The sequence below is a fragment of the Notolabrus celidotus genome, chromosome 1, assembly GCF_009762535.1.
Source record: "Notolabrus celidotus isolate fNotCel1 chromosome 1, fNotCel1.pri, whole genome shotgun sequence".
In the NCBI taxonomy this organism is placed as follows: domain Eukaryota; kingdom Metazoa; phylum Chordata; class Actinopteri; order Labriformes; family Labridae; genus Notolabrus; species Notolabrus celidotus.
In genome coordinates, this window is record NC_048272.1 from 42088844 (window position 1) to 42160350 (window position 71507).

Sequence of the window (71507 nt, forward strand, 5' to 3'; positions counted from 1 at the left end):
TGCAAGCTTGTGGGGTTTGATGAAAAAATAAGAAGTAAATTAGTTTTAATTGAAATCTTGAGTTTGTTAAAACTAAAATGTGTCCTCTTTGAAATGGATGGCTGTTTCAATCTCTACAGTAAATAAAAAGCTCATTAGTTGGAATATTTTAAAGTTTTTCCCTAAAAAAAAAGTAGGGTCTAAGTTTGACATTTTTTTTCTCATTCAAATGTTATTTTTATGTTTAAAGTTTTGTTGAAGTCCCACAGGGATGTGAAAGTTTCTCATCAATTACATATCACATATTAACTGACCAAATTTAAGGCTGAAGCAGTCAAAGTTTGTAATGTACAGTTGGTTGTGGAAATGTCACCCTGAGGCTCTCTGAAATACTTGAACAAGCACTCTTAGAAAAACTTAAAAAGCTTGTTTAATTTCCATGCTTCACGGTACTTCACCAGTGACTTTCCATGTGCTGAATACTCATGTACTTAAATAGTCCTTTTATGTTTACAGGCAAATCCAGGGTGAGCAGGAAATCCTTTCAAGCTGGACCAAACTATCCACATCCAGCCAAAGGTCATTTAAGTTGAGGATTATGGAAATATCTTAAAGGTGATCTATGTAGTTTTAGTAGAGAAGTTTGACAACTAGAGAAGTGCACAGATTCTGTGGTATGTTTTCATAACTCCCTATACTGAAATGAAAAACTGGGTCCCTGGAACACTGAAGATAAAATGCTACGTGAGAACTTATGGTGGGGGGCCCAAGAGTCAAACTCTCCTAGTAGCTTTTTAGATCCAAAAAATGTTCAGGAACCCATTTTATGTTTGTGTATTCAGTTCAGAAAATCTAGTATAGGGTTTTTTAACTTGAACAACTTTCAAACTTCTCTGTTGAACTCCATAGGTCAGCTTTTATGTGTAAATTCAGAGGTGGAAAGAGCGCAAGAATATTGTTCTCACATAAAATAGAATTTACTTCAAGTTTTACTGGCGTAGATGTAAAATGACTTTTCCATAACTAAACTACTCTTTACTAAAAGCACTGAAAAGAAAACCTGATCTTCTGTCCCATGTCATGCAAAAACAAGAGAATATGAATCTCCAACCAAGTTGCTTTATTGAAGGACCAACTTTGCAGTGCAATGAAATGCAACAAAACAGCTACATGTTTTATTATGTAGAATCAATACTCATGATCAATCACTGATTTTAAAAACTCCTCAGAAATAGGACAGGGTCACAATAGTTATTCAATTATACACAAGTAATTAAATGTGTCACCTTATCCCTGCTTAAATAGAATGCATTCAACTATTCTTCTGTATTTTTCTCTCTAACCACTCTCCTTAATGCATCATCTTGCCCTTCTACCATTGAGTACCACGGCTCATCCATTTAGTCTTTTGCTTTGGTTTCAGATGATGAGATGCCATTGGCGGGCGAAGTGTCTGAAAAATGTCAAAGTAAAAAAGGTAAATTATTACATCTTATGGACACTGAGAATGTAAGCAATCCTTGCTCTATTAATAGCACCCCTAGGGCCTATACCATTAAAGCTTGGGTTATCTGTCTTCACTAAATTGGACAAAAGAGATCATGCTGAGTCACGTGAAGGTAATTATTAACCCGATAGATCAACCCTGAGTTTCTGTCATCATGTTCACTTAAAGGAGTTTATTGCTGATTATTTGAAAATAAAATGTTTAAATATTAGTTTTATTTTTCAAATTCACATCGCTGACATGTTTGAAGCCAAGATCTTACACCGCATGCAGACTTTCTTTTGTAAGTTATTTACTGTCTTGTTTTTTCAGGTTCATCACAAGCCAAGAGAAAAAAGTGGTCAGACGAGGAAATCCAGGCTGTTGAGGAGACGCTCATGGACTGCATCATGAGAAGAAAGGTTCCTGGTAAAGCCCAGTGTCTGCAGTGTATAAATACTTCACCCACAGCCCTTCAAGACAGGAGTTGGGAGGCAGTTAAGTTCTATGTGAAAAATCGCATTGATGCTGAAAAGCGGGAATCCCTGAAACAGAAGTAAACCTTGGACACAGACTATTCGCTGTCACCTGCAATCATGGCTTCACGTGAAAAAAAGGCTTGAGGGAGTTTTTGGTACAGAAGAGGATCAGGGCCACTGTAAAAAATTAAACCTTGATTGAGGTCCAATATATATTTAATTTACATTTATTCAGAGATAAGTCAGAATTCTGACTGTTTTTTTAAATCAGATTTCTGACATTAATCTTAGAATAATTGTATTATATATATATATATATATGTGTGTGGAAGTATTTCTAACACAGAATTTTTTTAGCATCAAAAATCATACTTTGAATTAAACACTGATCTTTTTTTCTGCCCTTGATTTTGTTTCAATGTTGAAATAATATCACTGTAAAAATAAAAAAAAATCCAACATCTCAAAAAAATGTTTAAAATAAAAAAATTCAATGTAAAAAAAAAATCAGTGTAAGAAAATTCATTGGAAAAAAGAACAAAAAAATCAGTGTCATCATCTGGGTAAACAAGGAGAAGCAATTGTTCTTTTCTCAATTCATCAAACGTCCAGTTTGAGACTGATGCATAGTCAGGCTGCATGTCAGAACAAAAGCATGGATCAATGCAACAATTATATGGAAGAGATAAATTTACGTCTGAAAAATTGAGTATGCTTTTGTTGTGATATGCAGCCTGCCTGACTACTTGTCAGCCTCTAGCTGGACGTTGGATGAATTGTGACAAAGATCGATTGCTTCTCCTTTTTTACCCAGATGATCACACTGAATTTTTTGACAATGTATTTTTTGAAACTGAATTTCTTGAGACATCTCATTTTTTAACACTTTTTTTTTTTACATTGAATTTTTTTTTTCATTCAATATTTTGAGATGTTGTTTTTTGTTACACTGAATTTATTTGAACATTGAAAAATAATCAAAGGCAGAAAAAAACTGCTTGAAATTCAGTGGTTTTTAGAATTCAAAGTCTGATTTTGAGTCTGAAAAAAATCAGTGTCAGAAATTCATATTCAAACTCTGACGGCACAGAAATACTTCCACATATAAACATATTTATATATATGTTAAAAAAAAAAAAGTATGGGAACTTATTCCCCAGAGCCCAAAGGGGTCTTTGCTTTTTTTTGTTTTATTTCCAGATTTTTGCAAAAAACATTCAAAACATTTGAATCCAAATACATTCATTACAATAGATACATACTCTAATCAAACTCATTCTTCATCTAATCAAAAGTGGTTTTCCTTTTTTGGTACTCACTCACTTCCCCTGTTTCTTCTCTTGATAATAAGCAAAGCAAAATTTACAAAGAAAGTGGACAATCATGAAGTAATCAAATAAGATTGAAAAAAACTGAAAGATCCATCCAAATGAGAACTAGTTATGTAAATAGTAGTAGTGGTTTGGTGTTGTATATTTCATGATATGTGACGTGTTGCATTTTATCTTGCTGGGGTTAATTCTTTTTTTTATATTGTGTCCAGCTTTATCTATTAAACCAGTTCTCTGGTTAATGTCTTTATGTTTTGCAAAGCAAAAAAAATGTTTAAAATTCTATATCTAGTTCACCTATGTTAAAAGTTTTGTATCATTGAAATAATGGTATGGAGATCTATAGAGTTTGTGAAGCGTTATACATTTTAAACATTTAAATACTGTTTCGATATACCTCCAAAAAAGTATTTTAAAACCTTATTAGCCATCTATGTGTTGCATGGCTGTTTTTTTGTGTGTTGATCTTCAGAACTAATGTTTTTGCATATAAGTAAATGTGCAATGAAGTTGTTGCAGTTTGCAGGTCTTTCAACTTACCACACTTAGTGTACAGTTTTTGTACATTTCTTTCATATGAAACCTTAACACTCAAGAGTGTGATGTACATGTATATTTGTTTCACAATACAATGCAGCTATGAAAAAGTTAAAGGCATTTACAATAGTTTAAGGGCTGCAAGGCAGCATTGTTATTCATGTTAAGAGCAACATACTGTCACTGATGATACTGTCATTTTTAAGTACAGTGACTTTGAAATAAAGCTCTTTTGTTTTGTATTTACAGTTTCCACCTGTTTCACAAGAAAGCAAACACAGACAGACATTTTTAAAAAGCTATTTATTGATTGTAAAACTTTCTTGTATTGCCTTGCTTAAAGAAGCCTGTAAATTCATTCAAATTTTTGTTCTTTTGACAAATCTAAAATGATGACCCCTGGTGGTGGTTCGTAGTAAGACACAATGGGTTTGTCCCCACCGGAATAGAAAAACAAGAAAAAAATTAAGATTTCTAAAGTTTAGAAATATTGATACTTGAATACATTTTTAGGATACTATAGCCCTTTTTGATTTTTTGGAGTTAAAAAAAAGCCTTTATAACATTTATAAAATTTTAACCCCACCATACACCGTGTAGCAGGAGTCCCCACGTGGCAGTAAAAACAAGTATGTGTGTGTGTGTGTGTGTGTGTGTGTGTGTGTGTGCGCTCGTGTTTCTCACTTGGTAGGGTCCGATCACCGGGTTTACACCAACAGTATGGGGCCATGAGACCTCGTGGGGCCAAAAATCATGGGCCCCACACCGTTTATGCATTTAATATAGCTTAGAAGCCTCCCCTGGTGCTCCCCTAGCTTTTTTTTCACTTGGCCCACAAGGTGACAAAATATGGAAATGTGTGTGAAAAGTGTGTGTGCTGGTTTACGCCCTAGTGGACATTGTTTGCAACTGCAGCCCCACAACGGCAGATACACACTTCCGGAAGTGTGTAACATCTCAGCCAATGAGAAGCCAGGGGCCCCACACGTCAGCACCGCGTGGGTCTTAAGGAATTTTATAAGACTTTGATATGTCATCATACCAGCACAGAGCCATGCAGAACTTATTTCTATAATTAACAGGAACGTTTATTTAATTTCAATTTGTCTCTGTTATTTAATATTGTTTCTTGCTCTGTACCCAGTTAGTTGCAATTACAAAGCAACAATTTCTCCTGAGAAATTAAAAAAAGTAACATTTTAAATCGATTGCTAACATTAGCTGCTAATGTTAGCTAGTTAGCTGCTAATGTAAGCTTTGATCACTGGCTCCAAGCTATAAGCACGACATTGTTACATTTTTTTTTCCAAATAACCTTTATAAAAATATTACAATTCATCACGTACAAGAACATGGAGCAAAGGGAGCATTGTAAACAAACACGTGTGGGGGCAGATTGCTAGTTGCTAATGATAGCTACAGATGGGTGCTAACTGTTAGCTTTAGTTAATGTGGCTGCTCTTCATTATAATATTTCAGTGCTTTTACCTGGATACAGAAGGCAGTCTGTGACTATGCAGTACACCTTACATGGAGATATTGGCATAGTTTATTCAACTTAGTGCTTTGGTGCATGTGTAAGAAGGATAGGTCCGTTTGACACACATTAATTAATAAACTATTGAGGCTCCTAACATGGCAAGACATTAGGTAGACATCATTTCACTTTAAACTACTTAATAATAGACTTTTATTTACTCTGAGTGACACTAAAGTGTGAACATGAATAGAAACGATGAATCTGCTTTATTTTTGCGGTCACCACTTCCTGTGTAGAGCCTGGTTTGTTCAGCACATGGCTAATTAATTATTCATGAGGTAACAGAGGAGGTAGCTGACATAAGACTCAACATGTATCTGAAATGTTGAGTTTTAACATGATGTCTTGCATTGACAGACCGCTGGTAGACTGTTTGGTCATGTTTTGTTGGTGTCCTCTGTGGGAGTGTTATTTAACTATCCTAAAGTGCTGAGCTAATGTGCTAACCGGGAGCTAACATAGAGCTAACAGAAAGCTAGTTTCTGTTAGTGTCAACACAAACGTGTATTCAGGGTTGCCATGTTTCACCCCGTGTGACAAACATGAGTCAGATCTGCCCCCCTCTGTCTCTGATCGGCTTCTGTCAGAAACTAAGAGCGAGAAACGATTAAAAATGAACGCGATGGTCAGTTATGGTTTGACGTTTAAGGTGGCTTGATTGATACATCACGTTAACTTGTGCAGACTAACTTGTAAAAATACTAACTACTGTAGACGTCCTCCTGCTGCAGACGTTCTGGACTACAGCTGATACGGACTATCTGGACTACAGCTGATACGGACGTGCTGGACTCCAGCTGCAACAGCTTCTACTACTCGTCTAACATGAGTCTGGTTCTGCCTGAGGTTTCTGCCTGTTAAAAGGAAGTTTTTCCTCACCACTGTAACTAGCTAAATACTGCGATGTGCAATGCTCATGATGGATTAAGGTGGGGTCAGACTGAGTCTTACCCTGTCTTGGTGTTGGGTCTCTGTTCATAATTTGACATAGAGTGGTCTAGACCTCCTATGTTTGTAAAAGCGTCCTGAGATAACGTTTGTTGTGATTTGGCGCTATACAAATAAAGATTGATTGATTGATTGATTGATTGATTGATTGATTGATTGATTGATTGATTGATTGATTGATTGATTGTAGTAAAAACGAAAAGGCTGCAAAGCCTCACTTATTCAGGCTAAGCTGTTATCTCTACCTGACTGATAGGGACCCCCGACTGCCACAGGTTTAGGAGTTTAGTTTAACACCCAAAAAAAGGATTTTTTAATTTAACTGTTAAATCAGTTCTTATTTTATATTTTTCACTCTGATTGATATCCAACTACTTAGCTTTAAAAAGACCTCATGAATAATAACAGACCCAAATTTGACTAGCATGTAAGCTTTATTCAGGGATTTTAATTGATCTGTTTGTTATTTATGTATCTATATTTTAATGTTTTCCTTTAACATAATTTAATTTCCAACAATATTCACATACATATTTGCCAGAATGCAGGGAATAAGTGTTAGATGCTCAACATGTCCTTGGGGAGAGACTCCCTCTTGTTACCTTTGCCTTGATGTGTTTTAATTAACCCCTGAATTTTGAGGATCGGGTTTGAAAGGCAGTAGTGCCTATTTTCTTTGCTCCTTCAACTCAAGCAGCCTGAGTACACCTATAAATATGTTCCAAATAAGTGCACGTGATTAAGTGTGAGAACATGTTATTAGGTCCAATAATACCGGAAAGTAGTATTCAATTTGAAAATAAGGTTTCAATGAGTCTTTTTCATATAAGGTTAGGGTTAGGGTATATCTATATATGTATTATCTATGTGGAGGAGTCACAACAGTTACAGCATGTGTTCAAGATAGCACAAGCAACACCACATGCAATGTGGTATCATAAAAATGATAATGGACGTGATGATGAGAGGTGATACGACCAAGTGGAAGTATGTACAGTGAGAATAAAAGAGGCCCAAGAACTCTTCTTGAGGAATGTTGTTGTTGTTAAAATCACGTGTCTCAGACTCACAAGCACTGAGGCTGATAAATAAAGATCTGTTCAGAAGAAAAGAAGTGAACCAGGCTAAAACACCATCAGAGAGACCGGCCCATTTCTCCAGAGTCTGCAGTCGTCCACATCTGTATGATGTGTCATTGCACAGCAACAAACATGCTGCTCAAAATAACTGAAGACAGATAAGTTACATTTTATTAGCTGATGTTGGAACCTACAGAACTCAATGGAATAATGTCTGGACTGTAACATCAGAGCATGGAGGAAGACATAGGAAAACCTGAGTGGGGTCGATGCCGACCGTGTTCTGTGGACCGGTCTTCAGTTGCCTGAGCTGGCTTCAGAACTTGTCACTGACCGGGCCACTGAGACCCTGAATTAAATATCAGTAACCTCTGTGACTTCTGCCATGTCTCTGGTTTTCATCAGTGGGAAAGTCATCTTCATTGAACTGATCTTTGGGGTGATATTACCTTTGATCACACAGCAGATGTGTTTTTGACTAAAAGTCTAAATACTCTTTTTAAACCAACATTTACTCATGGTGCTCTGTTTCATTGACCTAGTTAGCTCCATGTCTCTGTCACTACACAGCTGTTGATTCAGATCACTTCCTCTTTATCTGAGGGAGGTTTTTGTACAACGTTGTATGACTGTGTGAACCAATGCTGACTGTTGATGCTATGTCCACTCTGACAGTAGTAAACTGCAGCATCTTCAGTCTGGACTCCACTGATGGTCAGAGTGAAGTCAGATCCAGATCCACTGCCTGTAAAACGACCTGGAATCCCTGATGCTCGAGTGCTAGTCAAGTAAATGAGCAATTTAGGAGTTTCTCCATCTTTCTGTTGGTACCAGTGCATTTGGTTATTATTGTAAACATTCGGACTGGTCCTGCATGAGATGGTGACGGAGCCTCCCGGAGCAGATATCACTGCTGCAGGCTGAGTCACTGTGACCTGTCCTCTGGACTCTGAGGATACAGAGACAGAAACATAAAACAGCGTCAGGGTTTTGTGGGCTTTATTTCAGAGGGACGGATGTTCATAGAGGAGAGGAGTTTGATTCTCTGGACTTTACCTGTGAAGCAGCAGCAGAGGAGAGTCCAGATGAGGACGCAGATCAGAGTCATGTTTTTGATGATGAAGAGGAGGAGGAGGAGGATTTCTGTGGCTTCTGTTGTGATGAAGGACAGCTGTCAGTCATCCAGTGTTCAACTCTCAGGACTATAAAGTCTCCCAGAGCACTGGAGCATGGTGCTGCTGATGCAAAGTGGCTCTCTATGGAAATGCTCTGACTCACTCTAACAGGGTGTTTGGTTACACTGCTGATGATGTGTATCATTGGACCAATCCCTTCACATGATCATTTATTAAACACTAAACAACATCGATCACATCTGCAGAAATGTGTTGTGTTTAAAACATTTTCTAAACAAATAGTGAACCACAGCTGATTGTGAACATGGAGATGTTTCATTGAGTTGATCAGAGATGGTTGGGGTCCAGTAGCTCCTCAGGCTGCTCTCACATTTGTGCTCACTAACTGTCATTATTTCCTCTCTAGACCAGCCTGAGACCACACTAAGGTTTTTACCACAGTGTCAACAGGCAGAGGGGGAATGTGCTGGACTCCTCTCTGTGGATTGATTTGATATAATGTGTGTGATCAGTTTGTCTCTGGCGTTGCTTTGAAACAATCAGGATCAAGCTGAGCATTTATTCCATGTCCTCTATATCAAGCGCTCCGTTTCCTGCACTAGTTTGTTGTTTGACTAGTTAACTAGCTGATTGCTGAAACCCTTACTTGTTAACTAGTAGACACCAAAAGTCCTGACATGTTGATGAGAAATAGCCAAAATCTCTGCTACCATTACAAGTGAGAGGGATTTTGACAACGTTAGTTAACTAGTTAGATTAGACCTACCTGACCTGACCTACAAAGCTCTTAATGCTCAGACACCTTCACATCTTAAAGAGCTCATAGCGCCCTTTCACCCCTTCATATTTGACTTGAAATGGAAAGACATTTTAATATTGATACAGGTTTTGACGTATTTATGTGTTTGTGTGTTAAAATTCTGACCTAAAGATCAGTGGAGAGTCATAATGTGATGCAGAGGTCCATGATCTTATTTAACTCCCAGCATAAACTCAAACCAGAAGTCTGGAACATGTGGATGTAAAATTTGGAGAACAGGGAACATTTTATGAGAGGAAGAAAATAGTCATTTTTTGGCTGATATGAAATTCAAACTTTGACCCAAAGCTACAGCCACACCTTTTAATGTAGACTCAATCTTTTGATAACTTATATCTTTCAACTTGTGTTCAACACACTGAACAATTTTGGGGGAACAGATGACGCGCCTGGAAGTAGTTAATTCAAATATGGATGTTCTTCATCGCCAAAATAACACCTTAATATTAGATTAATATTAAATTATCTGACGTCTTCTTGTTGTTTTTTTAAGTATGGGTTCCACAGGCTGATTTTTTTTGTAGGTCTTAACATGTTAAATACGTAAACCACATTTCGTACATGGGAGGCGAAAGTAACCTCAGTAGGGACATTGATGTGTACATAACCAGTGGGACATGAGGGTTTGTAAAGTATAACTGTATATCATCAGCATACAAGATGACTTCATGTTGGTGTGTGTTTGATAACATGCTGTAAGTGTGTGTGTGTGTGTGTGTGTGTGTGTGTGTGTGTGTGTGTGTGTGTGTGTGTGTGTGTGTGTGTGTGTGTCTTCAGTGAAGTGTGTCAGTCTCTGCAGAAGCTTCCAGCTGCAGCTGTCAGTTCAGTTTCTGTTCAGTCTGACTGAGGGAGGTTTTTGTACAATGCTTTTTCACTGTGTGAACACAAGCTGATTGTTGATGTCATGACGACTCTTACAGTAGTAAACTGCAGCATCTTCAGTCTGGACTCCACTGATGGTCAGAGTGAAGTCAGATCCAGATCCACTGCCTGAAAACCGATCTGGAATACCTGATACTCGATTGCTAGCATAGTAAATGAGCAGTTTAGGAGTGTCTCCATCTTTCTGTTGGTACCAGTGCAGATAGATATTACTGTAAACATCCTGACTGGTCCTGCATGAGATGGTGACGGAGCCTCCCGGAGCAGAGCTCACTGCTGCAGGCTGAGTCACTGTGACCTGTCCTCTGGACTCTGAGGATACAGAGACAGAAACATAAAGCAGCGTCAGGGTTTTGTGGGCTTCATTTCAGAGGGACGGATGTTCATAGAGGAGAGGAGTTTGATTCTCTGGACTTTACCTGTGAAGCAGCAGCAGAGGAGAGTCCAGATGAGGACGCAGATCAGAGTCATGTTTTTGATGAGGAGGAGGAGGATTTCTGTGGCTTCTGTTGTGATGAAGGACAGCTGTCAGTCATCCAGTGTTCAACTCTCAGGACTATAAAGTCTCCCAGAGCACTGGAGCATGGTGCTGCTGATGCAAAGTGGCTCTCTATGGAAATGCTCTGAGTCACTCCATCAGGTTCTTAGATTCTACTTATAATAAAGTTTATCACTCGACCGATCTCTTCAAAGGATTATTTATGAAGCATGATTCAGTATCAGTTGCATAGATCCTGTGTTTAAGCTTCTGATTTAATTGTTCCTCCAATTATATAAAATCATGATTCCAGATATGATATTGAGCCAGAGAACTTTTGATTGAGTCATTGCATGCACATCAGCATGGAGACAGTCACCACTTTGGACGGACAGGACCACTTCACCAAAGCTGTCCCTGTGCTGACGGCTTCGGCAATGGTCTTCAGGACTTGACCGTGTCTCCACCGCCCTTCTCTAAGTGCCTTTGAGCAGCAGCTGAGGATGTGCTCATAATTGACAAAGAATGAAACATTAATAAAGCACACATGTGCTCTATCACACAGGGATTTACACACAGAGCAGCCTGAGACAGCCTTACACTGTTTGAATAAGGTGAACATAACGTTAAAGTTACTAAAGTGCTGACTACAGACAAACACAAACTTGGATTTTGGATCCTTCAGGTGACCAAGCTCGTCCTCCTGCAGGATACCTTGCAGCTACAGGTATCTTCCTGCTGGTCTCTGTGCTTCCGTTGGTTACATAAAACTTTAGTTTTGGCGTTTCAAGTTCATTTGTAGAGCAGAGGAGCTCTCAGCAGCTCTATGTGGTCAGTGCTTTGTTTTCCCTTCAGCATTAACTGGATGTGACATTTACTGGGAAATCAATCATAAACATCAGAAGCTGAACATTCTGTTTAATTAAACAAGACATTTGAGTTTGTGAAAAGTAAACACAAAGTTCTCTGATGCGTATTTTTGAAGCGGGAAGGAATTATGTATTTAAATAATGTTTGCTTTATGGACATCATCAGTGGGACATGAGGGTTTGTAAAGTGTAACTGGTTATCATCAGCATACAAGAGGATTTTATGGTGGTGTGTATTTGATAAGATACTGTAAGTATGTGTGTGTGCTTGTGTGTGTGTGTGTGTGTGTGTGTGTGTGTGTGTGTGTGTGTGTGTGTGTGTGTGTGTGTGTGTGTGTCTTCAGTGAAGTGTGTCAGTCTCTGCAGAAGCTTCCAGCTGCAGCTGTCAGTTCAGTTTCTGTTCAGTCTGACTGAGGGAGGTTTTTGTACGACGCTTTTTCACTGTGTGTACAGATACTGACTGTTGATGTAGTGCAAACTCTGACAGTAGTAAACTGCAGCATCTTCAGTCTGGACTCCACTGATGGTCAGAGTGAAGTTTGAGTATGATCCACTGCCTGTAAAACGATCTGGAATCCCTGATGCTAGAATGGTAGCACGATCAATGAGCGGTTTAGGAGTTTCTCCATCTTTGTGTTGGTACCAGGCTAAATAGTCAGAAACACCTCCAGTATGAACATCCTGACTGGTCCTGCATGAGATGGTGACGGAGCCTCCCGGAGCAGAGCTCACTGCTGCAGGCTGAGTCACTGTGAACTGTCCTCTGGACTCTGAGGATACAGAGACAGAAACATAAAGCAGCGTCAGGGTTTTGTGGGCTTCATTTCAGAGGGACGGATGTTCATAGAGGAGAGGAGTTTGATTCTCTGGACTTTACCTGTGAAGCAGCAGCAGAGGAGAGTCCAGATGAGGACGCAGATCAGAGTCATGTTTTTGATGAGGAGGAGGAGGAGGATTTCTGTGGCTTCTGTTGTGATGAAGGACAGCTGTCAGTCATCCAGTGTTCAACTCTCAGGACTATAAAGTCTCCCAGAGCACTGGAGCATGGTGCTGCTGATGCAAAGTGGCTCTCTATGGAAATGCTCTAACAGGGAAAAGGTTACTCTGATGAGGGTTTTTTGTTAGATGCATGCATTAATTAATCACAGAACTTATTCAATAATTTGTAACACTAATGAAATATTGATTTATGTTAGCTCTTCTCTATACATCTTTTTATAGCTTCCTCAGTCAAAACTGATCTCATGCTTGAGGAATGGATTAAACAATAATCCTAAAATGAATACATCTCTTTGCAGAACACACTTTCTCAAAATGTTGTCACAATGTCTTCACGCCTGTTTCCATTTTAGGTTGAAAAATTTGCAAGAGTGCGGCTATGTGTGTTTACTAGTTTCACTCCTGAAAGAGACAAAGTCACGAGTCCCACTCGTTGCACAAACTGGGGTGGGGAAAGCATTCATCAAGGCTTCCTATTGGCTCTCAACTACAAATTTAAAAGTGACGTGGAATCAGGACTGAGGATTTGGGTGTTATCAGCCCCACATTATTGACATGTTGCCTGCTGATAGACATGTTGGCCTTGAAATGTTGCAACTAGTTAACTACTTGGAGTCTACTTTGATCCTACAATTAACTTATGAGGAAAACATTCAACTGGTTAACGATGTTAACGCTGCAATTTCCCCTGGAAATATTTTGGACCTTACAAGATAACTATTAAAGGTCAAAGAGTCCACATGATCTGCTAATTGGGGTCTTTTTTTTACCCAAATAGTTAATTAGTGTGACTCAAAAGTGTTTAATAGTTCACGAGGATCATCCAAATAACTGCTAGTTGTACTAGTGAGGGCATGACCTCACTAGTACAACTAGTAACCCTGAAAATCCACAGGATCAGCGGCGCCGTATAGGAGGGACAAGTTAGGATGATTCTAAGGGCCCATGACTGACAGGGGCCCCGAAAATAATGATTAAAAAAAGATCAAATAAAATATAATCATAATTAATATTTTATTCAGAATAAGGTAATTTAAAAAAAACGGTCCTGTTGTCTTCATAAAATGTATATCAGAGATCAGAGAGCTGTGTCCTACATTTATGTTTCAGGCGTCTGGACACATTTTTGAGACATTTCTTCAGTTTTAATAATTAACTTTAAAATGTATCTCTAAGATATATATATATTATAAACACATGTTGCAGTTTTAAAGTAGTTGTTCGTGTTTTTATTATTTTAATGAATCTGAAAAACTTGCAGACAGAGATTCATTTCAGTGAGTGTGTTTGTGTCAGAGTCAGAGAGCCGTGTCTCTACAGTCAGAGGTTTTTGTACGGCGGCTCAATGACTTTGTATCACTGTGGTACACGTTCGGTGGAGGAACCAGACTGGATCTTGGATGTGAGTCAAATATGAACTCTTTATTGTTTCAGGAGCTTCTTTGTTTTTAATGTGAAATCTGTAGGAGATGAATCACTTAGCTTTTTGTTCAAAATGGGAATTCTTTAAGAAAACAGACAAACTTCACGTTGAAAGTTTAAAGTGTTGCAGAAACAAATGAGAGTTTAAATTGTATAACTTTAAAGGCTGAGCAGTTTTTAATGAATAACTGATTTATTGTCTTACTTTGATGAAGGAGTTCCATCTTGAGGGCTGGTAGGTTTAGTTCAGTCAGAGTCAGAGAGCCAGGTCTCTCTACAGTCACAGGTTTGTGGAACTAAACTCAGAGCAGCTTTACTGAACACATCTTGAAGCGTTCCTGTCAAACTGAAATTTAAAAAACTTAGAGGTTATAAAAAATCCACCATCTGTTTAACATTTTTATATATAATCTGTGATTTTAATTCAACAATCTGTCATAGTCACTGTGTTATCTGTGTTGGTAAGTAAAGCAGAGGAAGGTTTCTGATAGGTGTGATCAGAAGTTGTTACAATTTTGACAGTTTTTAAACATTTTTTACACTTTTTGATCCTTTTGGTTCTAATTTAGATTCTCATGAAGAGCCCTGAACTGCAGTCAGTAGTTTTTCTGGGATTGAATTTGTAGTTTGATGTGTTTGAGCTGGTTCTGTATGATGAGTGTCTCTGTGCTGATATGCATGAGAGGCTTCTTAAAGGGAAATGAAACAATGTGTGAGTGAGTGACTGGTGGAGCAGAAAAAACACCTGACACAAACTCCTTCAAGCAGAAGTTCAACTTTCAACATTAAAGCTGTCTCAGTGTCTGCTGTTTGATTGACAGCTGTGTGCTCCCTGTCCTCTAAGCTGATTGATGTCTCCTAGGTGATACGCGTCCCACCCTGACGGTGCTGCCCCCGTCCTTTGAAATGCTGCAAAATGGGACGGCCACGCTCATGTGCCTGGCCAACAAGGGCTTCCCCTCAGGCTGGAGTCTGGCCTGGAAGGTGGGCGACGGCAGCAACATCAGCAGCAGCTGGGAGGAGAGCAAGAGCCCTGCTGTGCTGGAGAAGGACGGCCACTACAGCTGGAGCAGCACCCTGAGCCTCCCTGCAGACCAGTGGAGGAAGCTGGGCTCTGTGACCTGTGAGGCCACCCAGGGCTCCCAGACTCTGGTCTCAGAGACACTGAGGAGAGACCAGTGTTCCCAGTCCTGACTCACTGGAACTCTGCTCCTGCTTTAACTCTGATCCTGGTCTCTCTCTGCTCTCTGCTGCTGTCTCTCTCTCTTTATTTCACAGCTTTCAGCACTAACATTTACCAGCTTGTTGTTTTCTTTGAGTTTCATTAACAGACAATAAAAATCTGTCAATCAAATTCATTGTTTGTGTTTGTGACTTTATTTGATCTTCATGAGTATTTTTCAAGAGGGAAAGAATGATGGATTTAAATAACGGTGGCTTTATGGACAGAATCATGAGGGTTTGTAAAGTGTAACTGTATATCATCAGCATACAAGATGACTTTATGGTGGCGTGTGTTTGAGAAGATACAGTGTGTGTATGTGTGTGTGTGTGTGTGTGTGTGTGTGTGTGTGTGTGTGTGTGTGTGTGTCTTCAGTGAAGTGTGTCAGTCTCTGCAGAAGCTTCCAGCTGCAGCTGTCAGTTCAGTTTCTGTTCAGTCTGACTGAGGGAGGTTTTTGTACGACACTTTTTCACTGTGTGAACTCATACAGACTGTTGATGACATGAACACTGTGACAGTAGTAAACTGCAGCATCTTCAGTCTGGACTCTACTGATGGTCAAAGCAAAGTTTGAGTATGATCCACTGCCTGTAAAACGATCTGAAAACCCTGATGCTCGAATGGTAGCCAAGTAAATGAGCAATTTAGGAGTTTCTCCATCTTTCTGTTGGAACCAGGCAACATGATTTGAGATATAGACATCCTGACTGATCCTGCATGAGATGGTGACGGAGCCTCCCGGAGCAGAGCTCACTGCTGCAGGCTGAGTCACTGTGACCTGTCCTCTGGACTCTGAGGAGACAGAGACAGAAACATAAAGCAGCGTCAGGGTTTTGTGGGCTTCATTTCAGAGGGACGGATGTTCATAGAGGAGAGGAGTTTGATTCTCTGGACTTTACCTGTGAAGCAGCAGCAGAGGAGAGTCCAGATGAGGACGCAGATCAGAGTCATGTTTTTGATGAGGAGGAGGAGGAGGAGGATTTCTGTGGCTTCTGTTGTGATGAAGGACAGCTGTCAGTCATCCAGTGTTCAACTCTCAGGACTATAAAGTCTCCCAGAGCACTGGAGCATGGTGCTGCTGATGCAAAGTGGCTCTCTATGGAAATGCTCTGACTGACTCCAGCAGGGTCTTAAATCATACTGATGATACATTTATCATTCAACCAATCCCTTCAAAGGACCATAAAGTAAACATGATTTCAGTTCATCTGTAGAACAGAAGAGCTCTCAGCAGCTCTTTGTGGTCAGTGCTTTGTTTTCCCTTCAGCATGAACTGGTTGTGTCGTTTTGTGGGACAGTGTCTGTTTCTATAACATCACTCTAAAACAACAGAAGCTGAACATTTCCTTCAATGAAAATTTGTTTTTCTTGTGTTTCATACATGTCAACAATAAGTCCTGTGAGCACACCAAGGTCAGCCATGGAGTTCCTCAAGGTTCAGTGCTTGGACCGATTCTCTTCACCTTATATTTGCTTCCTCTCAGTCATAACATGAGGAAACACTGCATAACTTTTCACTTGTATGCAGATGACACTCAGTTATACTTGTCAATGAAGCCAAAATAAACCAGCCTGGGAGTCAGTCATGGAGTTTCACAAGGTTCAGTGTTTAAAGCCATTCCCTTTCACCTTATATGATTGTAAAAAGTTTTCCTCAATTTAAAAAAACAAAGTTTATCATATTCGGCATTCGGCAAATAAAAAGTCAAGTTAAACTTAAGATCAGTGAAGTTGAAATAGAAAGGTTGTATGAAAATACATTTCAGGGTGTGATCAATGATCATGAACTTAGTTGGAAGCCACATATAAACAATGTCTAAAGTAAAATGTCAAAAACCAATGCCATACTTCATAAAACTAGAACTCTTGAATCAAAACTCAGTGTACACTATTGTTGTCTCCATATATGTCCCACTGTGTGAAGGTAAGGGGTAACACTTACAAAACAAACACTGATTCCAACCAACCAACACATTATTGATTATTTTAAAGGCCCTTAAATTTGACGACTTACTGGAATATGAAAGTACAAAGGTTTTGTACAAAGCACAAAATAATTGACTTCACAAATGTGTTCAGGGGTTGTTTGAAATCAGAGGAAGCAGGTATGAATCAAGAGGAACAGGTACTTTAAAAAACAAAGACAAGGACAAATATAAACAGAGGGGAACAGTTGTGATGAGGAATTAAAAATGTGTAATCCCTAAATGATTGTTTTGTTCTGTTTTTTTTCTTTCTGATTTGTAGAAGGCTTCTATGTTGTGGAGAGAATTGTTAATTGTTGATGCAGACCGAAATAAAAAATCAACTTAATTTTCTCATATTTCTTCTGGTGTTGGATTTCTGCTTTACTTGATCAGGCCAAGTGTCTTTGTTAAAACTGTAAACTCAAAGCTCTCTAACTGAGTGTTTTTTAAGAAGGAAGGAAGGAATTATCTATTTAAATGTTGTTTGCTTTATGGATATAATCAGTGAGACATGAGGGTTTGTAAAGTGTAACTGTATGTCAGCAGCATACAGGAGGATTTTATGGTGGCGAGTGTTTGATAAGATACTGAAAATATGTGTGTGTGTGTGTGTGTGTGTGTGTGTGTGTGTGTGTCTTCAGTGAAGTGTGTCAGTCTCTGCAGAAGCTTCCAGCTGCAGCTGTCAGTTCAGTTTCTGTTCAGTCTGACTGAAGGAGGTTTTTGTACGACGCTTTTTCACTGTGTGTACAGATACTGACTGTTGATGTACTGTCCACTCAGACAGTAGTAATCTGCAGCATCTTCAGTCTGGACTCCACTGATAGTCAGAGTGAAGTCAGATCCAGATCCACTGCCCGTAAAACGATCTGGAGTACTTGATTCTCGAGTGCTAGTATGCTTAATGAGCAGTATAGGAGTGTCTCCATCTTTCTGTTGGTACCAGTGCAGATAGTTAGTACTGTAAACATCCTGACTGGTCCTGCATGAGATGGTGATGGAGCCTCCCGGAGCAGATATCACTGCTGCAGGCTGAGTCACTGTGACCTGTCCTCTGGACTCTGAGGATACAGAGACAGAAACATAAAGCAGCGTCAGGGTTTTGTGGGCTTCATTTCAGAGGGACGGATGTTCATAGAGGAGAGGAGTTTGATTCTCTGGACTTTACCTGTGAAGCAGCAGCAGAGGAGAGTCCAGATGAGGACGCAGATCAGAGTCATGTTTTTGATGAGGAGGAGGAGGAGGAGGATTTCTGTGGCTTCTGTTGTGATGAAGGACAGCTGTCAGTCATCCAGTGTTCAACTCTCAGGACTATAAAGTCTCCCAGAGCACTGGAGCATGGTGCTGCTGATGCAAAGTGGCTCTCTATGGAAATGCTCTGTCCAAGCTCCTGGTGTTGGTATTCTCTCCACCAGGGGTCTCTTTTTAGTGCTCACTCTCCTTGTGAGGCCGGTTGGATGTTCTGCCAAATTCTCTGAAACACCTTTGCATATTTTGTGTAGAGAAATGAACATTCAATTCACAGTCAACAGCTCTGGTGGACATTCCTGCAGTCAGCATGCAGATTGCACGCTCCCTTTAAAACTTGCGACATCTGTGGCATCGTGCTGTGTGATAAAACTTCACATTTCAGACTGACCTTTTATTGAGGCCAGCCTAAGGCACACCTGTGCAACAATCATGCTGTCTGATCAGCATCTTGATATGCAACACCTGTGAGGTGGATGGATTATCTCAACAAAGGAGAAGTGCTCACTAACACAGATTTAGACACATTTGTGAACAATATTTGAGAGGAATAGTCCTTTAGTGTTCACAGACACAGTCTTAGATCTTTGAGTTCAGCTCATGAAGAATGGGAGCAACAAAAACAGTGTTGTGTCTATATTTTAGTTCAGTGTAGATGAGGACAGTCGACTGGGTTTCACTTGATTTACTCGTGTTTCTTCTAGTTTGGACTTTTTACTTTTCCTCCATTTAAAGACAAATATCATCCTTTTGACTCCTCTACATTTCTATCAGTGCTCTAGTTACTCACTACTCTTACTTTGAAGTCAGCTGATGAGTCTTCTTTTCTGACATCAGATCCCAAAGACCGTAAACTGTTGGTGTTCTTGTGTTTGGTTTGTCTCAGTGGTGTAGCCGTACCTCTGTTGAGCGTAGATCAAACGTTCTTCAGATCAGTGCGTTCATGTAGTCGTGGTGATGATGGCTATGACTGAGGAGGATGATGATTCTCTACCTGAGCACCACGGCCATACTTTAAACCCACGTTTGAGCTTTTGAAATACAGAATGATTGTTTGTATTGTTGTAAATCTCTGATCTGTTTACCACACAAACTTCATCACAGCCTCCAAAACATCAGCATCTAACCTGAGAAAGCATGTGGAGGTCTGGAGCTAACACACTGCTTTGATTCCAGAGGAACATTGTAAACTTGTCTGTGCTTGTAGTAACTTAGTTTAGATTTCATGGTAGACTTTTTAGATATGAAATCATGTTTTCTAGATAAACAGAACAAAGCAGAATGTTCACCCGTGCATTCTTGACTGACCTCATGCTTTGTGAAAATACGTTTAGAGATATTTTAAAAAGTACTTTGAATACTTCAGTATTTTTAAAAACAAGTACTCCAGGACTTTAACTCAAGTCAGAATCTGACTGAACAACTTTCACTTGTATTGGAGTAATGTTTGACCAGGAGGATCTATACTCTGACTGAAGTCATGAAGACGTGGACTTTGACCATCACTGATCATCAGCATACAGGATTAATTTATGGTGGTGTGTGATTTATAAGATCCTGTGTGTGTGTGTGTGTGTGTGTGTGTGTGTGTGTGTGTGTGTGTGTGTGTGTGTGTGTGTGTGTGTGTGTGTGTGTGTCCTCAGTGAAGTGTGTCAGTCTCTGCAGAAGCTTCCAGCTGCAGCTGTCAGTTCAGTTTCTGTTCAGTCTGACTGAGGGAGGTTTTTGTACAACACTTTTTCACTGCGTGAACACAAACAGACTGGTGATTAAGTGAAAGCCCTGACAGTAGTAAACTGCAGCATCTTCAGTCTGGACTCCACTGATGGTCAGAGTGAAGTCAGATCCAGATCCACTGCCTGTAAAACGATCTGGAATACCTGATACTCGAATGGTAGCAACATAAATGAGCGGTTTAGGAGTTTCTCCATCTTTCTGTTGGTACCAGGCTAAAAGATTTGAGCTATAAACATTCTGACTGGTCCTGCATGAGATGGTGGCCTCCCGGAGCAGAGCTCACTGCTGCAGGCTGAGTCACTGTGACCTGTCCTCTGGACTCTGAGGATACAGAGACAGAAACATAAAGCAGCGTCAGGGTTTTGTGGGCTTCATTTCAGAGGGACGGATGTTCATAGAGGAGAGGAGTTTGATTCTCTGGACTTTACCTGTGAAGCAGCAGCAGAGGAGAGTCCAGATGAGGACGCAGATCAGAGTCATGTTTTTGATGAGGAGGAGGAGGAGGAGGATTTCTGTGGCTTCTGTTGTGATGAAGGACAGCTGTCAGTCATCCAGTGTTCAACTCTCAGGACTATAAAGTCTCCCAGAGCACTGGAGCATGGTGCTGCTGATGCAAAGTGGCTCTCTATGGAAATGCTCTGTCCAAGCTCCTGGTGTTGGTATTCTCTCCACCAGGGGTCTCTTTTTAGTTCTCACTCTCTGTTCAGTTTTTAAAAGTTCTCCCTCATCCATACATTAATATCAGAAACAGAGGCGATGAAGGTTTAAAGGGGACATATCATGAAAAACTAACTTCTTCAGTATGTTGCACATATACGTGAGTGTCTTGAGTATTACCTCACTCACAAAATGTGAAATTAGCCCACCCTGTCCTTAATTAGTCCACTTGTGTCTGATCCCTGTCCGTCAACACTGCATTCAGACCCCCTGCCCCCCCCCTGTCCCTCTCAACTAGCCAGGTGAGGACTCAACTGAGAGGGTGATGACGAGGAAGGCTGCGGGTCCAGATGGCATCAGCTCAAGGCTCCTCAAATCCTGTGCAGACGAACTGTGTGGGATTGTGGGGCACATCTTCAACTTGAGTCTGAAACTGGGGAAGGTACCAGAGCTGTGGAAGACATCCTGCTTGGTACCGGTGCCAAAGACCCCTCACCCAAAAGACTTGAACAGCTACAGGTCGGTGGCGCTGACATCGCAGCTGATGAAGACCCTGGAGAGACTGGTCCTTGGTCACCTGAGACCCCTGGTAAGACCATCGATGGACCCGCTGCAGTTCGCCTACCAACCTGGCACCGGGGTGGATGACGCTGTCATCTACCTCCTTCAGAGAGCCCTCTCTCACCTGGACACGGCTGGGGCCACTGTGAGGATCATGTTTTTTGACTTAACTTCAGATATTACACAAAAGTGTTCAAAGAGTGAAATATTGACTATTTGAACACTTGGTGTAACCCTGATCCTGATATCTGATCCACTATGAATTATTTTAAAGAGAGACAATGTTTTGTCAAAAATCAAAGACTAAAATGTGACTAAAACTAACAGGCATTTTCTTCTTAAGACTAAGACTAAATCTAAAATAGCTGCATAAATGAACACTGGTTCCCACCATATACTGACAGTAAGAAATAACTGAAGTGAACTTGAATTGTATTTTCCACTTTAAAAGTATAATTTGTTTTTATTGGATTTATTGAGGTCATTTTTCAGGGTCGTCTCCTTTATTTTGTAATGTAGTTTATTGAATTGTAGTATATTCTTATGTTTCAGGTTAAAATTAATGTAACCCATTGTTTAATAATACACAGGTCAGTTTTCTCATACCAACTGTTGCTGACTATTGTTCTCTGTTTGAGTAATATCACTTGATTAAGCCTTTTTTACATTCCATACTACAAAATAAGTAATAAAAGTATGTATAATTCATGCTGATATCTTGTCGGATCGATATCGGTATTGGCCAATACTCAAGGCTGCAATATCGGTATTGTAGCAGAAGTGAAAAAGTTGTACCGGGACACCCCTGGTATTTTTCCACCTAACATTTTGCCGATGATATCTCAATATGCCAGACAACTTTGTGTGTTAAATCTGACTCCAGGTCAAACCTATAAAGGCCGGATAGTGACAATAAACCAGGCTGTAGATACTTATCACAAATGAGGGCAGCCCACTGGGTTTCACTGGATTTACTTGTATTTGTTCTGGTTTGGACTTCTGCTTAATTAAACACGTCATATGAGTTTGTTCAAATATAAAATCAAAGTTCTCTAAAAGAGTATTTTTTAAAGGGAAAGAAGGATGTACTTAAGAACTTTATGGACATAATCAGTGCGAAATGGGGTAATGTGAAGTATAACTGTATATCATCAGCATACAAGATGATTTTATGGTGGTGTGGGTTTGATAAGATACTGTGTGTGTGTGTGTGTGTGTGTGTGTGTGTGTGTGTGTGTGTGTGTGTGTGTGTGTGTGTGTGTGTGTGTGTGTCTTCAGTGAAGTGTGTCAGTCTCTGCAGAAGCTTCCAGCTGCAGCTGTCAGTTCAGTTTCTGTTCAGTCTGACTGAAGGAGGTTTTTGTACGACGCTTTTTCACTGTGTGAACACAAACAGACTGTTGTCGTGATAACTCTGACAGTAGTAAACTGCAGCATCTTCAGTCTGGACTCCACTGATGGTCAGAGTGAAGTCAGATCCAGATCCACTGCCTGAAAATCGAGCTGGAATCCCTGATTCTCGAGTGCTAGCCAAGTAAATGAGCCTTTTAGGAGTTTCTCCATCTTTCTGTTGGTACCAGGCTAAGCATTGGCTTGGGCCATAAACATTCTGACTGGTCATACATGAGATGGTGATGGAGCCTCCTGGAGCAGAGCTCACTGCTGCAGACTGAGTCACTGTGACCTGTCCTCTGGACTCTGAGGAGACAGAGACAGAAACATAAAGCAGTGTCAGGGTTTTGTGGGCTTCATTTCAGAGGGACGGATGTTCATAGAGGAGAGGAGTTTGATTCTCTGGACTTTACCTGTGAAGCAGCAGCAGAGGAGAGTCCAGATGAGGACGCAGATCAGAGTCATGTTTTTGATGAGGAGGAGGAGGAGGATTTCTGTGGCTTCTGTTGTGATGAAGGACAGCTGTCAGTCATCCAGTGTTCAACTCTCAGGACTATAAAGTCTCCCAGAGCACTGGAGCATGGTGCTGCTGATGCAAAGTGACTCTCTATGGAAATGATTGATGGACTAATGAACCTTTGGACGTTTTTGTTGAATTTTAGTTTGTCTTTTATCATTTATGTACAAAGAGAAATCAATAACAAGTGTAGTCTGATTTAGTATCAGATGAAGATGTTAATATCAGTGTTTTCTGATCCCTTCTTACTGGACATGAATTTATATAAAGTGACTCATCTTGTGAAGTTTTGTTGTGTCCATGTCAAAGAGCCGTGTTTGTTAAAGTGCTTTCTTCACAGTCGCTCGTTGAGGTTGTTAAACTGTAGAGGTTTGTTGGTGCAGAAACCAGACTGGGTATTAAATGTCTGACCTGAAATAACAAAGATGATGTTTTTATTTATGTGCTGATTAATGACTCCAAACATCATTTACATCTTTGCTTGTCTTTTATGTCTTTGGGGCATCGTTTGACTTCATTGGAGAGGACAGCTGAAGAGAATCCTGACATGTGTAGATTGTTTTAAGGACCTAGTCTGCTCTGTCTCTGTCACTACACGGCTGTTGATACAGATCACCTCTCTTTATCTGAGGGAGGTTTTTGTATGACATTGTATCACTGTGTGAATGGCCAGCTGTTACACTGCTGACAGTAATAATCTCCTGAATCTCCAGTCTGGACTCCTCTGATGGTCAGAGTGAAGTCAGTCCCAGATCCACTCCCACTGAAACGATCTGAAACTCCAGACTGACGACTTGAAGCAGAATAAATCAAGAGTTTGGGAGATTTTCCAGCTTCCTGAAGGTACCAGTTTAGACAAGTACTAACGCTTGTACTGACTACATCTGATAGAAACAGTCTGTCCTGGAACCACAGACTGAGATCCAGGATCCTGAGTCAGGATAACTTCTCCAGATGAACCTGGGACACATGAAGAAGAAGAAACAGATTACTGAGACAAGTCCAGCTTGGAGAAAGACAACCAACATCCAAACAGAAGAGTCTCATTTCTTCAACACAGAGAAACGTTTCTAAAAGTTGTCTCACACATGATCCTCACTGTGAACAAGGAGCCTCAGGGTGGCCATCAGTAGAATAAATGACTTCATCATTGAGCTGTGGACGTGTCAGTGTCTCTGAAAGGCCTGGACAGCCGCTGATCAACACTGACCTCTTAATGTCTGAGAGCAAAAAGGAAGGACACGTATGCAAACACACAGAGTCAGTCAGATGTGACCGTCCTCAACATATTATGGTGTTTCTCTCCAACAGCTTTGACAACATGAATGTTTCAGTCACAGATTAAATGATGAGGATTTGGCGTTCACAAAGCAACTTTAGCAACATGATGCTTTTAATTAGATTTGTTTTTATTCAAAGGAAAATGCAAAAATGTGAGTGTTTGAAGGCAGAAAATATTTAGACATTAAACCAGACTGTAGATACTTATCATAGATGAGGGCAGTCGACTGGGTTTCACTGGATTTACTTCTAGTTTGGACTTCTGCTTAATTAAACACGTCATATGAGTTTGTTCAAATGTCTAATTGAGACATTTTTAAAAAAGGAGGGGATTATTAATTTAAATAATGGTGACTTTATGGACATTATCAGTGGGACATGAGGGTTTGTAAAGTGTAACTGTATATCATCAGCATACAAGATGATTTTATGGTGGTGGTGTGTGTTTGAGAAGATACTGTGTGTGTGTGTGTGTGTGTGTGTGTGTGTGTGTGTGTGTGTGTGTGTGTGTGTGTGTGTGTGTGTGTGTGTCTTTAGTGAGTAACGTTTTAGTAACGGTGGCTTTATGGACATAATCATGAGGGTTTGTAAAGTGTAACTGTTTATCATCAGCATACAAGATGATTTTATGGTGGCATGTGTGTGTGTGTGTGTGTGTGTGTGTGTGTGTGTGTGTGTGTGTGTGTGTGTGTGTCTTCAGTGAAGTGTGTCAGTCTCTGCAGAAGCTTCCAGCTGCAGCTGTCAGTTCAGTTTCTGTTCAGTCTGACTGAAGGAGGTTTTTGTACGACGCTTTTTCACTGTGTGTACAGATACTGACTGTTGATCTGATGGAGACTCTGACAGTAGTAAACTGCAGCATCTTCAGTCTGGACTCCACTGATGGTCAGAGCAAAGTTTGAGTGTGATCCACTGCCTGTAAAACGACGTGGAATCCCTGATACTCGATAGCTAGCAGCATAAAGGAACAGTTTAGGAGTTTCTCCATCTTTCTGTTGGTACCAGCCTAAGTAGTGGTAGCCGCTATAATAAACATTCTGACTGGTCCTGCATGAGATGGTGACGGAGCCTCCCGGAGCAGAGCTCACTGCTGCAGGCTGAGTCACTGTGACCTGTCCTCTGGACTCTGAGGATACAGAGACAGAAACATAAAGCAGTGTCAGGGTTTTGTGGGCTTCATTTCAGAGGGACGGATGTTCATAGAGGAGAGGAGTTTGATTCTCTGGACTTTACCTGTGAAGCAGCAGCAGAGGAGAGTCCAGATGAGGACGCAGATCAGAGTCATGTTTTTGATGATGAAGAGGAGGAGGAGGAGGATTTCTGTGGCTTCTGTTGTGATGAAGGACAGCTGTCCGTCATCCAGTGTTCAACTCTCAGGACTATAAAGTCTCCCAGAGCACTGGAGCATGGTGCTGCTGATGCAAAGTGGCTCTCTATGGAAATGCTCTGACTCACTCTAGCAGGGACTGGGATCACTCTCAGCATGCTCCTGATCAATCATCAATATGTGGATGAAGAAGTGATTGACAAAGTGTTGCTCCAGCTTTGTGTATTTCAGTGCTTGTGATGGATGCAGAAAGATGTTCCTTCAGATGGTCTTGTGTCTGATTCAGGTCCTGGGGGGTAGCACGACTGGAATTAATTTAAAGTGGAATGAACATATACTGTACGTGATCAAAGAATTATTCAATTCAGATTTAAAATCTGAATAAACCAGGCACTTCAGATTTAAGTTTAATTCAGAATGGTCATTTTCATTCTGATTTAGGTTTTTACGAGGTCATTTTAAATCTTTTTAAAGTGGATTTCATTTTTATTCTGAATTAAAGAGGAATTAAAAGTCTCATGTAAATGTAGACATTGTCTTCCTCCTTTTATTCCTTTCATTGTTTTTTAGTTTAGTTTGTATTTGTAAAACACTTTGTAACCCTGTTTGGAAAAGTGATATATAAATATAGATTATTTTTTAACCCCTCCTCTTATGTTCGTTTCTTAGGGACAGCAATAATGTTCCTGGGTCAACTTGACCCGAAGCATATTTAATGATCCAAAAGTGTCCGAACCCCCCCAAAAACACAAATTAACATTTTTTAAATCTCATTATTAACTCCATTACCAACCATTGAAATCAATATCAAGTGCAATTGTGTTCTTCAATTGAAAGAAATGTATTTGATTGGGATAAACCCCCATCTCATTTTAGAGGGGGTCCCCAAATTTAATTCTCAAAGATGTGCAATGCAAATGTGTGAAATGAGCCATTTTCAGTGTATATGTGGTTTATGCTAATTAAGACAAGCAGAAGAAGTTTCATAGCAAAATAATACTTTAACATTTTATTTTATTTTTAACTTTTAAATGGGTCAATTTGACCCACAACATAACAGGAGGGTAAATTCATTATGATGTAGGTTCAAACTTCTGTAGAAATCCTCTAGAGAAATGATCTCCATCTTAATAAAATAATCTTTAAAAAAAAGTGTTGTAATGTTTGATTTAAAGATTTGATTGAATGTGATATAGATCCAGTGAACAGAGACAGGTTCAGTGAGTGTGTTTGTGTCAGAGTCAGAGAGCTGTGTCTCTCTACAGTCAGAGGTTTTTGTACGGCGGCTCAATGACTTTGTATCACTGTGGTACACGTTCGGTGGAGGAACCAGACTGGATGTTGGAAGTAAGTTTCTGTACAACTACTAAAAGCTTCAAGTGAAATATTGATTTACATTTAGTGTTTTTATGTTTAATTCAGGACGATATTTCCTCATGACTTTGAGTATTTCTGTTTTTATGTCTCCTTTGCCGTGGAACTAAACTCAGAGCAGCTTTACTGAACACATCTTGAAGTGTTCCTGTCAAACTGAAATTTAAAAAACTTAGAGGTTATAAAAAATCCACCATCTGTTTAACATTTTTAATATTTAATCTGTGATTTTAATTCAACAATCTGCCATAGTCACTGTGTTATCTGTGTTGGTAAGTAAAGCAGAGGAAGGTTTCTGATAGGTGTGATCAGAAGTTGTTACAATTTTGACAGTTTTTTAACATTTTTTACACTTTTTGATCCTTTTGGTTCTAATTTAGATTCTCATGAAGAGCTCTGAACTGCAGTCAGTAGTTTTTCTGGGATTGAATTTGCAGTGTAGTTTGATGTGTTTGAGCTGGTTCTGTATGATGAGTGTCTCTGTGCTGATATGCATGAGAGGCTTCTTAAAGGGAAGTGAAACAATGTGTGAGTGAGTGACTGGTGGAGCAGAAAAAACACCTGACACACACTCCTTCAAGCAGAAGTTCAACTTTCAACATTAAAGCTGTCTCAGTGTCTGCTGTTTGATTGACAGCTGTGTGCTCCCTGTCCTCTAAGCTGATTGGTGTCTCCTAGGTGATACGCGTCCCACCCTGACGGTGCTTTCCCCCTCCATTGCTGAGCTGCAGAAGGGGCATGCCACGCTCATGTGCCTGGCCAACAAGGGCTTCCCCTCAGGCTGGAGTCTGGCCTGGAAGGTGGGTGGTGGCAGCAGCAGCAGCAGCATCAGCTGGGAGGAGAGCAGGAGCCCTGCTGTGCTGGAGAAGGACGGCCTCTACAGCTGGAGCAGCACCCTGAGCCTCACTGCAGACCAGTGGAGGAAGGTGGGCTCTGTGACCTGTGAGGCCACTCAGGGCTCTCAGACTCTGGTCTCACAGTCCATGAGCAGAGACCAGTGTCCCCAGTCCTGATCTGCCTCACTGGGACCCTGATTGTGTTTGTTCTCTGTTCCTGCTCTCAGTCTAAACTCTCTGTCTCTGGTTCTCTCTTTCAATCATGACATGTTTCATGTTTCAACATTTCACTGTTTCCTCTCATGCTGATGGATTCAATGTTTTAAAACAATAAAGATTTTATTATCATCAAAGTGGCATGTGTTTCACTTCCTGCTTATCATTCCCTTGATATATGTAAGTAGCTTTAGACTTCTTTGAAACTGTAACAGAAACTTCCTCTCATATAACTCACCCACACCTTTTGATGTAGACTCAATCTTTTAATGAGTTTCATCTTGTGTTCAACACGCTGAGCAATTTTAGGGGGGATCAGATGACGCCCCTGGAGGTAGTTCATTCAAATATGGATGTTCGTCATCGCCACAGAAACACCGTAATATGAAATTAACAGTAAATTAGCTGACGTCTTGTTGTTGTGTTTTTAAGGATGGGTTCCACAGGCTGATTCTTTTTGTAGGTCTTAAAATGTTAAATATGCAAACGACATTTCAAACATGGAGGTGAGTGGAACCTCAGTAGGGACATTTATTTGGATCAGAATCAGAGGGAAATAAGAGTGTTTGTGTGTGTGTGTGTGTGTGTGTATGTGTGTGTGTGTGTGTGTGTGTGTGTGTGTGTGTGTGTGTGTGTGTGTGTGTGTGTGTGTGTGTGTGTGTGTCTCTTTAGTGAACTGTGTCAGTCTCTGCAGCTGTCAGTTCAGTTTCTGTTCAGTCTGACTGAGGGAGGTTTTTGTACGATGCTTTTTCACTGTGTGTACAGATACTGACTGTTGATGTAGTGAAAACTCAGACAGTAGTAAACTGCAGCATCTTCAGTCTGGACTCCACTGATGGTCAGAGTGAAGCTTGATCCAGATCCACTGCCTGAAAACCGTTCAGGTATCCCTGACATCCTCTGATTGGTGTTGCGTATAAGTTGTTTAGGTGATTCTCCATCTTTCTGCTGGAACCAGTATAAGTGGTCTGTATGAGCAACACTCGGACTGGTCCTGCATGAGATGGTGACGGAGCCTCCCAGAGCAGAGCTCACTGCTGCAGGCTGAGTCACTGTGACCTGTCCTCTGGACTCTGAGGATACAGAGACAGAAACATAAAGCAGTGTCAGGGTTTTGTGGGCTTCATTTCAGAGGGACGGATGTTCATAGAGGAGAGGAGTTTGATTCTCTGGACTTTACCTGTGAAGCAGCAGCAGAGGAGAGTCCAGATGAGGACGCAGATCAGAGTCATGTTTTTGATGAGGAGGAGGAGGAGGATTTCTGTGGCTTCTGTTGTGATGAAGGACAGCTGTCAGTCATCCAGTGTTCAACTCTCAGGACTATAAAGTCTCCCAGAGCACTGGAGCATGGTGCTGCTGATGCAAAGTGGCTCTCTATGGAAATGATTCATATCAACGGATCAGTGAACACCTGATGCTCTTATTAGACATTTTTAAAACGCTCTGATCATTATTTTAATATTATCAGTACAAAGCATTAAAATGAAAAACAAATGTGTCAAATTACGTCCTCAACAGACAAACAAATGAACATTGTTTCTTAATAGGATCCATCAGATGTATATAAATGTGACCTGCTACTCTTGTGTTTGGAAGTGAAACCTGTCTGCTGGCATGGTTGAGCAGTGATGCCAGACTGCTTTCATGGTTACTGAGACAAGAGGGGAGACCAGTACTACACTCTTCTGCTGCCACCTACAGGACACAGAGTAGATTACCTCTCATAACCTTCATTAATCTCTCTCTCTCTCTCTCTCTCTCTCTCTCTCTCTCTCTCTCTCTCTCTCTCTCTCTCTCTCTCTCTCTCTCTCTCTCTCCCTGTAATCATTGCTTGTATATACAGGTCTGTGATGTGTGTATGTACAGGTCTGTGATGTGTGTGTGTACAGGTCTGTGATGTGTGTATGTACAGGTCTGTGATGTGTGTATGTACAGCTCTGTGATGTGTGTATGTACAGGTCTGTGGTGTGTGTATGTACAGGTCTGTGATGTGTGTATGTACAGGTCTGTGATGTGTGTATGTACAGGTCTGTGGTGTGTGTATGTACAGGTCTGTGATGTGTGTATGTACAGGTCTGTGATGTGTGTGTGTACAGGTCTGTGATGTGTGTATGTACAGGTCTGTGGTGTGTGTGTGTACAGGTCTGTGATGTGTGTATGTACAGGTCTGTGGTGTGTGTATGTACAGGTCTGTGATGTGTGTATGTACAGGTCTGTGATGTGTGTATGTACAGGTCTGTGGTGTGTGTATGTACAGGTCTGTGATGTGTGTATGTACAGCTCTGTGATGTGTGTGTGTACAGGTCTGTGATGTGTGTATGTACAGGTCTGTGGTGTGTGTGTGTACAGGTCTGTGATGTGTGTATGTACAGGTCTGTGGTGTGTGTCTGTACAGGTCTGTGATGTGTGTATGTACAGGTCTGTGATGTGTGTATGTACAGGTCTGTGGTGTGTGTATGTACAGGTCTGTGATGTGTGTATGTACAGGTCTGTGATGTGTGTATGTACAGGTCTGTGATGTGTGTATGTACAGGTCTGTGATGTGTGTATGTACAGGTCTGTGGTGTGTGTATGTACAGGTCTGTGATGTGTGTGTGAACACACTCTCTGTATGTATCTCTCTCTCTGTGGTCACATTTTGCTGCTTCAAACTCAAGCTACAGCATTTTGGACAAGCTGAAGAGTCTTTAGAGACGTATTAGGGCAGCCTGATAAAAAGGAATTACAGTAATGTAACCTGGAAGTTAATATGTGTAATAGGTTTAATACATAAAACAAGCTCAGTTTGGGAACAAAGCAAAGTGCAGCTCGAGTTAGTAAATGCAATACGCCTTGGCTGCTGCCAGCCTGCCGGAAATTAAAGGATTAAATAATGAATTAAATAATGTAAAAAAATATATATATTTTATAATTTTTTTTAGTAATGTTAAATTATAATTACCAGTTATTTATTTGTTCTGATATATATCACCACGTAAAGATGTGCCATGCTAATAGACTCCTACCCAAAAAACAGAGTGCTGTAATAAAAACAAAAGGAGCTTCAAAAAATTATTAGTTAAAGGATGTGTACACTCCCTTCCCCCTAAAATGTATTTTTTTTAAATTAAAATTGAATTTTTCATGTTAAAGGTCACATTAAAGGTGGAAATGATTTATATTGGTCTAAATTTGTCACAAAAGCTGGCATTTTAACAGGGGTGTGTAGACTTTTGATATCCACTGTACATGTCACACACTCCAGTGCACTAGGTGGCAGTATGCACCATTAAAGGTGACATATCATGCAAAATTGACTTTTTAATGGTTCTCTACCTGAAATATGTTTCCCTGGCATGTCTACAAACCCCCCGAGAATGAAAAGAATCCATTCTGCCCCTGTTCTGATTTCTACACCTTTCTGTAAATGTGTGTGAAACCAGCCGTTTCAGACTTCAGTGTTTTTGTTACGTAACAACAATATCCGGTCTGTCACGGAGTCAGAGCTCGGAGCTTGTTCAGCCCATAGACTGTATAAAATAATACTGAATCCCTCCTCCGTTTTTCATTACCTGCACACATGTGTGCTAACAAGGAGCTTAGGAGGGAGGCATGCTAGTTGTAGGCTGTCTTAATAAACACAAAGGTCGGTTTTACTCCCCACGTCTGCAGATTTGAAGATCTAGTGGATGATTTTTATTTGTCATGGATAAGTGCTAGCGCTAATTAGCATAGCTACATAGCTACATGTTAATATCTGTAGCTGTGTACCAAGACACACGTCGACATACTGATAAATAAAACAACAAGAAACACTAAATCTGTGACCAATCCTTCAGAAAGGTCCTGCTGCAGGCGCCTCTCCGTCAGGATCAGATTCTGGATCAGATTCAGAGGGTTGAAGTAACGTGATCTCTGAGCAGCCGTGTATATTCAGCCAACATGTAAACATTAGATCAACGTGCTGGAGAGCCGAGGCACATCCACTTCCTGAGGGGGCGTGGTCAGAGAGAAAACAGCCTGTTCTGAAGAGGACTGAAGAAGAGGACTTTTCAGGCAGACCAAAATCTGATTTCAAAGTGTTTTTTTGAGCATAAACTTTAAAGACATGTTTTGGGGACCTCTTAGACCAATATATATTGATGAAAAAAGCCTGATATGTCACCTTTAAAGTTTGGTTTGCGGTCCGCCATTAAAATAAGAGAAGAAGAAGAAGAAACAGGAAGTCTCGTTTTTATACCTGTGTTGTGAAGAGTCAGCTCGTATGTCAGCGTCCCATATCAGCAGAGAAGTCACAAATAAGCGCCAGCGTTTAGCTTTCTTTTCCTTCTGTGACTCTGAGATCAGTGAAATATGTCCGGGGTTCAGAATCTCAGAGCTTTGTTCAGCGATCCGACGGGAGGAACAGCACCGTGCAGAGAAGAAGAGGAGCTCCACCGAGCAAGAAAACATCTGGGTGTGATGTTAAAGGTGACATATTACGCTCTTTTTCATCAATATATATTGGTCTAAGAGGTCCCCAAAACATGTCTTTAAAGTTTATGCTCAAAAAAACACTTTGAAATCAGATTTTGGTCTGCCTGTGAACACCCTCTTCTTCAGTCCTCCTCAGAACAGTCTGTTTTCTCTCTGACCACGCCCCCTCAGGAATTGGATGTGCCCTCGGCTCTCCAGCACGTTGATCTAATGTTTACATGTTGGCTGAATATACACGGCTGCTCACAGACCCACGTTACTTCAACCCTCTGAATCTGATCCAGAATCTGATCCTGACAGAGAGGCGCCTGTAGAGTGAATTTATTTCATTCTGGGGGGGTTTGTAGACATGCCAGGGAAACATATTTCAGGTAGAGAACCATTAAAAAGTCCATTTTGCATGATATGTCACCTTTAACACCTGAAATAAAGCTGCAGGCAGCAGGTTAGTTTACTTTGTGAATTTATGTTTATATCTCCACATCTCTTCTATAAACAATCTGTTTAATATATATCTGCATTTGTCCACATTTTGTTAAACATTCTGTATTCTATAGGTAAGTAAGTAAGATTTGTTTATAGACCACCTCCCAAGGTGCTTTACAACAACAACAAAAGAAAAACATTAAAAGGCAAAACAGTGATTGCAAATAATACAAAAACATGACATAAAAGAAGACAGATTCAACAAAGGCAAGTCTAAACAGAGAGGTCTTCAACTGCTTTTTGAACCTGTCAACAGTGTCCACAGTTCTGAGTTCCAGAGGGAGACTGTTCCAGAGTTTAGGACCAACAACCTGCAAAGCAGTCTCCTTTAGTTTTTGACCTGGTACGAGGCACAACCAATAAGCCCTGATCAGAGGACCTGGAGTCCTGCTGGAGTTATAAGGCTTCAGCAGCTCCCTGATGTAGACTGGAGCCTGACCACTGAGCGCTCTGTACACAACAACAAGAATTTTAAACTGGATCCTTTCCCCATCTGTGATGAGAAAGAAACACTCTGCATGTCTTAGGCTCTAGAGGCGTTTTTCAACCGGAGGAACTTCACCCCAGAACTAGGGACTTTTCCCCTGAAGTAAGTGCTTTTTGTCCGGTGGAACTAGGGTCTAAATTTAGTTCAGGGGTAGATAATCTCCCCCCTAAAAATCCCCTGCTAGGGGGTAGTACTTTTCAAAAAGCCCCAGGGTTTTTAGGGGTCAGAGCCTGCAATGCTGAACGTGTCTGATTGGTAGATTAACCACAGTGTTTTTATTCCTCCCTCCGTCCACAATAACATCACACACATCTGTGATTCTCTTGATTTCTCTTTCTTTCATTAGTTTTTATTTCTTCTATCTTTTTTGTATGTGTGTGTACTTTTCAAAAGAAGAAGCTGTGATTCTCTTGATTTAGCAGCTTGTAACAGTAGTCTTCTCTCAGTCCACCGTGAATGTGTCTCTCCTGGTGTTCCGGTTTTAAAAGTGACCCTGTAAACTGGAGACCTTCATCTGAACATGTCAGTGTTTGTGGAGTTTACACAGCTGTTGAAACACAGAGGGAGTTTTAAGATTCAATATCCTCATCAGATATTTAATGATCGTCTAAAGACGTTTATGAAGGATGCATCCGGCTGAAAGTCTCCGGTTAACAGGGTCGCAGTTTAAACCAAAACACCGGCCGATCTCTGCCACGGCTTTTTGAGTTCAAAAGGATTTTAAAGCTGTGTTGAAACGTCTTTGCTACTCGCGCTTATCTGTTGATTCAGTGAATCCATCTGTGATGAAATATAGTGCTTTTTAACCAGAAGTACCACGAACCCTTCCATTTAGTTCCAGGAACTACTCTTCAAGGAACTAAATGGTTCCTGTAGGCTTAGGTACTGAAAAAAGACATAGTATCCATGACGTCACCCATCTGTCCTGAGCAATGTTTTGAAGCTGATCATCGGCGGGTGCCATATTGGAAATGCTGAACTCTACCTCAAACTAGCTTAAACGAAGTTAGGTTAAGAGGCGGGCCTTTAGCCTTTTCACTAACAGGGTACCCGCCTTTCAATCAAGGCAGCCGTGCCCTTATTTGTATTGTAATCTAAATATCTTAACCAACCTAAAAACTGTTTTTTGAACCAGGCAGTAAACATGTTTATTTCTGCTGTAAAGATCCTCTTCTTTGAATGGGTGTGTATGTGGTTTCCTGGGTTTCTGTCAAGCGGCAACCTGTAGTCTAAAAATATGAGTCCAATGCTAAAGTGCTAAAAACTGCAGTTCATCGAGGATCCACTTGAGCCTGGCTCCAGAACTGGAAACCACATACACACCAATTCAAAAAAGAAAGGATCTTTACAACAGAAACAAACATGTTTACAGCCTGGTTCAAAAGACGAGTGTAGTCTGGATAGCTCATTTCTCTATCACCACATACTGTACGGGGGCTAAATGTTTTCATAACATGGTAATTTCCACGATATTTAGATACCAATGAGAGGCACAGCTGACTTGATTGACAGGAAGGAACACTGTAGCTGTTGGCTAGGAGGCTCAAAGCCCGCCTCTTTACGTCACAATCGCTCGACAGTAGAAATATGGCTGCCGCCTACGATTGGCCTCAAAACAGCATTTCAGAAACAAATGGGTGACGTCCCCCTAAGTCCATTATTTATACAGTCTATGGTTTCTGCAGCCAGCCTCTAGTGGACGCTTGATGAACTCCAGTTTTTAGCACTTCTGCATGGGCTTCATATTTTAAGACCGCAGGTTGCCCCTTGGTCTTATTATGTGGGGTTCCATTATAAAAAAGAAGCTATATCACTTATCACTATTCCAAGAACATAACCTCTCAGCTGACCTTGATGTGTCTCTCTGTATTGTAGTGTTTCCTGAAGATGTCCAGCAGCTGCCAGGGATTAAAGAAGAGCCTCCTGAACACCAGGAGTGGAGCTCCCGTCTGGACCAGGAGGACACGAATCCTCCGCACATTAAAGGGGAACTCTGGAGCAGTCAGGAGGGAGAGCAGCTGCAAAGACTGGAGGAGGATGATACCACAAAGTTCCTATTCACTGTTGTCACTGTGAAGAGGGAAGATGATGAAGAGGAGCCTCAGTCCTCACAGCTTCATCAGAGACAAGCTGATCAGATGGAAACGAGAGAGGACACCAGAGATTGAGGTCCAGATTGAAGACTCTTCTGAACCTGAGACTGATGACAGTGATGATTGCAGGGGGACCAGAGAGAATCAGTCAGGATTAAACTCAGTTAAAAATAAGAAGGTGAAGGCTGAGAGACCACACAGCTGCTCTGAGTGTGGTAAAAAAAATTTAACTGTCAAGGAAATCTGATCAGACACAAGGTGGTTCACACAGGAGAGAAACCCCTCGGCTGCTCCGAGTGCAGTAAAAGGTTTTACTGCAAATGGCATCTGACCTCACATGTGCTGGTTCACACGAGAGGGAGAGAGAAACGCTACAGCTGCAGTGTTTGTGAGCAAAGATTACAGGTGCATATCAATTAAGATATTAACATTTTGATTATTAATATTTGTATGCTCTTGTTTGCTTTATACTCTTTTGCACTGTCTACTTTGCTGCTGTGACACTTAAATGTCCCTGTGTGTGGGACGAACAAAGGACTATCTTCTATGTGGAAGAGAGAAGAAGTGTACTGGTTTGAAAGAGGGGTGAAGGAAGCCATCTATGTTAAGCTTGAACACACTTCTCTTAACAGAGGTGGTGGACTAAGACACCATGTGTCTCCTACATACAATGCTGTTTTGAATTCTCTGTCAAAACAAGTAAGACCATACTCACACCAGAGACCATGTGACTCTAATGACTCACAGCTGACCCGCTGGAGGAGAGAGGAGTCGCTTTCTAAACAGTCTTTATTTGATGAGCTGAGATTAAAAAGTGTTTGATGTGAGTTTTAAACACAAAATACTGAACGCAAAATCATAAATTCAATATAACAGAGGATGGATTATGTTATATCTGATTGTTTTTGTCAGATTCACTGTCTAATGAAATAGAGTAAGAGAGTCTAATATCATAGATAGAATATATATTAATGATCTGTTATTCCTCCTGTTAGTTTCTCTGTTTGTTCTTGTTTTCTTCATGAAGAGAAGTCTGACAGTAAAGTTTGTCTGTTAGTAAAAACACTTGTTATATTTCCTGTCAGCTTAAAGCTGGGGTTGGTAATCAGATTTAGATCCACTTTGTGTTATACTGGTTAAAATGATCTTTATGTCCTGATGGTAATCAATACATGATGTGTTCTTAAAAAAGAGTGAAGAAAAGCTGCTATCTACAGCCGGAGTAAACCTGGGAAAACACCAACCAATCAGCCTTTTTTGGGACCCAAAATTTTAAACCATTCAAATCCCGTCCTGCCGTTCTGCCCTCCTCCTGCGCGTACATTTCCCGGCGTGCACTCCTCCGAGTCTCCGTCTCCTGTCTCTGCTTCCCCTGACTCTACTGACTGCCCCTCTCGCTCCACCTCGGGCCTGTCCCCTCTGACCCGATGAGGTGCTTTGCTCAGGACTGTAGTCCAGATCAGAGTCTAAAAAGCTCTCACCACGGGGGCTCTGACAAGCAGAAGAATTAATGACATTCAGTAAGTCCTACAGAAAATGTAGATGTACTGTAGCGTCCGTCCGGACGCTGTAGTGATGACGAGCCGGTTCGTGAACACATTGAGTTTTAATAACCGGTCACTGTCGGCCGTGATCACACCAACCAACAAAACAACAATCAATGTTTGAATGAATGAAGAACTTCTCCTCTTGTCTCTCCTCTCTCCAGCTCACACACTCTACACCTCTCCTGATGCCTTCACTGACTGTCAACACTGTAGGAATTAAGAACATCTACACTGAACAGGTTTAACAAACAGTAGAGTTGTTACAGTATTATATATGTGTTATAACTTTTCTCCAGATATCGTGTCACCAGTACAACTGGATAATGCTAGAATGATAGTTGTGAGTACTAACAGCAGCCATGTTTGTTTGTGTTTTTAACTTTCACTATGAGAATGTTTTGGTGAGGACCGGTTTTGAATCAGTCACCATCATATGGTCGCAAGTCAGCGGCGCTCGTGCATGTGAGCGGGGGGGGGGCGTCGTTTTGGAGGAGCTCTGAGGGAGGAGGGGAGGGGTTAGATGGAGTCCTGAGGAAATGCTACATTCAAATTCATGCTAGTTTTCCAAGACTGCCAACCCCAGCTTTAATAAAGTTTCATACGAGGCTGATCATTAATGAACACAGGGTTTGAAAAGAGTTGCATGGTTTCTATTTTCCCTTAAAGTAATAAATAATTTAATAATGAGGATAATTTACTGATGAATCGATCCGTGATGTTTCAGGACAGAATAAACAGAGAGCTGATTCTCTTCATGTGCAGGTGTGTGTTACACAGGTAAACACAGAGACAGAGCTCTGTTACTGTTTATATTGATCAGAGTTATTACAGTGAACATGTGTGTTAAACAGGTGTGTGTTAAACATGTAAACACTGAGACAGAGCTCTGTCACTGTTTATATTGATCAGAGATATTACAGTGAACATGTGTGTTAAACAGGTGTGTGTTAAACAGGTGTGTGTTAAACAGGTGTGTGTTAAACAGGTGTGTGTTAAACATGTAAACACAGAGACAGAGCTCTGTTACTGTTTATATTAATCAGAGTTATTACAGTGAACATGTGTGTTAAACAGGTGTGTGTTAAACAGGTGTGTGTTAAACATGTAAACACAGAGACAGAGCTCTGTTACTGTTTATATGTATCAGAGTTATTACAGTGAACATGTGTGCAGACACAAACAGCTGTTAAAGCCGTCATCACAAACCGACGTCGCTTCACGTGACACTCTGGAGGAGAGGACGTCTCATTTCTCTAAATACAAATCTCCTCTCTCCTCTCTCCTCTGGTTTCATTTCCTCGTATCTCTGGTGGGCGGGACTAAGACGCGAGGAAGAGACGCGAGGATGGACGTTTAGAGCTTTGAGATGCACCCCTGGACACACCCACGACTGTTAGTGGTTTGTATCTTCGAGCTCTTCCCCAGTCTGGTCAGAACTGAAGAAGCCTTTCGGAGGAGAGGTGAAACGTCTTCAAGAATTTCTACTAGTCCAGTTGCCTTACGGGTCAAGCTGTGGATTACAGATTTGAATGCTGGGTACACACTTGGTACCAATTTTGATGAAGGTGAGATGAATTAAAAAAAGAAAACCTATTGAATGAAAGTAAGGACTACATTTGCATACTTCTTAAAACTAAAACTAGATTCAAATGTTAATCAGGGACCAAAGCTACGAGGGCAGAAAGACCAAAAGGTGTCTGAAACTCATTTAATTGTCCTTTATGGATTCAAACTAAAATAGTGGACAAAATCAACACAGGTGATCATACAGAATATTGGACCACTTAATGTTTGTGTAACTCAATGTAATGTAGTCTGAGTGTTCATGGTCTCTGTTGTGGTATTATTGCATCTTGTCTCATCATCGCTGTCTTCAGTCTCAGGTCCAGAAGAGTCTCCAGTCTTGACCTCAGTCTCTGGTCGTAAAGGACTCTCTCGGTCGGAGCAGCTGATTTGTCCAGGTCCTCCACAGTCCTCTTCATCAGCTCCTGCCCTCAAGTGTTTTGACAGAGAACTGCCCAGAGACACGGACACATCGACGTACAAGTATGTGGTGCTCATGTCCACGTCAGCCCCTGCTGTGTAGGAGAGACGCAGAAGTATAAATCAGCCTTTAGAGCAGCTGAAGAGTTTCTCTCCTCTGTGATATTCCATGTGGGCGGTCAGACCAGACTCATGATTGAACCTTTCACCACATTCTGGGCAGCTGGAGGCTTCTGTTTTTTATGCAGGGCCATGTGAGTCGTCAGACAAAACTTTCGGCCGAATCTTTTCCCACACTGGGAGCAGCTGAAGGGTTTCTCTCTGGTGTGAATTCTCATGTGTCTGGTCAGACTGGACTTCTGAGTAAAGTGTTTCCCACATTCAGAGCAGTCTAAAGCTTTCTCTCCCGTGTGAATCGTCATGTGTTGGGTCACGCCGTGTTGATGGTTAAATCTTTTCCCACACTCAGAGCAGCTGAAGGGTTTCTCTACTTGATGAATGATCATATGTCGGGTCATACATTCTTTATGCTTAAAACTTTTCCCACACTCAGAGCAGCTGAATGGTTTCTCTCTGGTATGAATGATCATGTGTCTGGTCAGATGACCATTACTGTTAAATCTAACACCACATTCAGTGCAGGTGTAGGGTTTCTCTCCAGTGTGTGTTACCATGTGCTGGCTCAGGTTCCCTTTCTTTTTGAATGTTTTACCACAACTGGGGCAGATGAAGGGTTTCTCTTCCCTGTGAATTATCATGTGTCTGGTCAAAAGGTATTTCTGTTTGAAAGCTTTGCCACACTGAGAGCAGACATGAGATTTATTCTCAGCCACAGAGTTTAATCCTGACTGATCCTCTCTGGTCTCGCTCCAGTCATCACTGTCTTCAGTCTCAGGTTCAGAGGAGTCCTCAGTCTCAATCTCTGGTTGTGAATCACTCTCTGGATCCAAGTTCATGGCTTGTTCTGATCCTCCACAGCCTTCTTCTTCTTCTTCTTCTGTTTCCACCATTTTAGTCTGTTCTAGATGAAGCTGTGAGGACTGAGGTTCCTCTTCTTTAACTTCACTCTTCACACAGACAGCAGTGAATGGAAACTTTTTGGTATCATCCTCCTCCTCCAGTCCTTGAAGCTGCTCTCCCTCCTGACTGCTCCAGAGTTCCTCCGGTTCCTCTTTGATGTGCGGGGGCTTAGTGTCCTCCTGGTCCAGATGGGGGCTCCACTCCTGCTGCTCAGGAGGCTCTTCTTTAATCCCTGATAGCTGCTGGAAGTCTGCAGGAAGCCCTGAAGTTCAGAAAGACATCAATTGTATCAGAAATGTTACAAAAACAGCAGGTTTTAAACATATTCAGATGATTGTTCGATATCAAGTGTTCAATGTGAAACAACCTCTTATGTTAAAAATGGAGCCGACGCCGTAGGGCGGAAAACTGCAGTTCTTTGAGTGACCACTTGAGGCAGGCTCTAAAAGCAAAGGAAGTCCTATTAAGGCCTCTATTTGAACACACTGTGAATGGGAGTACAATTTCCGTTAACGAAAATGATGACATAAATGTTCGTGCAGACATTGCCGTCTATCTATCTGTCTATCTATCTATTGATCAGATATCAGGTATCAGGGTTTTTACCAAGTACTAACATCATCAACATTTCACTCTTTTTAACTCTTTTGCTTTGTAATATCTTCAGTTGAATAATCTAGCCTGCAAAAAAAGTCAAAAGAAAACATTCTTCATGTGACCACTACATCTGATTCTCTTGATTCAAATAAAAATGCCATGAACGCAAAATACAGGTCTGCATTGCGCTTTTACGACGGTCCCTGAATGCACCTGCAGTAACAGGCGCTCTGGACAGACAGTCAGCTCACGGCACTCTTTGATGCCAATGAGTTGATCCAAACTTACTAAGTGTGTCTGATTTCACCAAACTGGATTAAATCAAGCTGTAGATGCAGAGCTTTTTACAGTGAGAGCGGCAACAACATCAAATCTTAAACAGACGTCCCCCGGGTGTGTTTTTGTCTCTAACGCACACCGGGGGTAAAAATCCTCAATGAAGAGGAGACTGGTTCACACAGCACACCTGCTGCAGGTAGAGACAGATAATAACTCAGCCTGTCACAGGAATGCAGAGCTTTCATTTCTAAAGATTAGACGCACAGCGGGGAAATATGAACTCTTAAAGGGGACATATCACGCTTTTTTCATCAATATATATTGGTCTAAGAGGTCCCCAAAACATGTCTTTAAAGTTTATGCTCAAAAAAACACTTTGAAATCAGATTTTGGCATGCCTGAAAAACCCTCTTCTTCAGTCCTCCTCAGAACACTCTGTTTTCTCTCTGACCACACCCCCTCCGGAAGTGGATGTGCCTCGGCTCTCCAGCACGTTGATCTAATGTTTACATGTTGGCTGAATATACACGGCTGCTCAGAGATCACGTTACTTCAACCCTCTGAATCTGATCCTGACGGAGAGGCGCCTGCAGCAGGACCTTTCTGAACGATTAGTCACATATTCTGTGTTTCTTGTTGTTTTATTTGCAGTATGTAGACGTGTGTCTTGTTCCACAGCTACGAACATGTAGCTATGTGGCTATGCTAACTAGCGCTAGCACTTATCCATGAAAACTAAAAATCATCCACTAGATCTTCAAATCTGCAGACGTGTGGAGTAAAACCGACCTCTGCCAGAAAGGCAGCGGGACCTTTCTGAAGGATTGGTCACAGATTTAGTGTTTCTTGTTGTTTTATTTGTCAGTATGTCGACGTGTGTCTTGGTACACAGCTACAGCTACAGCTACAGCTACAGCTACAGCTACAGCTACAGCTACAGCTACAGCTACAGCTATGAACATATAGCTATGTGGCTATGCTAATTAGCGCTAGCACTTATCCATGACAAATAAAAATCATCCACTAGATCTTCAAATCTGCAGACGTGGGGAGTAAAACCGACCTTTGTGTTTATTAAGACAGCCTACAACTAGCATGCCTCCCTCCTAAGCTCCTTGTTAGCACACATGTGTGCAGGTAATGAAAAACGGGGGAGGGATTCAGTATTATTTTATACAGTCTATGGGCTGAACAAGCTCCGAGCTCTGACTCCGTGACAGACCGGATATTGTTGTTACGTAACAAAAACACGGAAGTCTGAAACGGCTGGTTTCACACACATTTACAGAAAGGTGGAGAAATCAGAACAGGGGCAGAATGGATTTTTTTCATTCTCGGGGGGTTTGTAGACATGCCAGGGAAACATATTTCAGGTAAAGAACCATTAAAAAGTCCATTTTGCATGATATGTCACCTTTAACGTCCGACGGTCCACCACTAAAGTTTTCATCATCTGAGTTTAAATAATCGGTGATGCACTTCAGCTCGTCATAGTCTTGGTTTCATCTTAAAGAACGAGTTGTTGATGATCCTTCATCGTATCATTGTGCTGTGATGTGTGTATGTGAGCGCACCTGTTTGTGTGAGAGCAGATGATCAGAATGACATCCCATCATGTAAATAAGATCAATAACAGAAGGATATTTAGTCTGTTTAATAAAAGAACAAGTTTAAGACCTGATCTATAAGAGAGGTAACCCTCAATTACTTCTGCTGTGATCTGGTGCTATATAGAAAATTTAATTTACTGAACTTCCAGGGGGGGCGAGGGCCACTGTTGGGGGGGCTGATAATAAAAACTCTTTTTTACATGATGAAAACTTTAGTGGTGGAGCGCCGAACATTCAAAAACACATTGTCCCCCGCTGTGCGTCTAATCTATCAAAATAAAAGCGATGCATTCCTGTGACAGGCTGAGGTATTATTTGAGGGTAAGCAGCGTCCGGGAGACGTCTGTGTGATATTTGACCTCTCTGTGTCTATATCTTCATTTAATCCAGCTTGGTGATACATCAGAAACTTTTTAGAATAATATTAATAATAATTCATTTTATCTATAGGCGCCTTTCTGGACACCCAAGGTCACCTTACAACATAGCAACAATAAAAGCAACACTCAACAGTAAATAAATACAAACATTAGAATAAAGATACAAGACTAGAGAGATGAAAGGGGGGGGGGGGGGGGTCATTCAAGTCCCAGAGAGACGGATTAGAGTGCGTATGCTTGGTGGAAAAGGTGAGTTTTGAGGCGGGATTTGAAGGTGGTGGGACAGGTTGAATTATGTACATCCAGGGGGAGAGAGTTCCAGGGGCGGGGGGCCGAGCAGCTGAAGGCTCTCGACCCCATGGTGGTCAAGCGAGCAGGTGGGAGGGTGAGTTGAATGGAAGAGGAGGACCTGAGTCTGGAGGAGGTCAATGAGGTCCTGAGGAGCTAAGTTGTTGATGGCCTTGTAGGTGAGGAACAGAATCTTGAAGATGATGCTGTATTTAATGGGAAGCCAGTGGAGTTGCTGCAGGACAGATGTGATGTTGCTGGTGGAGGGGGTTCTGGTGAGGATGTGGGCAGCAGAGTTTTGAACCAGTTGAAGTTAATGGATGGATTTGTCTGGTAAACCAAAAAGAAGGGAGTTGCAATAATGTAGGCGGGAGGTGACCAGGGTGTGAACCAGAATGGATGTTCTGTTGGGGGAGAGAGACTGACCCAGGTGAGAGAGTTTGTTAGTAAGTTTTGATCAAGTCCTTGTCATCAAAGATGCAGATGTAACTGAGTTTTAGTCAAATATTCTAACTAATTTTACATTCTTTCTCTCTTAATCTTATATTTCAAAATATTTTATCATCTAATGTCATATTTTAAATTGGATATTTTACAACTTAATATATTAATTACATGTAAAGTCAATGCAGAGACGCGAGTAGTGGGCTGGCGGCGCGAATTGCCAAATCGGGCAACGCGAATGGTGCAAGTTGAAATATCTGAACTCCAGCGAATCCATCGCACCGTGATAGCCAATCAGGGTGCAGATCACCCAGGAATGTATGGCGGTGACGTATGGACCAGCGGAGATTCACTCATCTGGAATAAATGGGACACTTTGGTTACGTTCACACTGCAAGGCTTAAAGCTCAATTCCAATTTTTTTTACCTCAGATCTGATTTTTTGTTTGCCTTTTTCACATTACCATCTATAATGTGACCTGTATGTGATTCCAGTGTGAACTGTTTGCAGCTCCAAACTGCCCCGCATGCACAAAAGACCAGTAACAATGACGTCAGCTGTTTCACAAGTTCTTTGGATATACAAACAAACGGCGCAGAATCGTGACGTGTGTCGCTATAAAGTGACGTGAAAGTCAAATGTGCATCAAATCCTCCTTGGCCGTTCACACTGAAAACAATCTGATCTGTATCTGATTCAGGACCACATATGGAGGTGGTCTAAATCTGATTTGGGCCAGATTTGAGTGTTCAGCTGTGGTGGGACGCATCACGAACAACGACGAGTCCCAGTACAGACAGGAGGTGGAACATCTGGAGGGTTGGCCCACCAGTGCCTCTACTTTCTTAGGAAGCTGAGGCATGCAGGACTTGGGAGCTCAGCTCTGAACTCCTTCTACAGATGTGTGGTGGAGAGCGTCCTGTGCTCCTGCATCACTGTGTGGCATGGCAGCTGCTCTGCTGCAGAGAAGAAGACTCTGCAGAGGGTGGTGAAGGCCGCACAGAGGATTGTAGGGAACAGCTTACCACCAACCACTGACATTTACACCAGCAGATGCAGAAAAAGGGCCTCTGGCATTGTTAAATCACAAGTCTCCACTCTACCTGACTGTTAATTCACCAGGCCACACCTGATCGCCTAAGCCACGCCCCCTACACTATAAAAGCCTGCACCCAAGCCTTTGTTCCTCCTTTTCCCTCCAAACCTGCCATGTGCCAGTGACTCCCTTTGTTGAAATGTTTGTATCATGTGGTTTTGAACTATTACCTGGAGTGGATGCATTATTGATGTAAGTAACGCCTTATTTCTATATTATCTTTATCAGTGTTATGCTACATTGTTTATTTAGATATTTAATATCTCCCTTTTTGTCCCTTTTTGTTTGATAGTACAAATCATCCACATCCGAACTCAGTCCTTTGTCTGCACTGAGCTGATCCTTTCTGTTGATAATAAACCTTCGAAACCTGCCCTGGACCCGGCGTGTTTGACTTCACACCACACATTGTTCAGTGAACTAGCATCAGGAGAAAACAGACTTTTTACAGGCATCATGAAGGACACCTCCCACCCTGCACACAAACTGTTTGCTCCACTCCCCTCAGGCAGGAGGCTGCGGAGCATCAAGAGCAGAACCACCAGAATGAGGAACCGCTTCTTTCCTGAGGCTGTAAGACTGCTGAACTCTGGTGGTGCTCTGTAGTCTCGGCCGCTCCCAGCCATACAGACTCTGACATGAACAGTGCAATAAAACGGACTACCTCAAAACTTGCACACTGTACATTTGCACACTGCACATTTGCACACTGTACATTTGCACTATGCACAATATTTATATTTGTATTTATATTTTTACATTTATTACTAATGTCTTCCTTTTATTGTATGTTCTTTTTTGGGCTTTATATGGTACCTAAGAAACAAAATTTTGTTCCATATCATGCAACAGCTTCTATTGGTATGACAATAAAAAACCTTGAATCCTTGAACATAGCCTCTGTGACTCTACCTGTTTTTATGGGATCAGGAATTAACAGGAGCTCACTGTGAGGACAGAGAGTGAGGAGGATCATCTGGTGAGTTGTGGAAAAACTTGTCTGTCTGTCCCTTGAATCCAGCTATGGGTTGTAGTAGCAAGTTAGCTCTGCCCGCTTCAGCATAACCGGCTTCCCCATTCAATGTCCCCGAGCTCAACCTTGTTTGATAACAACAGACTAGTGTGGCGTGGGAACCCCCCTCCCTTAAAACAGACCTTAAAACAGTCACTAAGGGTGCCCTGAAACAGACCTTAAAACAGTCACTAAGGGTGCCCTGAAACAGACCTTAAAACAGTCACTAAGGGTGCCCTGAAACAGACCTTAAAACAGTCACTAAGGGTGCCCTGAAACAGACCTTAAAACAGTCACTAAGGGTGTCCTGAAACAGACCTTAAAACAGTCACTAAGGGTGTCCTGAAACAGACTTTAAAACAATCACTGAGGGTGCCCTGAAACAGACCTTAAAACAGTCACTAAGGGTGCCCTGAAACAGACCTTAAAACAGTCACTAAGGGTGCCCTGAAACACACCTTAAAACAGTCACTAAGGGTGTCCTGAAACAGACCTTAAAACAGTCACTAAGGGTGTCCTGAAACAGACTTTAAAACAATCACTGAGGGTGCCCTGAAACAGACCTTAAAACAGTCACTAAGGGTGCCCTGAAACAGACCTTAAAACAGTCACTAAGGGTGCCCTGAAACAGAACTTAAAACAGTCACTAAGGGTGCCCTGAAACAGACCTTAAAACAGTCACTGAGGGTGCCCTGAAACAGACCTTAAAACAGTCACTAAGGGTGTCCTGAAAAAGACCTTAAAACAGTCACTAGGGGTGCCCTGAAACAGACCTTAAAACATCACTAAGGGTGCCCTGAAACAGACCTTAAAACAGTCACTAAGGGTGTCCTGAAACAGACCATAAAACAATCACTAAGGGTGTCCTGAAACAGACCTTAAAACAGTCACTAAGGGTGCCCTGAAACAGACCTTAAAACAGTCACTAAGGGTGCCCTAAAACATACCTTAAAACAGTCACTAAGGGTGCCCTGAAACAGACCTTAAAACAGTCATTAAGGGTGCCCCGAAACATACCTTAAAACAGTCACTAAGGGTGCCCTGAAACAGACCTTAAAACAGTCACTAAGGGTGCCCTGAAACAGACCTTAAAACAGTCACTAAGGGTGTCCTGAAACAGACCTTAAAACAGTCACTAAGGGTGCCCTGAAACAGACCTTAAAACAGTCACTAAGGGTGCCCTGAAACATACTTTAAAACAGTCACTAAGGGTGTCCAGAAACAGACCTTAAAACAGTCACTAAGGGTGTCCTGAAACAGACCTTAAAACAGTCACTAAGGGTGCCCTGAAACATACCTTAAAACAGTCACTAAGGGTGCCCTGAAACAGACCTTAAAACAGTCACTAAGGGTGCCCTGAAACATACCTTAAAACAGTCACTAAGGGTGCCCTGAAACAGAGATTAAAACAGTCACTAAGGGTGCCCTGAAACAGACCTTAAAACAGTCACTAAGGGTGCCCCGAAACATACCTTAAAACAGTCACTAAGGGTGCCCTGAAACAGACCTTAAAACAGTCACTAAGGGTGTCCTGAAAAAGACCTTAAAACAGTCACTAAGGGTGCCCTGAAACAGACCTTAAAACAGTCACTAAGGGTACCCTGAAACAGACCTTAAAACAGTCACTAAGGGTGCCCTGAAACAGACCTTAAAACAGTCACTAACGGTGCCCTGAAACAGACCATAAAACAGTCACTAAGGGTGCCCTGAAACAGACCTTAAAACATCACTAAGGGTGCCCCGAAACAGACCTTAAAACAGTCACTAAGGGTGTCCTGAAACAGACCTTAAAACAGTCACTAAGGGTGTCCTGAAACAGACCTTAAAACAGTCACTAAGGGTGTCCTGAAACAGACCTTAAAACAGTCACTAAGGGTGCCCTGAAACAGACCTTAAAACAATCACTAAGGGTGCCCCGAAACAGACCTTAAAATAGTCACTAAGGGTATCCTGAAAGAGACCTTAAAACAGTCACTAAGGGTGCCCCGAAACAGACCTTAAAACAGTCACTAAGGGTGCCCCGAAACAGACCTTAAAACAGTCACTAAGGGTGCCCTGAAACAGACCTTAAAACAGTCACTAAGGGTGCCCTGAAACAGACCTTAAAACAGTCACTAAGGGTGCCCTGAAACAGACCTTAAAACAGTCACTAAGGGTGCCCTGAAACAGACCTTAAAACAGTCACTAAGGGTGCCCTGAAACAGACCTTAAAACAGTCACTGAGGGTGCCCTGAAACAGACCTTAAAACAGTCACTAAGGGTGTCCTGAAACAGACCTTAAAACAGTCACTAAGGGTGCCCCGAAACAGACCTTAAAACAGTCACTAAGGTTGCCCTGAAACAGACCTTAAAACAGTCACTAAGGGTGCCCTGAAACAGACCTTAAAACAGTCACTGAGGGTGCCCTGAAACAGACCTTAAAACAGTCACTAAGGGTGCCCTGAAACAGACCTTAAAACAGTCACTAAGGGTGCCCCGAAACAGACCTTAAAACAGTCACTAAGGGTGTCCTGAAACAGACCTTAAAACAGTCACTAAGGGTGTCCTGAAACAGACCTTAAAACAGTCACTAAGGGTGTCCTGAAACAGACCTTAAAACAGTCACTAAGGGTGCCCTGAAACAGACCTTAAAACAATCACTAAGGGTGCCCCGAAACAGACCTTAAAACAGTCACTAAGGGTGTCCTGAAAGAGACCTTAAAACAGTCACTAAGGGTGCCCCGAAACAGACCTTAAAACAGTCACTAAGGGTGCCCTGAAACAGACCTTAAAACAGTCACTAAGGGTGCTCTGAAACAGACCTTAAAACAGTCACTAAGGGTGCCCTGAAACAGACCTTAAAACAGTCACTAAGGGTGCCCTGAAACAGACCTTAAAACAGTCACTAAGGGTGCCCTGAAACAGACCTTAAAACAGTCACTGAGGGTGCCCTGAAACAGACCTTAAAACAGTCACTAAGGGTGTCCTGAAACAGACCTTAAAACAGTCACTAAGGGTGCCCCGAAACAGACCTTAAAACAGTCACTAAGGTTGCCCTGAAACAGACCTTAAAACAGTCACTAAGGGTGCCCTGAAACAGACCTTAAAACAGTCACTGAGGGTGCCCTGAAACAGACCTTAAAACAGTCACTAAGGGTGCCCTGAAACAGACCTTAAAACAGTCACTAAGGGTGCCCCGAAACAGACCTTAAAACAGTCACTAAGGGTGTCCTGAAACAGACCTTAAAACAGTCACTAAGGGTGTCCTGAAACAGACCTTAAAACAGTCACTAAGGGTGCCCTGAAACAGACCTTAAAACAATCACTAAGGGTGCCCCGAAACAGACCTTAAAACAGTCACTAAGGGTGTCCTGAAAGAGACCTTAAAACAGTCACTAAGGGTGCCCCGAAACAGACCTTAAAACAGTCACTAAGGGTGCCCTGAAACAGACCTTAAAACAGTCACTAAGGGTGCTCTGAAACAGACCTTAAAACAGTCACTAAGGGTGCCCTGAAACAGACCTTAAAACAGTCACTAAGGGTGCCCTGAAACAGACCTTAAAACAGTCACTAAGGGTGCCCTGAAACAGACCTTAAAACAGTCACTGAGGGTGCCCTGAAACAGACCTTAAAACAGTCACTAAGGGTGTCCTGAAACAGACCTTAAAACAGTCACTAAGGGTGCCCCGAAACAGACCTTAAAACAGTCACTAAGGGTGCCCTGAAACAGACCTTAAAACAGTCACTAAGGGTGCCCTGAAACAGACCTTAAAACAGTCACTGAGGGTGCCCTGAAACAGACCTTAAAACAGTCACTAAGGGTGTCCTGAAACAGACCTTAAAACAGTCACTAAGGGTGCCCTGAAACAGACCTTAAAACAGTCACTAAGGGTGCCCTGAAACAGACCTTAAAACAGTCACTAAGGGTGCCCTGAAACAGACCTTAAAACAGTCACTGAGGGTGCCCTGAAACAGACCTTAAAACAGTCACTAAGGGTTCATAAACATAAACCTACGTCAGTTTCTAGACAGCAACATGAGCTGAAAATTAAAGTGTTTAATGTGAGTTTTAAAAACAAAATACTGAACATAAAATCATAAATTCAATATAACAGAGGATGGATTATGTTCTATCTAATTGTTTTTGTCAGATTCACTGTCTAATGAAATAGATTAATAGATAGACAGAGCTCTGTTACTGTTTATATTGATCAGAGTTATTACAGTGAACATGTGTGTTAAACAGGTGTGTGTTAAACATGTAAACACAGAGACAGAGCTCTGTTACTGTTTATATTGATCAGAGTTATTACAGTGAACATGTGTGTTAAACAGGTGTATGTTAAACATGTAAACACAGAGACAGAGCTCTGTTACTGTTTATATTGATCAGAGTTATTACAGTGAACATGTGTGCAGACACAAACAGCTGTTAAAGCCGTCATCACAAACCGACGTCGCTTCACGTGACGTCTCATTTCTCTAAATACAAATCTCCGGGAGTCACGTCAGTCATGTCCTTATTTGGGCAAAAACTCGTAATCTTAATATCTTCTGAACCGTCACGTTAGAAACCCCCCCCCCCCTACAGTGTGTGCTGATAGAGAGATTAGCTTCGTAGGGCCAAGCTGTTTTTTTGAACCAGGCTGTAAACATGTTTATTAATGCTGCAAAGACCGTCTTTTCATTCATGTCTATGTGGTTTCCGGTGTTTCTGCAGCCAGCCTCAAGTGGATTCTCAATGAATTCCAGTTTATAATGTCGTATCTTGACCGCCCGTGATGTGTAGATGCAGAAGGAATCTTCGTGACACTGGCTTGCTTGCATAGTAATATGTTTATTACAAGAAAACAATACCAGTATCAAACAAGCACCGCGGAATGCCTGGGAGAACAGCTCTGCAAATCTGCTGACTCCCAGAATGCTGTTGACCAGCACCTTTTATAGGTCTGCCAACCAATGACAGAGCCTACTACCAAGCCCAAACTTATCTCAACCTCTAGTTATTTATTAGACTCTCCTGGGCTCTGCTAGCCTAAGGGTTACAAAACTTGTCCATGCATGTCACTAAATTGGAAGGGGGTCTCAACCAAAATTCCTTGAACGTCTGGGACAGCATAGGTTTCTCCTTGACTTATTTTACGTCAGTTACTTATTAACTATCAGATACTTCAATAACATTTCCACATGGGCTTCATATTTTGAGACCGGAGGTGGCCGCCTGGTGTGAATGCAACATAAGAGGGATAACAAACAGAAAAGCCAAAAAAAGAGGGTCATTTAGCATCCTTAATACAGATCCTCATTGGTTCCCTTCTGCTTCTTTCTAGTAACTGAAGTATCTGATAGTTAATAAGTAACTGACGTAAAACAAGTCAAGGAGAAACCTATGTTCTCCCAGACTTTCAAGGAAATTAGATTGAGACCCCCTTCCAATTTAGTGACATGCATGGACAAGTTTTGTAACCATTAGGCTAGCAGAGCCCAGGAGGGTATAGTAGATAACTAGAGGTTGAGATAAGTTTGGGCTTTGCAGTAGGCTATATCATTGGTTGACAGACCTATAAAAGGTGCTGGTCAACAGCATTCTGGGAGTCAGCAGATTTGCAGAGCTGTTCTCCCAAGCATTCCGGGTGCTTGTTTGATACTGGTATTGTTTTCTTGTAATAAACGTATTACTATGCAAGCAAGCCAGTGTCACGAAGATTCCTTCTGCATCTACACATCACGGGCGGTCAAGATACAACATAACATTACAGTCCTCTTTGATGAGAGGGTGTTTTTCTTTTGTCAGTCACATCTCATCAAAGAGGGTGTGGGGGTGTGGGGGTGTGGTGATGAGGTGATGACCCCCTCCCAGGAATGTGTCTGAGTTTGATCCCTGGTTTTACCCTGGGGTCTTGCCTTCACCTTTTTTTCATTGTCTTCAGAAATCCTAGAAAAGGTGTGTTTAAACTCAAATACAATCTGGTTCATTAAATTCAAATGATAATAATCAGAGTAAGCGTGACGAAACAGGGAAATGTCCACCAGACACATTCCAAACATCACACAGCAGTCAGAAAAGAGTTTCAGATCCAAAACAACAAAGTGATATTTTCATCAGGAGCCAGCTGCGGCTAACACGCTGTGTGCTGAAGGCTCCCTGAAACCCTCCCAACAAACACGTTTCCATCAGAAGAAGCAAACACTAACCTGCTCTCTGCAGCTTGATTTCAGGTGTTACAATCACTTTCAGCAGCTCTCTCTGCCGCTGAAGCTCCTCTTCATATAAAGATGTTGTGGTTTGTCCTCTAATGTCTTTGATAACCGCAGCGAGCAGCCGCCGGCTGAAGAAATCTTTAAGATCCTGAAACCCGGACATTGAAGCGAACTGTTCTCCAGGAGGACTAGAGAACTGCAGCTGGAGAGATGAAGACCGAAGCTCCGGACTTTGGATTACATGGAGGAACCGCTTCAATAGAAGATGGAAGAGCTCCTCCCATTGAGACGAGCGGAGCCAGGGCCGGAGTCTGACTTTGTGGACTGGGGGGGGGGCAACCAAGGGGCCGAGTCTGACTTTGTGGACTGAGGGGGCAAACCAAGGGGCGGAGTCTGACTTTGTGGACTGGGGGGCAAACCAAGGGGCGGAGTCTGACTTTGTGGACTGGGGGGCAAACCAAGGGGCGGAGTCTGACTTTGTGGACTGGGGGGCAAACCAAGGGGCGGAGTCTGAATTTGTGGACTGGGGGGCAAACCAATGGGTGGAGTCTGACTTTGTGGACTGGGGGGCAAACCAAGGGGCGGAGTCTGACTTTGTGGACTGGGGGGCAAACCAAGGGGCGGAGTCTGAATTTGTGGACTGGGGGGCAAACCAAGGGGCGGAGTCTGACTTTGTGGACTGGCGGGCCAAACCAAGGGGCGGAGTCTGACTTTGGGGACTGGCGGGCCAAAACTAAAGGGCAGAGTCTGACTTTGTTGACTGGCGGGCCAAACTAAAGGGCGGAGTCTGACTTTGTGGACTGGGGGGGGGGGCAAACCAAGGGGCGGAGTCTGACTTTGTGGACTGGGGGGGCAAACCAAGGGGCGGAGTCTGACTTTGTGGACTGGGGGGGCAAACCAAAGGGCAGAGTCTGACTTTGTGGACTGGGGGGCCAAACCAAGGGGCGGAGTCTGACTTTGTGGACGGGGGGGGCAAACCAAGGGGCGGAGTCTGACTTTGTGGACTGGCGGGCCAAACCAAGGGGCGGAGTCTGACTTTGGGGACTGGCGGGCCAAAACTAAAGGGCGGAGTCTGACTTTGTTGACTGGCGGGCCAAACCAAAGGGCGGAGTCTGACTTTGTGGACTGGGGGGGGGGCAAACCAAGGGGCGGAGTCTGACTTTGTGGACTGGGGGGGCAAACCAAGGGGTGGAGTCTGACTTTGTGGACTGGGGGGGCAAACCAAGGGGCGGAGTCTGACTTTGTGGACTGGGGGGGGCAAACCAAGGGGCGGAGTCTGACTTTGTGGACTGGGGGGTAGTGATGAGAATCCCGGCTCTTTTTAGAGAGTTGGTTCTTTTGGCTCGGCTCACTACAAAGAGCCGGCTCTTTGGGCTCCTGAGTGGCTCCTCAGATTTGTTCTTGTTTAAATTAATGTATGACCTAAAATAATGTAAAATGAGTAACTAATGTAAAAAAACATACATTCTATCAAATGTTTATTATTCATAAGGCTTTATTTATATACTCAACACAGAGCAGTGGTCTAAAAAAAGAATTATAAAGTACAAAAACAAGACTCATCTCAATTAGACAAAACGTCCAATCTCTGATTGTATGTATATTATTTATAAACTTTTAAACACCTTCATTAACAGCAGGTTCCCTTCACTGTCTTTATTCTTCACTTATTACACTGATGGATAAACAGTTCTAATACCATGACCTGGATGACTGAGATCCTTCACAGACAGTTTTAATGTGTCTTTTCAGGTCTATTTGTGGACCCTGATTGATGACACTGTCACCTTGCACAGTCTACACTCTGCTTTTGAACAGTCTATTCCGTTGAACTGTGTCTAAAGTTTTCTGTGTTTTCTGCAGTCACTCGTTTTCTCACCTTTCCAGTGCGTTCTCTGTCTGTCGCGCACGTTCTCCCTCTCGTCTCCCTCCTGTTGGTGCTCACTGTGCTGTGTGTCTGTAACCCCTCCCCTTCCCGTTCTATTCAATGTAGACACGTGATTGGTCAAGACGCCACCATGTCTTGACCAATCACGTGAGGCTTTAACAGAAAAAGACAAGAGAAAAAAAACAAAAACGGCTCCCAGTCCAGTCAGGAGCCGACTCCTGTCGTTCACTTCAAAGAGCCGGCTCTCAGAGCCGGATCGTTTGGGACCGACACATCACTATTACCTTCAGTCTTTAAGGATAATGAGAATGTTTTCAATAATCCATTTGATAAAGCTCAAAAATGTAATGATTGTTTTGTTGTTATCGGTCAGGAACTAACCAGTAACATTTCTGCCAGTTTAGGAAATTCACTTATTTCAGGAACTTTTCCCATTATGTCTTCTTTCAAGCCGCCCGAAATTCAAGAAATACGTGAAATAATTGATGAGTTAAAAACATCTTCACCTGGACATGACAATATTTCTGCACTCATTGTTAAACAAGTGAAGCAGTCAATACTGCAGCCACTTGCTCATGTTCTCTGTCCATGGCATCAGGATTGTACCAGAGGATTTAAAAGTTGTTAAAGTTGTTCCATTGTTTAAAGCAGATGACCCATGCTCTTTTAATAATTATAGACCAAGATCTATCTTACCTTGCTTTTCAAAAATATTAGAGAAACATGTATACAAAATAATTTCTTTTTATCTCGACTCAAATTCAATTCTTTATGAACACCAGTATGGTTTTAGGAAAAATCCCTCCACTTATATGGCCCTGCTTCACCTCACTGACCAAATAACCTCTGCTCTTATAATCACAAATATGCTTGCAGTATTTTTTTAGACTTTTCAAAAGCATTTGATTCAGTCAATCATCATATTTTATTGCAGAAGTTGTTTAAATATGGTTTTCATGATATAATGTATAAATGGTTAGACAGTTATCTTTCCAATAGAAGCCAGTTTGTTTGTGTTGAGGGTTCCTGCTCTGACAAAGCCAGACTACCATGTGGTGTCCCACAAGGGTCCATCTTGGGACCTTTATTATTTTTAATCTATATAAATGATTTGTTCAATGCCTCAAATGTTGTTTCACCAATAATGTTTACAGATGACACAACTCTGGTTCTCTCCCACACACATTTTAACTTGTTGATGAGGGATGCTAATATTGGTTTATCTGCCTATGTAAACTGGTTCAGGTTAAATAAAATATCTTTGAATATTAAAAAATCTAATTTTTATAATTTTTAGTGGTAAAAAAAATACTCTAAGATTTGTCTAAAATTCATATTGACTCTGTTGAGATGCCTCAGGTATCAGCTTCTAGATTCCTCTGAGTTTTTGTTGATGAGAATCTGAGTTGGAAAGAACAAATGGATTGGGTTAGCTGAAAAACGAATAAATCTTTCTGTATTATAAGAAGGATTAGTCATCTTGTCACCACAAACTGTCTCCTTACTCTTTATCACAGCCTCATTTATCCATATCTTTCATATTGGAATATAGTTTGGGGTAGTACTTTCCTATGACTCTCCATAAAATGTTGCTCCTTCAGAAACGTTTTGTTATGAACTGGATGGAAGCCACACGTCTACATCTGCTCCTTTGTTTCAGAAACTCCAGCTTCTTAACATCTATAACATCAATATCTCTCAAATATGTGTTTTTTTATATAAAATACAACATGAAGGGAATATCCCTGATCACTTCAAGTCTTACTTCAAATTAAATTCACAGGTCCACTCTTATTCAACTCATCAAACTTTAATTCTTCATCCTCCTGAATGTTTTACTTGTAGAAGTCAATTCTTGATACGTTTCAGGAGCAGCAAATTTAAGAATATTTATTCCAATGTGGCTAAAAACTGTTAATCTTTAAAATGTTATAAAAGATGCTTGAAAAATTTTTTAACTACTGTTACTTAATATACTCATCATGCTCAACCAAATACTCATAGAGTAGGTGTCCATACACACCATATTCACATGTTGTACTTCTGAATTCTATTGATGTAATAACTGTATTTATATTAATTGTTAATTTTGTTAATTTTTATATTAATTCTTATGTTGTTTTATTTTTTATCAACTATTGTCTTTATATGTGTCAACTTAGTATTTTTTTAATTCATTTTTGATATTACAACACTATTAGGCTGGAGGCTTCAAATAAGCTCTCTGAGTTTTCTGCCTCTTCCTGCACATTATATTATTTATCTTTGCTCTTTTTTTTGGTATGTATTTTCTTTAAATTGTGCGAATAAATAAACATAAACATGAAATCTGGCTTTGTAGTATACCCCTCACCCTAAGGGTGTCTCTCCTGTGTGAACCAACATGTGTGAAGTCAAATTCAATCTGCGATTAAACCTTTGACCACACTCAGAGCAGCTGAAGGGTTTCTCTCTTGTATGGACTACCTTGGGACTGATCAGGTTCAGTTTACATTTAAACCTTTGACCACACTCAGAGCAGCTGAAGGGTTTCTCTCCTGTGTGAACTAACATGTGAGGGACCAGATGCTGTTTCTGTTTAAACCTTTTACCACACTCAGATCAGCTGAAGGGTTTCTCTCCTGTGTGAACTACCTTGTGTCTGATGAGGCCCTGTTTCTGTTTAAACCTGTTACCACACTCAGAGCAGCTGAAGGGTTTCTCTCCTGTGTGAACTACATTGTGTCTGATGAGGCCCTGTTTCTGTTTAAACCATATACCACACTCAGAGCAGCTATGCACTGTTTTATCAGTCACTCTCTTGTCTTTAGATTTTTTGGAGTTTAAACCTGACCTGTGCTCATCGGTCTTCCTCTGATTACAAATGTCTTTCTTTCAGGCTCAGAGGGGTTTTCAGATTCATCATCACTTCCTTGATCTGAGTTCCTGGCTGTTTCTGGTCCTCCACAGTCTACATGTGTTTTGTGGGCTTGGAGAAGGCCTATGATCGTGTTCCACAGGGGGTCTCATGTGGGGTTCTGCAGGAGTATTGTGTTCGGGGGCTGTTACTACATGCTCTCTGGTATCTGTACGAACAAAGTGAGAGCTTGTCCGCATATTTCGCACAAAGTCGAACACGTTCTCAGTGAGAGTTGGCCTCTGCAAGGGTTGCCCCTCGTCTCCACACCTGTTTGTAATTTTCATGGACAGGATCTCTGCTTTTTGAAGTCAATGTGGTTCTGTTGGCTTCTTTGAGGTGGGATCTGGTCAGCACCTCCAAATCTGAGGCCATGGTTCTCTGTTGGAAAACGGTGGATTGCTCTCTCTGGTTGGGGAGTGAGTCTTTGCACCAGCTGAGGCATTTAAAGTATCTTGAGCAAGAGAATGACAGGAGGGTTGGTGCAGCGTCAGCAGCTATGCGGGTGTTGTACCGGACCCTTGTGGTGAAGAGGGAGCTGAACTGGAAGGCAAAGCTTTCAATTTACCAGTTGGTCTACGTTCCAACCCTCACCTTAGCCTGTAATGCTCATTTAATGTTTATGTTCTTGTTCTTTTTTTGTCCAGAAAATGCTGTTAAAGATGATGCAAGAGTTAAACGGGCAACAGGACTTTGCAAAAAGATGGTTGGTGTCTTCTCCCATAGCTGGAAAAAGAAGACGGTACTGAAAAAGGCACAGCAAGAATTCCATTTACCTGAGCACTCACTGATTACAGAGTGTCCGACGAGATGGGGCTCAAGGCAACACATGATTGGGAGGGTGTTGGAGCAGAGCAAGGCGTTGTCTCAGGTTCTGTCTAAAGACAAGAAGGCACATCACCTGGTCACCACTTGGCAGGTTGATTCAAGGACACAGATGTCTTTGAATCAATAAACAATGCCCTTGGTCCTCTTCAGGAGTCTACAGATGACCTGTCCGGTGAAGCCTATGTAAGTGTGACGTACCTGAAGCCAGTTCTCCATCTCCTGAGAACATCAACCCTGACTGAAAGTGATGAGGACACAGATCTTACCAAGGAAATAAAGTCAAGAGCTCTTGGCTACATTGAGGATAAATACAGAGATCCAGCCACACAGGAGCTACTGGACATTACTTTGTTCCTTGATCCTAGATTTAAGACTGACTACATACAGTAAGTGCAGAGAATGTCCCAGACATCAAAGAAAGAGTGAAGATCGAAGTGGAACAGGTGGCACGAAAGGTACCTTGTTCTGTTTCTTTGTGTAGTTTAGTAATACAAAAATGCCACATCAATACAAGTTATATATATTTATACACTGATTGATCATCTTATCTCTGTGTTTTGCAGGAAAAGAGGGCTCGTTTCCCAGGGTGCAGCAGAGGCAGAGCCATCCACCGGAGGGAAGGGAAAGCGGTCATTGGGCAGCTTCCTCAAGAGAAAGGCTGTCCCTGCTCCTTCCTCCACTATGCAGTTGGAGGATGCCATTAAAGCTGAACTAGACAACTACCTGATGAGTCCCACTATCGATGGAGAGGAAGATCCACTGGCCTGGTGGAGAGTGCACAATGTTAACTTTCCATGACTGAGCAAACTGGCTCGTGAACTCCTGTGCATACCAGCCACCAGTTCGCCATCAGAGAGATTGTTTAGTGCTAGTGACAATGTTGTCACATGTCAGCGCTCATGTCTAAAACCATCAAAGGTTGACATGCTGGTTTTTTTGACAACAAATCAGTAAAGAGTGATGTAGAGATGTCAGCGAAGCAAGTATTATTGTTGATGAAGTACTTTTGAGATTGTATTTGTTCTGCACTTCACCCTAACTTGTAGTGTTAGCCTCTGTTTTAAAAAGACATTTGCTGTTTTTCAGGAAAATTGCTCTATTGTTTACAGAATAGATGTGCAATGTTTGGGTGCTGCTGAGCCATAAATGAATGACCCACCTATTTTAATGTCTGACATCTTTTTCAGAAGGGCAGAGCTAGAGTCATTTTGTTTAATGAGAGTTTTATTGTATTACCATTACTTTTCAGTTTCACTGAAACAGACAGTCCAGGTTTCTTAATCCAGGGTTGAATAAAGAACTGCTGCTATAGATGTTGATAAGCTAGCTCTCTTGAGACTGTTGGGCAAGATCCTTTTTTCCTTTATTGGAATTGTTGAATTCTGTTATTCTTATTATTACTTATTTAACATTGTTTTTTTTTGTTTTTTGTATTGTTTTGCATTTTATTTAACTTTTTAACTTAACACAGTTAAGGATTTTTCACACTACATTTTTTTAAGTTACAACAGTCAAAGATGGCTCTTTTAGTTCTTCAGTTGTAATAACTGCCATTGGTCTTTAAATAATGTACATGCATGTTTCTTGTTAATAAATACATTTGGTAGCAATTCTTACCTTTAATTTTCATCCTTGCATTAGAGTCATAGCTCTTAGCTTTTTGTAAATGTTACTGTACATTATGAATATTGCACTGAAGCTTGATTTGAAGAAAATCATGAATCAAATTGAAATTGCAATATCTGCCAGAAAAATTACAATTAGATCTTTTCCTAAAATCGTTCAGCCCTATAACACAGTGTGCATGGAGCTCATCCACATTCAGCTCCTTTAGTTTTTAATTCTCTTTTTGAATCCTACTCTTCATGTGATCACAACATGTGCTAACTAATGGAGTTATCTTGTAAACAACAACATCGTTTCATTCAGTCATTCTTACATGTCAGTAAGTGAAAGCTAAAATATAATGACTGTACACATAAACGTCAATACAACATACATACAGTCACTATTACATGTTGTTACTAATGTTTCAGGTAGTCCAGGTTTGATGGGGGTCAAAGGGTAAACAGAGGACCTTATGGGGTGTTGAGGCTGACAGACCCTTCGTGTAACTAATGGAAGGAGGAAAAAACATTTAGGCCTAAAGTTACTATTATTAGGTTGCATCAGTTCAACATTATAAATTAAATACACTGTCAGCAATAATGTTAGCTGTTGTTAGTGATGTACCCCCTAACCCTAAGTAACAGGCCTGAGTCTAAATCAATAAACATGCAAAACAATGTGTGCTAACAAAGATCCAACAGACTGAGAGTATGCATGCAGTTACAGCTCTGGATTTACACTTACAGACATACATGCTCAAATGTACATGATTACAGCATGCACAGAGTGTCTGCCCATCAGCTGACAGTGTGGGCTCATGGATTAAACAGTCACCGGTGTGACGTGTGTTACCCTATTAATGATTCAGAGCTCAAACTCTGCATGACCTAAGGCGTCCAGTTATTAGCATTAGCTGATAGCAGGACAGACCGTATATGCATACTGCTTGTGTCTACACTAGAAGCTACCTGGGAATATTACATGTGTTGTAATAGAAAGATCGTTTAGCAAGTTAGCACAAGCTAACCGTCAGTGTTACGGTTTAAGTCGGGGCCATGTTAATTGGTGACTTTCAGCAGAATGTGTCAGTGGTTGCTGTAGCTACAACAGCTGTTGCAAGAAGGAAGAGAATACGTAGCTGTCCTCGAATGTGCCTTATCTCAAGTTTTGGTACGATATGAGAACATAGTCCATCTTTAGGACCATGCTTGTGGAAATGTGTGGTCACAACACTCATGAGGGCTGCTCGATCGTTACTCAGGAAGAGGAGATTTTCCAGTACACTTTATATTAACTACACACTTTTAAGCATTAATTAAGTATTAATTAATACTTAACTCATCATCTGTAAAGCATTGTTCATACATTAATACTCATTTGTATATCATGTACAAACACAGTTATAAATGTTTTATTATTGATGAATATGACTCTCTATAATGTGTTAACTAACTCTTTGTTCATACTTTATAAATGGTGGATTCACCAATTACAAATGAGCTATTATGGTCATTATAAAGCAGTTATAAACACATTTACAGGTTATGATTCTAACATTTAGTAAGGGTTAGTGAACACCTTATTACACAGCAAATTATGATTAATTAAGGTAGTCACAAAGGACTTATAAGCTGCTTGTTCATTGTTTTGTGAGCTGATCTAAAGTGAGGACTTTTTATGCTTTACAAAGAATTCATTAATGAGATTTAAGACCAGCAGCACCTTAAAACACAGAAGTCACAGATATTGATTCAACAGAATAAGGAAACAGACACAACACATGGACTTAAACTTATATTTATTAAAAGGAAACATCCTCTGTATAAAACGGTGCTTATCAAAATAACTCTTCATATGAACTTAAAATACTCTGCAACTGAAAAAGAAAATCTCTCAAACTTAAAGTGCTCACAGTGGAAAAACTCAAATAAAATATGACATATCACTTATATAAAAAGACACAGTAACATTTAAACTCTGTCTGTATAAAACCATTTGTAAACACAATTTTTGTTAAAGACACAGTAACATTTTACAAAAAGAAAAAACACTGGCTCCATGTTACGATGGGTGTATAATGGATACAACCCTAATTGTACTTTCTTGATATGTCATGAATGAGTCTACCAAATGCACCATCATGGTGTTTCTTTGCAAGCCATTCATTCCACTCAATCAGCACTAGGTGGTCAGAAAGCAAACGTTCGGTACGATTTCCCCTTAGTCTCCAGATCTGTGCTTTGTAGGATCTCCAAACCCTCTCAATGTGTTGGGTGTGGGCACCAGTGCGGGGGTCAACATACCACCGGCTGTGGTTGACAGTGTGATGGTCGTACCCAAGTGCAGGAGGAATGTGATATGCACGCCACTCATCGCTGATGATTGATGATCCTCTCCTCACATGATAGGAAATCAAGGGGACGAGATCTCTACGAGATCGTATTTCTACAAGACGTAGAACAGGCCTTCTTGATGTTTCACCATGACGACGGCTCACACCTAACATCCCAAAGACCCACTTCTTTCTCTTCCATCCACCAGCCATTCTTCCTCTGCCAGACTGGTGTATGAACAAAACAAACAGACACAGATGACTTATATGAACAATAACTTGATTAATGTAATATAAATATTTAAGTTTTAAATAACTATTTCAGTGAACACACCTTTCTTTTGTGTCTGAAATGGCTCTCATCTATCACAACAAACTCCCTTGTTCCACCAATGCGTTGGCCTGTACGCCTTCTCATCCTTTTCAGTGCTGTGACACAGACCTTCTGGATTTTTTGGGTCGTTTTAGTCAGAGTTGCTGAACTGGCAGCAATGCTGTCTTCCATCATGTCAATCTGACGTAATCGTAAACCCTGAGAAAACCTTGAGAGGTAAATACAAAATAAGTAATGTATATGTCTCCAAAATCATTGACAAAACATTACCTCGATTATTTTGCATATTGAATGTACATTTGGCAATGAGCCTTTATAACATGCTCTGTTTAAGGTACTATTGTAATTTGCTTTCCTGTACATGAAGTTCAGCCAGTTACTGAAGGGAAACCTTTGAACCACTGAAAAAAGACTTGTGTCTGACAGAGGTTTGTTTTGCCCTTCCAAAATATGCTGCTCCACGACAAACCCTATATACATACATTAAAAAGGACCAAAAAAATGTTTGTAAAAATAATAATAATAATAATAATAATAATAATAATAATAATAATAATGATAATAATGATAATAAAAAAGACAGGCAAAATTGGTTACTTAATTAACTATTCATTTCTTACCATGCATATTGATCTCTACTGTTGGTCCTTTTCCTCAATTCCATATGCCGTTTGCATATTCTGCATTTGATCCTTTGTTTTAAGAGTTTCCTCTTCTGGAGCCACTTTATTAGCTTTAATTGTTTTTCTTTGTAAATTAATTTCCTGAGTTTGCTGAACTTGTTCATCGTGGAGAAGAAGAGGTGGTCACCTCTGAAAACTAATTGGCCACCATGAAATTCTTAAACATGCTTCCATATGTCAGAGGCATTACTTATATTTAAATCAGCGAGCTGCAGAGACAGTAGTTTCTGTGGATTTGAATATCGTTTTTGTTGATACTGTAACTTTGGACAATCATCTTCATTTTGAGTCCTTAAAGAGCAGATTTAAATGTTGACACCGGGTTGACACTGTCGAGTTAAATTTTTTAATGTTAACATTAGAAATCGACAAAAATGTAACACTTGTTAAATTATTTTATAAAAATAAGTTAAAATAGTATGATGTGATTATTGGAAGTAACCCTCCTAGGTTTGGGGTAAGGCCTGAATGTTTTCCACGTCTGGCCAACCCCCATTTTTATTTGCCACTGCCTTCCTATCTTAGCTCATTTGAACTCACTTTAAATGCAAATTTAAATTTTATTTTTAACATATTTCTAATTTTCCTTTTTCTTTTCTGTTTTATTATCTTTGTCATTTTAATTGTGCTCTTTTATGCTTGTCTGAAAGTTTCCAATGCTTTTAATGTTTTAATGTAAAGCACATTAAGTTGCCCTCGTGTATGAAATGCACTATACAAATAAACTTGCCTTGCCTTGCCTATAGAAAATAAAATGAACTTGACTTCAAGGGGGGCGGGTGCCACTATTTTTATGAAAAGTGGCTTTACAATAAAGTTTTTTGATAGTAAATCAGATAAAGGAACATTATAAATTAACTCAATAATGAACAATTTGTTTTTCTTAGTTTCATCCATGGCCTCCACTGCACAGCTTGCCGTTGAGAGGCGAACCTCTGAGCTCGACGTGTGCAGGATGAGGATTGAGTGGCAACAGGAAAAAATCAACGAACTGACCAAAGAGAGGGACTATTTGAAAGAACAGCTGGCATCATGTAAGTCTTATGTCTTCCATCACACTGTATGTAGGATGAATTATAGTACAGTTGGGCCTTATTATTGGAGTTTATCTCTGGGATGCAAACATGTTTTCCCTTGTCCATGTGCTTCCAGCCATATTTTTATTTTATCTTTTGTCCTTTTAACAGCTCTCAGAAAAGATTATTCAGGTTCCACCCAGCCAGGTCGTGTGTCAGATACACTGAGTGATAGCTCGGTGGAATCTCCCACAGATTCCACGACTGACTCATCCCAAAGGTCCTCATCAGAAAGTGACGAAAAGAAGAAGAGGAGGAATAAGAAGGGCATTGAGAAAAAGTACAGAAGGAAGTCAAAAGGGAAAAGGGAATTAAAGGCCTTCCAGAGAGGTAAAATGATACTTTTACACACTTCTCACACTGAGTCCTTGGTTTGCTCCTGCTTAGCTCTGCTGTTCATTTGCTGGTTTCCTTGCTGGTTCCTATGTCATGACATGACATAGCTTGCGTTACTCTTCCTAGCCCTAATTGTGCAGTTGTACCATGGCAAATCATATTTTCGTATTGTATTCATCTTGTTTTGTATTTCTTTTGTAAAACATTTTTTCTTCTGTCATATTATATGAATAAATATATTTTCTAGAAATGTTTTATCAACTGAAAACTAAAAACTACATTGTTTTTCAATGCTAAGAATGAGCTCCTTATGTAAATGAATCTACAAACAATTTATATTTTGCTGAAGATAAATTATTTTTTCTTTGAATTGAAGCCCAAACACCGGACCAGATGGTGGCCCAGTACAAAGAGATCCTGAAGCAGTTCAGTCGAGGAGGGACCATGTGGAATGCTTTAAGCGTGTTGGTGTGGACAGAAACACAGTGGTCACCAATGCTCCAATTGCAGAGCTGTACATTGAGGCACATGGCAGGTACAAGGAATTCATGAAAGACTTCAACATTCAAGTTAAACTCAGTGTGTTTGCCAGACAGTGTGCAGCTGGAACTGAGGAGGATCCAGCAATATGTCAAACAGTTAAAGCGTATAAGGCGTCCACAAAGCTGCTGCTCCTTCGAAAACAAAAAATGAGTAAGCTTTGTTGCTGGGGTAGGTTGGGGTAGGATTTACCAAGTTATTGTTCAGTTTTGCAGCTGCATTTTAACTTATGTCTACAAATGGTTTTATACAGCCAGTTTAAATGTTACTGTGTCTTTTTATATATTTGATATGTCATATCTTATTTGAGTTTTTCCACTGTGAGCACTTTAAGTTTGAGAGATTTTCTTTTTCAGTTGCAGAGTATTTTAAGTTCATATGAAGAGTTATTCTGATAAACACCGTTTTATACAGACATTGTTTCCTTTTTAATAAATACAAGTTTAAGTCCATGTGTTGTGTCTGTTTCCTTATTCTGTTGAATCAATATCTGTGACTTCTGTGTTTTAAGGTGCTGCTGGTCTTAAATCTCATTAATGAATTATTTGTAAAGCATAAAAAGTCCTCACTTTAGATCAGCTCACAAAACCATGAACAAGCAGCTTATAAGTCCTTTGTGAATACCTTAATTAATCATAATTTGCTATGTAATAAAGTGTTCACTAACCCTTACTAAATGTGAGAATCATAACCTGTACATGTGTTTATAACTGCTTTATAATGACCATAATAGCTCATTTGTATTTGGTGAATCCATCATTTATAAAGTATGAACAAAGAGTTAGTTAACACATTATAGAGAGTCATATTCATCAATAATAAAACATTTATAACTGTGTTTGTACATGATATATAAATGAGTATTAATGTATGAACAATGCTTTACAGATGATGAGTTAAGTATTAATTAATACTTAATTAATGCTTAAAAGTGTGTAGTTAATATAGAGTGTTACCATGTTTCTTTCTCCACATCTGCTCAGTGTCCAAACATGCAGCAACTGTGCAGAGCTTTCATTGGTCTTTGTAGTTTCAGAGGTGTCTGAGGAGTAAATAAAGAGGTTCCAGTGGTCCTTCAACTTCTGATAATCTGCTGTCCCATATTGCTACAAGCAGGGAGGAGCAGCTCGCAGGTTCTATGTTACATATAAGCTGGAATATCCAACGTGCTCAGCATGTGTTGAGCTTTAATTTGAACTCATCCTGAATCGATGAGTCATGTTTCATGATCCAATATCTGTAAACAGTAAACTAACAGGATCATAATTTAAAAAGCAAACTAAACCAAGAATCAGGCTCCAAGCAGTCTTCTGAAGTCATTCTCAGAAATAAAAACATTTCACACACTAACCAAAACCCAGAAAGGTTGCTGTTGTTGGGTAAGGTGAGGTCACTCTACCAGGTCAAAGGTCAATCAAGTCTGTCAACATGTGTGTCCCTGAGGCGTCCTCACTTCAGCCACAGTTTCCACCAATTCCCCCTGAAGCAAATTACTGTCAGAGCTGTTAACCAGTGAGACCAATCAGCATGCAGACCTCAGCACTGGATCCACTGGTCCTCAGAGACACTGTAATGACCTCCCCAAAGACAAGCACACCCACCTCAGACCAGCACACACACTTCAGACCAGCACACACACCTCAGACCAGCACACCCACCTCAGACCAGCACACACACTTCAGACCAGCACACACACCTCAGACCAGCACACACACCTCAGACTAGCACGCACACTTCAGACCAGCACACACACCTCAGACCAACACACACAGCACACACACCTCAGACCAACAACGAATAAACTAAGATGAACACTTTTTGTTTTCTTCATCTTTGTTCTGGTATTTCTGTTTAATCTGATTTGAACCAAAGGATATGGAAACACTTCCTGCCGGTCCATTCTTATCTGATCTGTTTTTAGTTTTAAACATGTTCCTATTCATGCATACCAGTCATCAATGGGTCATCAAGTATAAACACTAAGTGAAAGATGAGTTCTGATGTTTGGAGTTAGACAATAATGTAGGTAAACACAACAACCCAGAAGAGGTAATGTGACACTTAACCTGTGATCAGACAGGAACCTTTGAGGCTTATGTCTCCAATGCTTTTAATGTTTTAATGTAAAGCACATTGAGTTGCCCTCGTGTATGAAATGCGCTATACAAATAAAGCTGCCTTGCCTTGCCTTGCCTTACAAATGAAGCTCACAGAACAAAAATGCAGTTCCCCACGTGACCACTGGAGGCTGGTCCAAAAGCGGGTCAATCCCATCGGAGCTCCATGCTGCTGATATTAATCCATGATGGCAGCAGTCACAATCAGAATCAAAATCAAAAACAAAAAAAAGGAAGAAGTCAAAATGGCCACGTCCATTTGGATCAAAATCCACTCAAACTTTCACCGAAGCCGCCCAACTTAGGGCTGGATCTACTGCTGTCTCAGCTGGTGGGATTCAGGAGTTGGATGAGATTACAGTGGCCTCCGTGTGACCTCCAACGACGGTATAGGAAACTGTTTTGGCTGATGAGGCTGTTCCATTGAGAGTAGAGGGCTTTGGTCTTGGGGTCCAATGATGAAACAGCTGCTTACACTGATCACTGGCAGGTCCCCACCCAGACCTGGGCACTGGGGAGAACAGGATACAGGCTCTGGTCTTGGTGACACTATTTGGGACCATTGAGCTCAAAGTTTGTGTCACCAGCTGTTTGGGAGTCAGTCCCTATCTGCAGCACTGATTTGGAGCACAACCACCAGGCTGACATTTCCCTGTCCTCAGCTCGACAGCTGTTTTGCGTTTGTCCTCCTCACAGGGCCGTTGAGACAAGGCATTTGCATTTGCTTTTGCATTTGCATGGAGGTGACCAGCTCCATGCATGGAAGCATGATCAGTGCTCAATAGAAATCTCTGCCCATATAGTTATGGACAAAACTGCCCAGGATGCAGCTAGCTGCTCCCAGCGTATGATGCAGTAGTTCCTCTCTAGCTTGCTGACGGGGTGACTGTAGTATGCAACAACCAGTTCCCCAAGCTCTCCCTCCTGGGACAGCACAGCTCCAATGCCCACATTGCCGGTGTCTGTGTCCACATTTAAAGATTGTTTGGGGTCTGAGTAAGCCATTTTTTGGGGCCTCAGCTAGCACCTACCTTAACACATGAAACGCTGCAACGGTCTGAGGAACCATCTTGGATTTTGTAATGTAAATAATATTCTGTGTATAAAAAATACAAGCCTGTCACTCTATGACTTTTCCTAAAAATGTGTATTGTTTGCCCTTGTATGAAGCTTTGATGGTTCTCTAACAAAACAAACAGGATATCAGAGGGTTTATACTTTTTTCTTCCAACTGCTGCTGCAGTGACACAGAGGGCTGTGCAAATATGATTCATAATGATACATTTAGCGGGCTTCATTTCCCGCGGCTATTGTGTTGTAGTTTTTTACCATTATCTATTGTTTCTATGTAGGCTAGTATATGTGTTTATTCTATATTCAAGCGGGAATTAGTTAACAAAGAGAGGCAGACAGCGATATACTGTAGGTCAGACAGACAGACAGACAGACAGACAAAGACTGACAGACAAAGACTGACAGACAAAGACTGACAGACAAAGACGGACAGACTGACACGGCACAGATGAAAGAAAAAGTTTGTGCCAGCTGACTTATTTGGTGCTTCAACCCAAGGTAGGCGTTATCACTAATTATGTTTTGGTTTGGTTTGGTTTCATATATCATTTTGTGTAGGATAAAGTATTGACGACACTATAGTTAGCCTGCACCAGGCTTACTTCGGCGGAGCTGTTTGACCAGCTGTGAATATGTTCTACAAACAAGTAGAGGCTAATTGGCTTGATGATGTAAATAGTCAGCTATAGACTGTCAATCAATCAATCAATCTTTATTTGTATAGCGCCAAATCACAACAAACGTTATCTCAAGACGCTTTTACAAACAGAGCAGGTCTAGACCACTCTATGTCAAATTATGAACAGAGACCCAACACCAAGACAGGATCAGACTCAGTCTGACCCCACCTTAATCCATCATGAGCATTGCACATCGCAGTATTTAGCTAGTTACTAGTGGTGAGGAAAAACTTCCTTTAACAGGCAGAAACCTCGAGCAGAACCAGACTCATGTTAGACAGCCATCATGCCTCGACTGAGTTGGGTCTGGAAAGACAGATAGAGGGGAGTAAGAGAGAGAAGTGATAGTGATGAGACGAGTAGTAGAAGCTGTTGCCGCTGGAGTCCAGCACGTCCGTATCAGCTGGAGTCCAGATCGTCCACAGCAGGAGGACGTCTACGGCAGCTCAAAGGAATCTACGAGACAATGGAGCTCAGGGACTCCAGAAAGGACTATGGTTAGTAACTTTAATGGGACAGGCAGAGTTAAAGTAAGTGATGAGGGGGTTGGGGGGAAGGGGGGTGAGCTAGGATCCCAGTGTGTCAGTGCGCCAGTTCCCCCGGCAGTCTAGGCCTATAGCAGCATGACAAAAGCTGGTCCAAGCCTGAGCCAGCTCTAACTATAAGCTTTATCAAAAAGGAAAGTTTTAAGCCTACTCTTAAAAGTGGAGAGGGTGTCTGCCTCCTGGACCCTGACTGGTAATACTACTGTAAATAGTAAAGCATATTTTTTCTAAAATCCTCCTCAGTAGCAATGAATATGAATCAATAATTTACTCTAATAAAATATCTCACCAGAGCGTCCCGATGCGTCCCCATGAAGCCTCACTGAACTCAGAGCAAGCTCAGACTTGGTTGGCTATAGGATTATATAATAGTAAAATATTTCCTCTTTAATTCTACAATGGCTAATGCAAACTCCAGACAGTAAATATAAGAGTAGCCTACAATGAAATGTTCATCTCAACAATGACGACACCACCACCACCTGTTGCGCTGTCTAAACAGGTAGAAAGTCTGCAAAATTCAGTCAAAGTACACCAAGACTTAAAATTTTGTTCCCAAATCTTTTTTTAAAACGAAAATATATGTTAAGATGTATATTAAAATAAGTAAAAATGTGATCCAGCTGAAGAATTGTGATCTGTTATTAATTCCTACGTTGTTTCTGGAGTGAAAATCGTCTTATTTGGTCCTATACAATTATTTGGGAAAGAATTGACCCTCTGGTAATTTGTCCAGCCTGGAGGACAGTGGGAGAGACTTCAGTCACGAAATGTCCTCACGGAATCAGCAGGACCTACAGCTAAAGCGAAAAGCAACGTCAAAGACGCTGAGAGCGTTCATGTGCTTGCTGGACAGCACACTGCAGAAACACATATTGGACTAAACTGTTAGAGGCGCGCCGCTCTGAGGGCAGCTGGGATCTATCTCTTGCAGAGCTGAAGGCCTTGGTCTCTCTCCTGTAGGTTAGAGGGGCGTACAACAAGAACAAAGAGATGGAGAGTTTTTGCTCAGTGGAGTGGGGGCTGGCTTTTTTCAGAGGCACAATGGCGCAACTGTGAAGCGGCGCTCTCCGCGGTGCTGATCTTTAGTGTTGACATTTGTTTGTTCACTTATTTGGTATTTTCTCACGTTATTTCTGTATAATGGCAGTTCTAGTATTTCATAGTGGTGGTTATGTTTTATGTGTGTGTGTACTTGTCTGTGTGTGTGTATCTGTCTGCCTGACTGTGAGTGTGAGCGAGAGAGGAGGAGAGCAGTCTGCGCAAATAAAAAGGACCTGTCTTTCCGTCACTTCGTGTATCATTCTATTATGCAAAGTTTTCTTATGCAATATTTCAGTAATATCGATATTATAGAGACAAGAAATAACATAATAGAGTTTATATCAATTTTCCATTTCAACAGAAGAGGTGAGGCGCAGCAGTAAATATGCGCTAAAATGAGGAAATAAATACACATTGAGAAGGTAGCCAATCATGTTCTGTTTTTTTTTTATATACATGATACATTGTTTATTCTTTCATAATGTATTGTAACTACATTAAAAAAAATTATTCTTTATGTGCTTCTAGTCACAGAGGATGCAAATTCTCACAACAGTCTTACAGACCGGTGGTGGCGCTATAGGGGGGCACTGGAATGTTGGCGGTCCTAGTGTTAACTGCCCAAAGGAGGCTGCACAGTATTAGGTCCACTGGTACACTTGGCCTCTCTAAGTCAGTCGGTGCCAGGGGCTGGCAATGGTAGCAAAGTCTTTGATAAATTAGGAGTAATAAGAGGCCAGATCCAGAAGGCGGCGCAGTTGTGAGATGTCATTTGGATCAGACCACTCCCTTACTGCAGACACCAGCTTTGAGTCATAACTCAGAGCAAAGTGAGAAATTCTGAGTGCAGCATTTTCACAAACCACAGCACCATCCAGAATAAAATCCAGACCACAGGACTGATACAAGAGATGCTGATATTTGTATACAGTTAATTAAAAAGCTTAAGTGTTGCATGAAGTCCAAATGGTGATGGGACTAGCGATTTCATGTACTGATAAACAGTTAGGTAATATTTATTAATCCACAAATAAATAAACCCATTAAGTGGTAGAAGTCAATGAAAGAGAATCTCAAAGTAGTCTTAGACTAGTAATATAACTTCATGACAATATTTATTGTATACAAACTGAAAATCAGTTTACAAAACTAAAGAAAGTGTTGACCAACAAATGAAGTTAAGGTGTTAACATAACTTGATTCTTCAACCCACCCTCCCTCACCTTACTCTACTGCATTTAACCTATTTCCTTGTCCTCT

General features: G+C 41.2%; 1 protein-coding gene, 2 long non-coding RNA genes and 8 gene segments (V, D, J or C); 4 read left to right on the plus strand and 7 right to left on the minus strand.

Moving 5' to 3' along the window:
• LOC117822428 overlaps nucleotides 1–2013 on the plus strand; it is a 2143-nt gene extending 130 nt beyond the window's left edge. Inside the window, exons 2-4 of the long non-coding RNA XR_004633171.1 lie at nucleotides 496–558; nucleotides 1403–1456; nucleotides 1799–2013. This is a non-coding gene — a long non-coding RNA (uncharacterized LOC117822428). The remainder of the gene's footprint in view (nucleotides 1–495; nucleotides 559–1402; nucleotides 1457–1798) is intronic.
• Nucleotides 2014–7957: 5944 nt separating this feature from the next.
• LOC117814474 lies at nucleotides 7958–8487 on the minus strand. The segment is given in 2 exon segments: nucleotides 7958–8328; nucleotides 8436–8487. Coding segments are annotated over 2 exon segments (423 nt in total).
• A 1719-nt stretch (nucleotides 8488–10206) lies between these two features.
• LOC117814547 lies at nucleotides 10207–10688 on the minus strand. The segment is given in 2 exon segments: nucleotides 10207–10529; nucleotides 10637–10688. Coding segments are annotated over 2 exon segments (375 nt in total).
• A 1206-nt stretch (nucleotides 10689–11894) lies between these two features.
• On the minus strand, nucleotides 11895–12493 carry LOC117822279. The segment is given in 2 exon segments: nucleotides 11895–12334; nucleotides 12442–12493. Coding segments are annotated over 2 exon segments (384 nt in total).
• Nucleotides 12494–14252: 1759 nt separating this feature from the next.
• Nucleotides 14253–15309, plus strand: LOC117822384. The segment is given in 2 exon segments: nucleotides 14253–14271; nucleotides 14848–15309. A coding segment is annotated over 1 exon segment (288 nt).
• Nucleotides 15310–17479: 2170 nt separating this feature from the next.
• LOC117822317 lies at nucleotides 17480–18391 on the minus strand. The segment is given in 2 exon segments: nucleotides 17480–18232; nucleotides 18340–18391. Coding segments are annotated over 2 exon segments (375 nt in total).
• A 6837-nt stretch (nucleotides 18392–25228) lies between these two features.
• LOC117822285 lies at nucleotides 25229–25840 on the minus strand. The segment is given in 2 exon segments: nucleotides 25229–25681; nucleotides 25789–25840. Coding segments are annotated over 2 exon segments (381 nt in total).
• A 295-nt stretch (nucleotides 25841–26135) lies between these two features.
• LOC117814620 lies at nucleotides 26136–28445 on the plus strand. The segment is given in 3 exon segments: nucleotides 26136–26178; nucleotides 27098–27229; nucleotides 27935–28445. Coding segments are annotated over 3 exon segments (510 nt in total).
• A 613-nt stretch (nucleotides 28446–29058) lies between these two features.
• LOC117814706 lies at nucleotides 29059–29540 on the minus strand. The segment is given in 2 exon segments: nucleotides 29059–29381; nucleotides 29489–29540. Coding segments are annotated over 2 exon segments (375 nt in total).
• A 9527-nt stretch (nucleotides 29541–39067) lies between these two features.
• LOC117821596 (gastrula zinc finger protein XlCGF57.1-like) lies at nucleotides 39068–52557 on the minus strand. The gene is made up of 2 exons (XM_034695989.1): nucleotides 52261–52557; nucleotides 39068–40641 (listed from the first exon to the last, which is right to left on the minus strand). The coding sequence occupies exons 1-2, from the start codon at nucleotides 52427–52429 to the stop codon at nucleotides 39539–39541; spliced, it is 1272 nt and encodes a 423-aa protein (XP_034551880.1). The 5' UTR covers nucleotides 52430–52557; the 3' UTR covers nucleotides 39068–39538.
• Nucleotides 45075–45447, plus strand: LOC117822440. Its single transcript, XR_004633175.1, has 2 exons — nucleotides 45075–45266; nucleotides 45367–45447. It is a non-coding gene; the product is annotated as an uncharacterized LOC117822440 (long non-coding RNA).
• Nucleotides 52558–71507: the final 18950 nt, after the last annotated feature.

Bases quoted from the DNA above. Each gene is read 5' to 3' on its own strand.
- LOC117821596 (XM_034695989.1), bottom strand. From the start codon at position 52,429: ATGTCCGGGTTTCAGGATCTTAAAGATTTCTTCAGCCGGCGGCTGCTC. The intron at 40,642-52,260 runs GTTAGTGTTTGC...TCTGAACTTCAG, and splicing joins AATCAAGCTGCAGAGAGCAG to GGCTTCCTGCAGACTTCCAG.